Source organism: Triticum aestivum, chromosome 6D (genome assembly GCF_018294505.1).
Source record: "Triticum aestivum cultivar Chinese Spring chromosome 6D, IWGSC CS RefSeq v2.1, whole genome shotgun sequence".
In the NCBI taxonomy this organism is placed as follows: domain Eukaryota; kingdom Viridiplantae; phylum Streptophyta; class Magnoliopsida; order Poales; family Poaceae; genus Triticum; species Triticum aestivum.
This window is the reverse complement of record NC_057811.1, coordinates 13,556,400-13,628,488: the sequence shown is the minus strand read 5'-3', so window position 1 is coordinate 13,628,488 and position 72,089 is coordinate 13,556,400.

The window sequence follows — 72,089 nt, the reverse complement described above, 5'->3', positions numbered from 1 at the left end:
TGCAAGACTCGGTGTCCCAAAACACTGATGAGTTAAATACATGATGCAGATTCCACACACTTTTGTGTTTGGATTAATCATGTATTCCATGGTATGTAAAACAACCAGATATGTCCGATACTCCCAAGGTGTTGCGAGTATGGATACTCCCAAGGTGTTGCGAGTATGTTTTCTTGCAAGCGGAGATCATGAAGAGTTCGTTGTAAAATGTTACATCGATAGTCTTCATCTTTTCACCGTGCGATTTTCGATTTAAGTTAAAGGTTTTTGTGTAACACACAATGTGGTGGCACAGTTAGTTGGAATTTGTTCAAACTAGTTACTGTGGCGAATTCTATAACAAGGGCTAAGTATGTTGACGCTTTAGAAGCGACAAAGAAGATGTTGAATCATATAGTTCATTCATGAACTTAGTATAGTTCCAAGATGGCTTTTGACAATGGGACAATACTGCAGGTAGTTGCTCCAAAACTCAGTCTGAGGAATCCAGGTTCGACCTATGATTCACATACATACAAAGCCAAGTCCACACAAAATATGAATTTTGTGAAAACGTGGAAACGCGAGGACATGCAAAGATACACACGGAACTGAAGTCGTCAGATCCGTTGGACATCAGGCTATACCACAAGCGAAGCATATTTACACCGGTGTGCCACAGGTGTGAAGTGCATTAGCATAAGCTAGATTATTGTCTTTAGTGCGAGTGGGAGTCTATTGGAGATATGCCCTAGAGGCAATAATAAATGTTACTGATTATCTACCTGTTCATAGTTATTTTTATGTTCCATGCTATAACTGCTATGGTTCTCGAGTCTGCAATAACCACGAGGCTCGGAGGAAGACTCATATGCACGTGTGGAATAATAAATGGTAAAATGTATTCCTAGTCTGGCCTCTAAGACTAGCTCAAGTGTTGCATGATGGTTATGTTTTCCTAATCATGGGCATGTCTATGTCAGCAACCTTGAGGGCACAATGTTAAGAGAACATTTGTGTTGAATCGACCCGGATTGATGTTATGCTATGAGATTAATTCGTCACAAGTTTATTGGTACATAAAGAGATGGTTAACGTTTGCATGATTCCTTAGACCATGAGAGTATCGAGTTTCTTCATGCTTGCTTCATGAACTTTGGGGTTTGTTAAACGTCATCCGTAAATGGGTGGCTATTACGGCGGCTTACGGGTTCATGGAAAAGTGTGTCAAGTAACTTGATAGCTCAAGATTGGGATTTGCTCCTCCGACGATGGAGAGATATCTCTGGGCCCTCTCGGTGTTACGGTATCCATCATCGTCTGGCCAGACACTTTGTGATTTGATCACGGGGATGCCGGAACACCATAACGAGAAAAGAGAACAATACCGGTAACGAGGTAACTAGCATAGTGGACAAGTTGTTGATCCACGGGAATGCCAACATGTCTCACCTCGGGTATTTGTAACATATCGCGAAGCAACAGGAATAGCACACGGCAACTGGAGGTTCACTCGAATATTTATTCGTGTGGGTATAGAGGTCAATATGGGTGTCCACGGCTCCGATGTTGATCATTGATCGGAAGGGGTTCCGGGTCATCTCTATACTTCACCGAACCTATAGTGTCACACGCTTAAGGGTCATCTATCTGCTGAATACTAGACAGGGAGTCTGAGAGAAAATCACCGAAAAAGTTTCGGACACCGAAAAGTTTCGGACAGCGGAATCGTACCGCAGAGAGAGGTCATCGGATAAGTTTCGATGATACCGAAAAGTTGTTTCGGGATACACCAATAAGTCAAATTGGTGTCGGCACATGCCTGATAATTCTTGGAGGATGCCAGAATCATTCTGGAAGCTTTTTGGAATTTTCTGAGATAAAAACCGGAAATGTTCCGGAGCTGCCGGAGCCACTTCAGATGCGTTTCGCAGATGAAAATCACTAAAACCGGAATTGTTTCGGAACGCGTTGAAAATCATTTTAGTGGGTACTGTAAATGTTCTTAGCCCACATAAATATTTTCAGTTCGATCAGACGCTGAAAAATGTCGTCGTGAATAGTGAAAATCAGCTTTATGGTTACTCTATGGAAAGCCACCTTTTGGGGCTTTGCTCCAAAAGATCTTGGGGATGACATGGAAGGATAGGAGCCATTTTTTGGGCCCCTCATGGGGGTGTGGCCGGCCACATGGGGTATCCGCCCTTGGGGAACCTCTTGTTCCTTGGTTTCACTCCTAGGTCCTTGTGGAAGGACTTCATTCATGTGCATTTTGGGTTTTTTGTGAAACTACCCTACCCCCTTGGGATTTCCTATAAATAGAGGTGGCGGGGCAGCCCTCCACACTCATCCCTTGCTCTCATACACATGCCATGCATTATCTGGCTTCTTCTCTCCCTCCCACGAAAAGAGTTTCGTAGAGCCGTAAGGCTGTCTGGGTTCCGGCAGGAACTAGTTCTGGACGGCGAAGCCCTGCCGGATAGATGACACCGTATGTGTGCAACTCTGTAGAGAGATCGTAGTTTCGGTCTTAGTTCATGAGTGCCTCCCGAAGGGCTGTCCGTGTGACCGTCCGAGTTTCGAAGGTCCTCCCGAAGGGCTGTCCGAGTGACCGTTCGAGTTTCGAAGGTCCTCCCGAAGGGCTGTCCGCGACACCGTCCGGGGGGCTGTTCGACCGCCTCCCGGAGAGCTGTCTGAGGAGCAGATGAGGGTATACATCCTCGCGGTTGGGAGGTTGTAAATCCTAGCTGCGGGGATCTGCACCGCCGATCGTCATCGACTCTACTTCCCGCTGCGCTACGAGTCGGTAACGAAAAAGATCAAACCATGTATGCAGTCTCCATAGTGGTCCTGGGCTGGTGCATAGGTCGGAAATTTTTGTTTTCTGCTGCGTTCCCCTACATGGAGCTTATACGTCATACTCCCTGGTCTCTTCGTGAGCTTACTAGAGATCACCCAAATCTCATAGACTGCGACGTTTACAGTCAGAACTCATATAGGTGTGTTATTTCAAGACTGCTCTGTAGGACAACATCTTTGCTAATTATAGCCAATAGAACCACATTAAGGCATGTTGCCAACCTGCCTTACAGATCTGAGCCTTACAGCTCTGAGAGTTTTGCATCTTCACTTGGAGACGATCATAAGTTATTACTCTCCTCAGTTAACCAATAGCTTGTTCTTCCCAGATCCTAATTCACGGGATCTCCGATCACAAAGGTTGGGTTAGTACTATGGTGTAACATCTATGGGTCTCATACCCATCTCCCTCGATGCAATATCTATCACATTTCGTGATAGTCCCTTTGTAAAGGGATCTGCCAGGTTTTTGTCTGTTTGTATATACGTAACAGTTATTACTCCGGAGTTTCTCAACTTCCTGACAGACTTCAAACGTCTTTTCACGTGTCTTGATGACTTTGCATTATCTTTAGAATTGTTCACTTTAGCGATAACCGTTTGGTTATCACAATTCATAAGAATAGCCGGTGTAGGTTTTTCAACAACCGGCAAGTCCATCAAGAGCTCACGCAGCCATTCTGCCTCAACAGTAGCTGTGTCCAAAGCAGTTAATTCTGCTTCCATAGTTGACCTCGTCAATATGGTTTGCTTGCAAGACCTCCATGACACTGCGCCACCACCATGAGTAAATACATACCCACTTGTTGCGTAAAGTACATCAACATCGAAGATCCAATTTGAATCACTATATCCTTCTAGCACAGCAGGATGCCCTGAATAAGTAATTCCGTAACTCATAGTACCTCTTAGATAGCGCAAGACCCTTTCTAGTGCATGCCAATGATCATCACCCGGGTTGGACATGAACCTACTCAGTTTGCTCACAGCAAAAGAGATATCTGGTCTTGTAGCGCTAGCTAAGTACATGAGTGAACCGACAATTTGAGAGTATCTTAATTGATCTCTCGTTTCTTTCTTGTTCTTTCTGAGTGTCACGCTGGGATCATAAGGTGTTGGAGAAGGCTTGCTATCCATAAAACCGAATCGGTTCAAGACCTTCTCAACATAGTGAGATTGCGTTAACCACTCTCATCCTTAATAAGTTTGATGTTTAGAATTACATCGGCTTCTCCCAGATCTTTCATGTCAAAACTTTTTGATAGAAAAGACTTGACCTCATTAATTGCATTAATGTTTGTACCAAAGATCAGTATGTCGTCCACATACAAACATAATATGATACTATTGCCCCCACCATGGCGATAGTAAACACACCTATCAGCCTCGTTAATGACAAATCCTGCAGAAGTCAGAGTTCTTTCAAACTTCTCATGCCATTGCTTAGGTACCTGTTTCAGACCATACAAAGATTTTAACAACTCGCACACCTTTCTCTCTTCACCCTTTACCACAAACCCGTCAGGCTGATCCATATAGATCTCCTCTTCCAACTCTCCATTGAGAAAAGCTGTCTTTACATCCATTTGATGAATGATAAGACCATAAGAGGCAGCCAAGGAAAGTAACACTCGAATGGTGGTCATTCTAGCAACGGGTGAATAGGTGTCAAAGTAATCTTCGCCTTCTTTCTGAGTGTAGCCCTTGGCCACTAGCCGCGCCTTGTACTTATCAATAGTACCATCAGGCTTTAGCTTCTTTTTGAACACCCACTTACAGCCCACAGGTTTACAACCATATGGTCTATCAGTTAGTTCCCAAGTTCCATTAGAAAGAATTGAGTCCCTCTCATTATGAACAGCTTCTTTCCAATCATCTACATCCGGAGATGCATATGCTTCTGCAATCGTCTTGGGTGTGTCGTCCACAAGGTATACAATGAAATCATCACCAAAGGATTTTGCAATCCTTTGTCTCTTGTTCCTTCTACGAACTTCATTGTTATCCTTCTCAAGGACTTCCTCATGTGATTGTTCGAAATATTCATCAGTTGTACTAGATTCAGGAATTATCTCAGAAGAAAATCTAGCAATGCTATGCATATCTTTCATAGGAAATATGTTCTCAAAAAATGTTGCATCACGAGATTCCATTATAGTATCAACATGCATATCAGGTACTTTAGATTTTACCACTAAAAACCTATAAGCCATGCTCCGTTGAGCATACCCTAGAAAGACACAATCCACTGTCTTTGGTCCAAGTTTGCGTTTCTTAGGAATAGGAATATTGACCTTTGCCAAACATCCCCAAGTGCGCAAATGAGAAAGTGATGGTTTTCTCCCAACCCACTCCTCATAAGGGGTTTTCTCCTTATTATTGTTGGGAACTCTATTCAGGACATGACATGAAGTCAATAGAGCCTCCCCCCACCATGCCTTAGATAAACCAGCAGTGTCTAACATGGCATTCACCAAGTCAGTCAATGTGCGGTTTTTCCTCTCGGCCACTCCATTTGATTGAGGTGAATAGGGAGGCGTCCTCTCATGAACAATACCATGTTCCTCACAAAATTCATCAAAAACTTTTGGAAAATACTCTCCACCACGATCGGACCTAAGACGCTTGATCTTTCTCTCTAGTTGACCCATTCCCCATTAGGACGGAAGAATCCCTTGCGACCTGATAAGAAGTAAACAGGGAGATGTCAGAACACACATGAACGTTAGCACCCGAATCAATCCACCACGAAGATGATTGAAATACTGAAAGCACAATAGGTAAATTACCATACCCATCAGTATTGCTAGCGATCACCATGTTGACAGTCTTGGAGCTTGTTTTCCCTCTGCGGTCTGCACGTTCAGGGCATTCCTTGGAAAAGTGTCCAGGCTTCCCACAGGCATAGCACTCTAGCTCAGCCTTGTTGAACTTCTTCTTGAAGGTAGTAGTCTTGGTAGGCTTGTTGAAAATAGGTTTGTTCTTCCCTTTGTTCTTGTTCTGTGGGTACCTCTGCACCATGTTAGCAGTAGGCTGAACCTCACCTCCTTTTTCAGTAGTATCTTTAGCCCGAGCTTTTTCTTCAACATCAAGAGATGCAATCAGATTTTCAACTGATATCTCCTGTCTCTTATGCTTCAGAGTTGTGGCGAAATTCCTCCATGAAGGAGGCAACTTTGCAATCATGCACCCAGCCACGAATTTGTCGGGTAGAACACATTTAAGGAGTTCAAGTTCCTTCACAATGCACTGTATCTCATGAGCTTGTTCAACCACAGAACGGTTATTCACCATCTTGTAGTCATGAAAACTCTCCATGATGTACAGTTCACTGCCTGCATCTGTTGCACCGAATTTTGCATTCAGTGCATCCAACAGAATCTTTCCGTCATTTATGTGCATGTACACATCACACAGACGGTCAGCAAGAACACTCAGAATGCATCCCACAAACATAGTATTGGCTTCCTGGAATTTTCTCCGATCTTCGTCGGTCATTCCCTCTGGAGCACCAACACTAGCGTGGAAAACTTTCAGAGCAGTAAGCCAGAGCATGGTCTTCACCTGCCACCTCTTAAAGTGCACACCGGTAAAATTATCCGGCCTCAGTGCATCAGCGAATCCAGCCATAGTTAACTCAGGAAATTGCCTATAATTAGGTTTTTGGATTGTTGGAATATTAGGCAAGTTCATGATTAATTCCAGTAAATAATTCATGACTAGAAGAGATACTAGCATGCAAAAATCTAGCAAACTGGAAGAACAGCAAGACATGCATAACAGCAGCAAACACGTAACAATAGCTGTAGAAACAGACATGAACAGAGGATGTTGGACGTACTGATCGTTAGCTTTTATGGGTGCGACAGGGTTGATGACGATGTTGGCGACGATCTGCTGCTGACGGCGATGAATACGACGATGAGTAGCACCGCCCGACTTGGACGGAAGACGACCCGTGATGACGAATTTGAGCAGTCGCGCACAGCGCTTCCCAAAAACCTAATTCGTCCTCTCCCGGTGCAGGATCGCAAAGACGAACGGTTCCGGAGACCTGCTCTCCCACGCGCCGATGCACGCCGGCGTTTGGGATGGAGTAGACTACGATGGCGGCGCAAGTTGTGAGATGAGGCAAAACCCTAGGTGTTTTTCGGTGTGTCTCTGGCCGCAGCCGGGCGGTATTATGTCGCGACCACAATCCCAAACCGACTCGGTTTCTAATTCGTATACTTACCGGACAAGAAATCAAAAACTTGTCTGCCAAGACATAAAAATAAAACGGCAAAAGGAAGCTGCGCTCCTGCAAGGAGACGGACCGGATTTCGGCGAACCATTCACGTGCATGTCGCATGTACGCGCCGCCTCGCATCGCCTCGCCTCGTGAATATACTGTTTCTCTTCTCACACACCACTTAGAGTGGTGGAGAGAACCCACTATATAAAGAGGTCAAACTCTTCTTCAACTTCCGGGGTGGGACTAAACTTAGCACCACCACTTGCCATTTTACACATGGGCTTTGAGATTTCAGAAATTGCTATGGGCCTAGCCCATTAATTCTAACAGTAGGACGCCTTGGTCAGCCTCATTTGCAGTTCCAGGCTTGGCGTACACAGGCTGGTGCACCCGCCTGCATGTAACCAGGTACATTCCCGGCTGGAAGGGCAACCGCCTGCGTACCAGCCAAAGCAGATCGGCCAAGCGCAGTACTGGGATCAGAAATGGCAATCAATATTGTCCAAGAGACTCCTACATTGAGCCGCCTAAGGGACTGCAATACTAAACTTGGAGACCGAATGGTTGGACAACCATGCACGTACAGTTCTTCAAGGAAATCCAGTTCCCAAAACCTTGCAATCTCAAAGTTCTATTTTCTTGATGGCTGGTACATAATCTGGATGACGCAAAAAATCTCCGAGGCTAGATAAATTTTCGCACCCATCAGTGGTCAGGTCTGTAGGGACGGGAAAATACCATTCCGGACATTTATGTTTGGGTTCTGTGAGAATCATGTAAATGATATGTTTTTTAGTCCACAACCTCTAATTTCTAGAGATATTAATCTTGGCATCTTTTGTGGCTAAAAACAGCTTGTGAGACCTGAGACTGATAGCAGGTTGCAGAACTTGAAGCACTTCTATCCCATTTTTGCTGCATGATTTGAGACTCGCGGCTGTTTGGGGACAACTGCAAAGACCACATATGCCAGTGTCAGCATGTCAAGTTATTTCTAATTCTTCAGTTCTGCTTCTGCTGCATGATCATAGGAATTGGTCGATATGCAAGGGTGCAAGTTTCACTGTATTGATTACTATTATCCTAGTCCCCAAGTTTTACTAATTAGAAACAAGGTTCAGGTAACGTTTGCACATAAAACCTGGTAAATCGCCATGGCATTGCGATTTGTATCTGCCCCGTGAGTTATTTCAAAGAAAAATTAAGTTTGCAAATGCATTTCCATGATGATGGGATAAGCAATAGATAAGGTATTAAAATAGTAGAAAAGAGATTCACTCAAACAAGTACGTACAAAGTTGTTTCTAAAAAAAGTTCAAAGTTCCGAGCCAAACATTTTTTGAACATACTCGGAACAGAAAGTGGAACCTTTTCGCCAAAACAAGCTTCAGCGGACAGATGGAATCCAAATGGGTATGATTTGCAAGGGGAAAATGAGTCTGTCAAACATCAAAGAGCAGGCGGCTGCTCCTAATTACTTGTACCGATGGCCGCACCATGGTAGTAGGATTGTTGAGAATAGTAAAGTGCATTGTACTATTTGACTTATCACCCAGACAACTTTAAACTTTTAATGCAATGCTCCAAGGACTGTAATATGCAGAGATGACACACCATTGCACCTGTCGTGACTTGCGGAAGATGAAAAGACCTGTCCTCCTTAATTTGAATCATATCAGATCCTGCCTGTATATTAAATACAGTCATAAAATCCATCAAATTTCTTTTCTAGATAGTAGATTCTTGAAAGAAAAATTAATTAATATTATTCATTATTTAACTGAATCTAACATTGATTGTCCAGACTTGCTTTCGGAAACAAGTTGTATCCCATGTTGAAAACTGAACTAAAACAAATCAGGAACCCAGCTATTTGAGTAGTGGAACTTCTCTCAAACGAGTAATGGAACTTGATAGCATGGCGTACTCAACATTTAGTACTAAATTAAAGAATATTTTGAGGGAATATGCCAAGCACTGAAATGAACCTGAGGAGTGCTCGTGGAGTAAAACCTAGTGAAGTAACTACAATGATTGAGGAAAAGAAAATCTGCAGCCTTGTTGAAAAGGATGTTAATTGTTTTCCATTTTCCTCCTTACAGGCTCCGTCGTAGTGCTCCCACTCCCTTCTTCTCCACATCCACCATCCGCACGCGTCCACCACTATGCATCTCCGCCCTGATGCGTGCCACCTCAGCCCTCCGCCTTGGGCCAGACGGGCGCCGCCACCGCCGGCGGCGGCAGCGGCTAGGGGGATTGGCCTACTGTGGGAAACGTCGTACCCTCGCTCTGGGCGACGCCTGCGTGTTATATAGTCAGGGGCGCGACTCCCTGAGATAGCGTACAGATGGTTGAGATTACAGACTTGGGAAAGAAGAGATGGATATCTAGTTACAAGAGATAACAAAGAATATAAACTACCTATCTCTATCCCTGTCTATCTATCTTCGGTTACAAGGAAGGTCGGCTAGGCTGTCACGATGCAACATCTCGTTTGACACCCTCCCTTAATCACAACTTGGTCAAGTTGAGATTACGCTTGAATTCCTCAAGATTTCTTGTAGGCAATGCCTTTGTGAAACCATCTGCAACCTGATCTCGTGAATGCACAAAACGGATTTCCAATTGCTTGTTAGCCACCCTTTCTCTGACAAAGTGAAAATCTATTTCAATGTGTTTCGTCCTGGCATGAAACACTGGGTTAGCAGATAAATAGGTAGCACCAAGGTTATCACACCATAGACATGGGACTTGCATGTGTTTCACACCAAGCTCTCTCAACATGGACTGAACCCAAATGATCTCTGTTGTGGCATTCGATAGTGCTTTATACTCAGCTTCTGTACTTGACCTTGACACAGTGGCCTGTTTCTTTGCACACCAGGATATCAGATTTGGCCCAAAGAATATTGCAAAACCACCAGTAGAGCGTCTGTCATCTAGACATCCTGCCCAGTCAGAGACAGAAAAAGCACTAACAAGAGTGGAGGAGGACTTGCTGAAAGTAAGACCAAGATTCATAGTATCTTTCACATATCTCACTATGCGTTTTGCAGCAGTCCAATGAGTTTTGGTGGGAGCATGAAGGAACTGGCAAACTTTGTTAACAGCAAAGGAAATGTCAGGCCTTGTTAACGTTAAGTACTGAAGTGCTCCCACTAAGCTTCTGTATCTGGTACTGTCATCCTGACTCAAAGGTTCTCCTTCAGCAAGTGACAGTTTTTCTGTGCTAGATAGTGGTGTTGGTGAAGGCTTACATCCTTGCAACCCAACTCTCCTTACCAGATCAGTAGCATATTTTTCCTGAGAGAGATGAAGACTGTCTCCATGTTTCTTGACTTCAATCCCCAAGAAGAAGTGTAGGTCTCCCAGATCCTTAAGGGCAAACTCAGCACTCAAGTCTTTAATAATCCTGACACAGCTTCATCAGATGAACTCGTGACAATTATATCATCCACATAAATAAGAACAAATATAGAGGTATTTGACTTATTGTAAATGAACAAGGATGTGTCAGACTTTGAAGCAGCAAAACCAAGAGCTTGCAGTTTCTGACTGAGTCGTGAGTACCATGCCCTGGGAGCCTGTTTCAATCCATATAGAGCTTTGTCAAGCTTGCACACATAGGATGGTTTAGTTTTACTTTCGAACCCAGGAGATTGCTTCATGTATACTTCCTCTTCCAGAACACCATGAAGGAACGCGTTCTGTACATCTAGCTGTCTAAGGCTCCATCCACTGGAAACAGCAATAGATAATACAAGGCGAATAGTGGCAGCTTTAACAACAGGACTAAATGTGTCCTCATAATCAATGCCATATCGCTGTTTAAAACCCTTCGCAACAAGTCTGGCCTTGTAGCGGTCTATGGTTCCATCAGCTCTCCTTTTAATTTTGAAAACCCACTTGCAATCAATTAAGTTTTTACCTCGCCATGGGGGAACCAGATGCCATGTTTTATTTTTGCGGAGTGCCATGTACTCCTCTTCCATGGCCTTCTTCCACCGTGGATCACTAAGTGCCTCATCAGAAGTAGCAGGTTCACCTGTAGAACATGCCAAACCAAACTTCACAACTTGTTTGTAATTGATAGGCTTAGTTACCCCTTTTTGGAGACTTGTACGCAGAGGAATAATGGCTGTAGAAGATCCTGCTGGCACATGTGCAGAAGGCGATCCTGAGATGGATCCTGCCGGCGCGCCTGTATCAGCAGTGGGCGCACTGGTGGGATCTTCTGCGGCTCCAGAAAACGCTCCAGAAGACGCCGCAGCCATTGCATGCGGAGCAGAAGATCCTGCGCCGTGTTGCGGGTCTGTCAGCGACCCATCATGACGCAATGATGGTGTGGACCCAGGTGAATCCGCGCCGGATCGCGCGCCACCAGGCCGCGCGCTAGGCGACACGGCAGGATCGGCGCCAGGATCCGCATCTGACCCCCGCTCACTTGGAGGAGGACTCGGCCGCTGTCGCCGCACATAGTGGCGGGGCCCACTTGCGGCCCAGCGAGTCTCAGTGGCCCACGTGTCGTCACCTGATTGGAGCGGGCTGGAGACCGCGTCGGAGATGATGGAGAGACGCCGCGTGCCGCGCGTGGACTCGCTGGCGCCACGCCTGGCGGGCGACGTAGGTTCCAGCACGCTGTCGCCCTGTCGTTCCACCGATCCCGAGGGAGATCGGTTGCTGCGCTGCTGTAGTGCCGATCCCGATGAGGATTTGTCTCCCAACGCTGGACACATAAAATGTGACGCGTTTGGGATGATTTCTTCACTGTTTTCTTCACAATTTTCAGCTGCATCATCACAAAGCTCATGCACACGGTTATGAGAATTAGCCAACAGTTGATCATCAGAATTATTTCCCCCGTGATCAAAACCAACGAGACTTGGTGGTAAGAGGAGAATTTCTTGGCGAAGAAGTGCACCGGCGTTTGGATGAAGCTTAGAGAATGGAAATTGTGTTTCATCAAAGACAACGTCGCGAGAGATATACACACGACCAGTAGGAATATCAAGACACTTGACACCTTTATGTTGAGCACTGTATCCAATGAACACGCATTGCTTAGAGCGAAACATAAGCTTGCGGTTGTTGTAGGGGCGAAGGTTGGGCCAACATGCACACCCAAAAACGCGAAGAGTTGAGTAGTCTGGTTTTGTGTGAAGAGTCTTTCCATGGGAGTTTCATTGTTTATGACACGACTAGGTAGCATATTGATGATGTGTACTGCAGCAAGAAAAGCCTCATCCCAGAATTTGAGAGGCATGGAGGCGCCAGCTAAGAGTGCTAGGCCAACTTCAACGATGTGCCTGTGTTTACGCTCAGCAGATCCATTCTATTGATGGGCATGAGGGCAGGACACGTGATGAGATATTCCAAGCTTTTGAAAGAAAGAGTTTAATTTTTTGTATTCGCCTCCCCAGTCAGACTGGAGAGCAATGATTTTGCTATCCAATTTTCGTTCAACCAAAGCTTGAAAGTTGAGAAAAACTTGAATACATCGGATCGTTTCTTGAGAAGATAGATCCAAGAGAACTTGCTATAGTCGTCAATGAAACTCACGTAGTATGTATGTCTACCAACAGAAGAGGGTGCAGGCCCCCATACATCAGAAAAGATAAGTTGCAAAGGCTTGGTAGAAATACTAGTAGAAATTGGATACGGTAATTGATGACTTTTAGCCTTTTGGCATGAATCACAAATTGTTTCAACATCACGCTCACCAACATTCGGGAGCTTATTTTTCCTAAGCAATCTCTCAACTAAAGAAAATGATGCATGTCCTAATTGATCGTGCCATCGTGTTGAAGACACTTTAGTGGCACTGAAAACTTGTTTATTCAACCTTCTAATCTCCGGAATCAAAGGGTAAAGCCCGCGAACGCATCTACCTCGATAGAGCACCTTCTTCGTTGCCTGATCCTTGATCAAAAAGAAGAAGGGGTGAAATTCAAGAAAGACATGGTTGTCAATGGCAATGCGATGAACAGAGAGAAGATTCTTAGAAGCACTAGGTACATGCAAAATTCTTCGGAGATGGATTTTTCTATGAGGGGTTTTAATAACTGAATGACCAATGTGACTAATTTTCATACCTTCTCCACTGGCAGTGTGGATGTGATCTTTGCCACGGTATTTCTCTCGCATGGTCACCTTCTCCAACTCGCCGGTGATGTGATTTGTGGCGCCGCTGTCGACGTACCAGTTGGTGTCGACGCCATAGGAACCATCAGCAACTCCGGCCACCTTCTCATCTTGGGACGAGTCATCCTCGTCTTCATCAAACCGGTACCAGCAGTCCTTGGCGGAGTGCCCCGGTTTTCCACAGATTTGACATCTGATTGTGTTGTGGCGGGACCTGCTGTTGGAGGAGGTGCCATTGCGCCGGCCCCTGTTGTTGGTGAAGGAGGGCCGGCCGCCGCCGTTGCTGCATGCAGAGTTGCTGCCACAGCTGTTTCCTCCGTCGGCGCCCCTACCCTTGCTGCTCCGGGGAGGGCCTCGATGACGTGAGCCCCCTCCATGGCTGCGGGTGGCGGTGTTTGCAGAAGATTTGAAGCCGCCTCCTGCGCCTGCTCCTTGGAAGAGGGCCACCCTTTGATCAAAATTGCTCATCATGGAGAACAACTCATCAAGGGTGACTGGGACGATCCGGGCGTCGAGGGCGGAGACGAGCGGTTGATACTCCATGTCCAATCCATTGAGGTATAGGAGATCAACTCATCATCTTGCAGGGGCTTGCCTGCTGCAGCGAGCTCGTCGGCGAAACCCCTCATATATGCGAAGTAGGAGGCCACCGACTGCTGTCCTTTTTGCGCGTTCGTGAGTGACGCGCGGATGTTGTTGACGCGAGACAGCGATGTGGACTAGAACATGCCCGACAACGCTGTCTAGAGTTCGTGCGTGTGGGCGATCGAGGTCACCTGCACAAGCACTTCTTTGGAGAGGTTATTCAGAAGGTAACCAAGCACCTGCTGATCCTCTCGGATCCCAACCGAGTGAATCGGGTTGGGGATGGTCTCCTCCTTGCCATCCTTGTCCTTGCTGACGACGACCTTGGCTGGCTCCGGCATGCTCCCGTCCATATAGCCGAAGAACCCCGCCCCTCGAAGCTGCGGTGTGATCTGGGTACGCCATAGGATGTAATTGGTTTGGGTGAGGCGTTCAGTGATCTGGCTAGAGAGGGTGGAGTTGGCTGTGCTCGAGGAGGCCATGGCAGGAGGTTCGGTGGTGGGAGGAGGAGATCGCTAGATGGAAAGAGTTAGGATGTGATTACCATGTGGGAAACGTCGTACCCTCGCTCTGGGCGACGCCTGCGTGTTATATAGTCATGGGCGCGACTCCCTGAGATAGCGTACAGATGATTGAGATTACAGACTTGGGAAAGAAGAGATGGATATCTAGTTACAAGAGATAACAAAGAATATAAACTACCTATGTCTATCCCTGTCTATCTATCTTCGGTTACAAGGAAGGCCGGCTAGGCTGTCACGATGCAACATCTCGTTTGACACCTACGACTGGCGCTGGCTAGAGATGGGGGAGCCTCCGGGGCCGCCCGAGCGAGGCCGACACGGGATGGCTGGCCTCGCTCGATCCTGTTTTTACCGAAAAAGGCTTTCGCCCCGCTTTATATATAAAGCATCGACCAGAAGTACAAATCCGAGTACAACACGCACCCCCCACACACCACACACACACCCAAGGCAAGATACAAGGGTGCCGATGCACCGCAACACTACCCAATCGACCATCAAGCACACTCCCAAACACTTGGGGCCGACGAGGACCTTCCGAGACCTAGCCACCGAGAAGAAGTGAAGCGGGACAATGGCGAAGCATGGACTCCAAGGCGGTGCCTTCAAGAAGGGCACGACACCGAAAGCCGCCACCGCTCGATCACGGAGATCAAGTTTTCACCCGGAGCAACATGGAGAGAAGAGAGCACCACGACGGAGCCTTCATGAAGAAAACGACGCCCGCGGCGCCGCCACCGTCGGCCGGAGAAGACCGGGCAAGTGATGTACTCCGGTATTAACCCTCTACCAGACCACCATGCTTCGCCAAACATCACCAACCATGCCATCCACGTGGCCATGGCTGCCCGACCGTACCCAAGACGTGCGCGCCGCCCAGCATCCAAGCAACTCCGGGAACACCCAAAGGCCTTGGCTTTGGCCTGACTGGCAGCCCCCGCCTATGAAGATGCCAGCAACCGCCCTGCCTCGAACATCGCCAGAGCCCCAACAAAGAGCACACAACCGAGGAAAGGGGGAGGAGGAGCGGACGCATCCGGACCGGTGCACCCCCGCACCGGCGACGGGTGGCCATTGGGGCCTCCCATCCCTCCTGAGACCTCCCCACCAGACACACCCCGTGTCGCCTCACCATGGCGCCCGCCGCAGCTCGACGCGAGGCCACCAACGGCAGCCCGCCCAACCATCGACCAAGAGCGCGAAGCCAGCCCGCACCCGCAGCCAAGAGCACTCACCGGAAGAGCCATCCCGCGCCGCTCGCCGCCGTCCAGGGGCCGGAACAGGGGAGCCCCGACTGGAGGACGGCCAGCGCGCACCACCAGCACGCGTGCCCGCCGCGAGCCCGACCACCGCGCTGCACTCAGCAGCGGAAGCACGCGCGCCAGCCGGCGAGGCGCCGCGCGCCGCCCGCACCCGCCGTACCGCCAGATCTGGCCGAGCCCAGACCTGGCCGCCACCGCAGCCACGAGCGCGAGCCGCCCCGTGCAGCCCACCGCTCCGCCACCAGGGCCCGCCACCGCGCCTCCGCGGCCCGCACCAGCGCGAAGCACCGCCGTCCGCCGCCGCCCCGCGCCAACAGCCTCCGAGCGAGATGAAGAAGAGCCCCGCCGCCACCGGCGCCGGAGGGCTTTGCCCGGCAGCGTGGTCCGGCGGCGGCGAGGGAGGGAAGGGGCGGGAGGAGGCCCGAAGCCGGCGGCTAGGGTTCCCCCCCCCCCCCCCCCCCCCCCCCCCGGTCGCCACACGGGAGCAACGTGGGGAGGGGAGGGAAGCCGTTAGGCCTGATATTGATAGGTTGGGCACTAGGAACTCGATCCTGTTTTTCACGGGATAGCAAATAGGAGTTTCTTTGATCATGTCGCGTGTTTACTTATAAATCTACTCTTTAATTAAGGTTGAAAACGAAAATGAAAAAGAAAAAAGGAAGGGAAGGCCGTGGCGCCTGAAACCAAACAGGTTGTGTGCGGTCACTCTGTTTCCTCTGCTCAAAACCTGCTAGCTGCGGCGCGCGGGACGCTGTCGACCAGACTAGGCACTAGTAAGCAGCTAGTAATGGTGTAGTACTGTACCAGTGCAAGCTGCAGAGATGGATGGCGTACCTTTTGCTCGTCTCTGACCCTGTTGCTCCGGGAGATGGATGCAGGTGCGGGATGAAGATGGCCGCCGTGGAGCGAAGCAGCTGAAGCAGACATAACTCCATTTGAAGGAGAAGGGGCCTGGCCTGACCTGGCCCTCCCCGGATGACGGAGTTACCTATGTGACTATGGTGGCATACTCCCCTGGAACCTTTCTACGTCTCGCGAATTAACCAAGAGACATCGCAGCTGTCTAGGAAAACCAGGCGGGCTATACCTGCATCGCACATGCAGAGGCCGAGGGTACATCCTCTTTTTCAAAAGAAAAAAAAACAGCCGGGCTATACTAGGCGCGGGAAAAACCCAAGTCATCAGAGTTTTTGAAAATAAAATATGACGCGGTTTCGCTCAGTTGAACGATTACTGAACCTCTCTTGACGAACAGCAGCTGAACTATGCAAGTTGAAGACGCGAACCATATAGAGCTCCCGCGCCCCCTCCCTAGGGTTCCGCCCGTGCCGCCGCCGGCTCCCCCATCGCAGGTAGCCGCGGCCATGGCCGGCGCCCGCCGCCGCTAGCCCTCCCCTCCCCCTCCCCCCTCCACCGTACCCTCGCGTCGCCTCCCCGAGCAAGGCGACCGGGGGCTCCCTCCCCGCCCTCCCCAGCGCCTCCCCTCCCCTTTACCCCCTCCCGCCGCCGCCGGCCTGGACCACCGGGCCTTGCTCGTGTTGTGCCGGCGGCGGTGGCGCCATTCTTCCCCCCGCCCCCCCCCTGCAGCGCCACGGCTCGGGCTGCTGGTGGCTAGCGGCGGCGTACTTCAGCGGCGGCGTGGCTCCGTGGGTGGCGCGGTGCCGGGTCACGAGGTGGCGGCAGTGCGGCCGCATGGCAGCGAGGCGTCGTGGTGGCGGTGCCCTCCCGACCCAGATCTGGGCCCTTTTGGGCCCCATCTAGGTCTGGACGGGCCTGTCCGGAGCTCCTCGACGGCGTCTCTGGCGGACGGCGGGGCGAATCGTGCGGGAGGGGGGGGGGGGTGGCGGTGACGGCGGCTCGTGTACTGCAGCGCGGCAACGGGGGCTTCACGAGCCCGTCTCGGGCTCGGCCGGGCCTATCTGGGCCTTCGGCGCGGGGGCGAAACATGGTTTCGTGGGGGGCTGGAGCCGGCACAGCGCCAGTCGTGGCCATGGGCCGCTTCTCTGTCTCCCCTTTCGCCCAGTCGATTTGGTCGTGGTTGCCTGGTTTGCCCCTGCTGCTACGTCCGGCCGGTTCCCGCCACGGGCGATGGAGGTTGTCCCCTCCCACGAGCTGTTGTTGTTGCTGCCCCTCGCTCCCGGTTGCCTTCTCTGTTCCCGCATGTGTCGCTTTGTTTGCCACGGTGAGACGGCGATGGGGACTGCATGGCCGTGGTGGCGCATGTTGGTGGGCGGTGTGTTTGGTGGCGCACGATGTATCGTCTCGAGTCGTGGGTGGTTGGAGGTCAGGAGAAATCCTTGTCGGCTTATCCGGCACCGATGCGGTGACGTCTGTGGGCGCCGCCGTGCCTTCCTGAAGGGCGTCGAGTTTGCCCCTTCCCCCGCAATCCTCTACGTACCGGGGGAAACCCTAGGACTTGTCCGGGCAGCAGCGTCGTCGGTGTCGCTATCCTTCTTGAAGGTGTTGCTTGGTATGCGGCGGTCCGGAGTGCTTGGAGTGTGGTGGAATTCTCCGGTGGGCGCAGCGGTTGTGGGTCCTCATCGTTTTCGTTGATCCTTCGCTGTTCGCATTTGTTTCTTTTTGTTTTCTCTTTCGTTTCTTTTGGACGTGACTGTGCTGCTTCAGCCCCAGTACCTATCGTTGGCTGTATCGATGTTGGTTGCTTTGTAATACAATGCGGGGGAAATCTTTTTTCATACAAACTATGCAAGTTATACAGCGGATGGACTATACCGTCCAACACTTGTGTTTCCACTCCGTTTCAGTATAATTAGGTCGTGACAGCCAAAGGACTGAAGCCGGAGGTCTCTTCACCGACCTAGCGCTCTTGGAATAGAAAATGGACTGAATCCCCTTTTATACACAAAGGGAATTATTTTTTTGAAAAGCCACGCCAACGAGAAAACCACGTCATGTCACAGCACTTATTGAACCTCTTTCGCATCGTCCAAACCCAACGCTCCCTCCGGCTTGCCATCGGGTTCTCTAGCCACGAGAAAGCTCGCAGCTCAGCAAGGAAGCCAGCCAAACTCGACTCGCATTGCAGATGAACGCATCCAGCTAGCAGTTTCGAATCATATGATGGGATTTGGTTTCCTCCAAATTCTCAAGAAAGATAATTAAATTGGTGGTTAAGCCTATATCATGGAGAGTTTGAGAGCATGGTTGTGATACCCGGAGGGAAAATGTGTGTATATATAGATGGACATGGGTGTAGTTGCATACCACGGTGGTGGTCTTTCCCAATGCTTTCTACGTGCTTGAGAAACTTGAAGGAGAATCAAAAGCATGATAGCTCACAGTTGGAAATGGTTATTTGATTGCAACCTCACTATTAGCATGAGCAATATATCTTGCTACCCAGCGATCTGTAAAGACAGGTTTTTTCAACATATATATGTTTGTTAATTAGTACTTTATTAGAGGTAGGCACGTGATATCTCCTATGTAATACGAACACATGATCGATTAATTTGCTATCACCAACAAAAATCTGACCTTAACTAAAAACTTGACATTGGGATAAAGGAAATTATAGTGTCTTATTCAGTGGCACTGGCACGCACTATGTCTTTTTAGCTTCCATGTTTTAGATGCATTTTTTTGTTATTGTAAAGATCCGTCGAAAATAGAAATTGGAAGAAGGTCCGTTACAGTCAGAGTACAGCATATAATTCAGACCAGATTGCTAACCAACAAATATACGAGTACATGTGCTCTGATCCAGTGCATGTTTTTGTTTTCTGACTCTCGTGTAGATCACGAGAAATTTAGGACTGTTTCTTCCATATTGAAGCTGAATCTCTCAGTTCCTCTTCTCTCTACCATTTCCCGATCCTCTTCTCACTATGTCTCAGACATCACAGGCCTGTATATCGCAAGTGAGGAGAGTTTTGGCTCTTCCAATGCAGACTAGGTCTCAGGAGATGAATGTAGTGTGCTTTGCCATTATGTGTGGCGGATGTGATGAGGTGCAGTGGGATCATTGAATATTCACGTTTTTCTAGAAAGAAATACAATAAAAATGTCGAGAAACAAAAAATAAAAGGGGGGGAGGGGGGGATATATAAGTGTAAGAACAAAAGAAATAGCAAAAACATTATATGTTATATTGTCACCGAGATAAGACTTAGTTAATTCCCATCTGAGATGAAAGCTAGCCAGACCCTAGACAATTAACACAAAGAACGGTAGCGATGTCACGGAGAGCAACCTCAAGCATTTTTCTTTCACACAAGAATCTCAAGGTGATACACCTCCCAGGGTGTGTTCTGAAAAAAAGGAACCTCAAGCTAAACTAGCATAGCTCCTTACCCTACATTACACCTCACTTGAATCTAAAATTGGTAGAACGGCCTCAGCGCCTACTCTTAGTTGGCCAACCCTTTCAAGGTCACACTATTGCTACTTGCTACGACCACACATTCAAATCTTAAAGTCCGATCGACTAGCTCAAGTCCATCTCAAACACTCAAGTAAGTGCAAACATAAACGGACTTCCAGTTACAAAGTGGCCAGTAGAATTGGACTCTCCGTGATGTCTAGTAGATGAGCCAAATTACCACCATACCCAAACATGACCATGGCAAGTATCCTGGAAGATTTGTCATCTCTTCTCTTCCCTTGCTGAAGATGACCCTATATTATATCCTCTCAGACAATGAGCCTAAGTTGGTGTGAAGTTTTACATCATACGTGTGGATTCAGTTTCCTCCAAAATCTCACTGTGGCCAAGTGAAGTTGACAAGATATCATGTTGAGGCCATTGATATGATATTCATGAGAAAAAGTGGGCGTATATATAGTTGCAGAGAGTTGCATACTTGACTGGCATGTCATTCTTTAGGAGTGTTGAGAGTTTGTAATGGGGACATCAAAAGGATGAAATTTCACAATTAACGGCATCACATTGCATGCAACCTAAACATTATTAGCATGACTTGTCTCATAGTTCTCTCACTGCTATCTCACCATTTGTGTGAATAAATTCTATATCTTTTTTCTCTTCTCAATTATGTTGACTGCATAGCAGTTCCAATACGAATAACAAAACCAATCCTAATGTCATATGCCCAAGTTATATTGATAGAATGAGGACAAAGTTGGTGCTTGAACAAGCAATCAAGCTCATTACTAATAGAGTCACGTTGTTTCCGAAATCACGCACAAACGAGGTTAAAACATGAATAGTTCAGAATTGGAAACATTGGTGTTCATCTCCTTCCAATACTTAAGGAGCAATAGTAGAATGATATGACTGCATCTCCTTTTGCCTCAAGAAAAATAGGGTCCTTTATTTTTCTTCCGGCAAAAGGAGATCACAGATTTCAATCACTATTAGCTAAATATACAGGGCTCCATTGTAAAAGGTGATCATATTGTAATGTTTAAGAAATTAATGTGGACAATGATCAGGGCGACTTGTCCAGTTGTTGATACCCAGGGAGTAGCAGTTTTACTTCAGGGCGGTGTTTGAACAAGCAATTCAGGCTCGAAGTTAGAACCCACCCTAACATCGCCAGTGTGTGAAATGATCCATGTAAGACGACCACGCGTTTTTCAAATAGCATTGCATTATCTGGCTGCTCTGAGACCACCAGATTCCAGAGTAGGATCAAACAGAGTAACTAAGAGTTTCAGTCTGAACCTTGAGAAGATGCTAGGTAACAAAAGTCTAAACACTGAAGTAGAGCAAAGCAACAGAGACAATCATCCAGAGTAGGATCAAACAGAGTAACTAAGAGTTTCGTGGCGATGAGGACTTTGCTTGGTGATTCGTGACTCGTAGCAACGGCGTCGGCAAGTGGGGGCAGCAACCACTAGTGGAAAACAGGGCATATGTCCGGGCCAGATAAGCCCATTAGTCCCGGTTCGGTCACGAACCGGTACCCATGGGCCCATTGGTCCCGGTTCGTGAGGCCAGGGGGCCTGCCGGGCCTCGTGCAGCCATTGGTCCCTGTTCGTCTGGCCCCTTTGGTCCCGGTTGGTGGCACGAACCGGGACCAATGAGCCTCGCTCCTGGCCCACCACCATTGTCCCGGTTGGTGGCCTGAGCCGGGACCAAAGGGAGGTCTTTAGGACCGGGTCCAGCCACGAACCGGGACCAATGAACCAGCCAGGGGAGAGGGCTTTTGTGTGTAAAACATTAAAAGCAAAAAGAATTTTCATAAAATAAATAAAAAAAGCAAAAAAAGAAAAGAAAATAAATAAGTAAAAACAAAATAAAATAAATAAGTAGAAACAGAAAAAACTTTAATAAATAAGTAGAAACAAAATAAACTTTAATAAAGTAAAATAAATAAAATAAAATAAAATAAATAAAAATAGCAACAATAAGTAGAAACAAAAAAAAGCAAAAAAGAAAGAATTTTCATAAAATAAATACAAGAAGCAAAAAAGAAAAGAAAATAAATAAGTAGAAACAAAATAAACTTTAATAAATAATTAAAAACAAAATAAAATTTTACAAAACCTCTAGTATTATTGAAACTAAAATTATATAAAATTTATGCAACTAAAATTATCAAAATATTTTCTGTTCAAAACATTAAAAAAAGAATTTTCATAAACAAATTTTTTGTTAGAAACTTTAATAGAAAAAAGAATTATCATAAAGATTTTTTTGTTAGAAACTAAAATAACAAAATATGTTTTTGAATATAATGATAAAACACAGTAATATTAAATAGCAGGAAAAAGAATCACTCAAAAATCTATTTTTATAGTAAAGCTATTAAAAAACTAGTGATTCACAAAAATTGCCAAAAATTCAAATTTAAACTATTCAAATTAGAAAACAAATGGCACTAACAGAAAGTTTATAATTTTTATTACCTAAAAGCAAAAAGAATCACTGAAAAACTAGTAAGTATTTTGGTGTAAGTAGAAACAAAATAAAATAAACAAAGCAAAAAAAAAGAAAAAAAAAGTGCCACCTAAAGGGCCACCACGGCCCGAATACGACTAGAAACCCAACAAAGGGCCCGAATTCAGGCCCGCAATAGGCCCATAGGCACATAGAGACAGATTAGGCCCGAAAGCCTGCAGTTGAGAGGAGCTCGAGAGGGTTGGCGCAACAGCGCTTATAAACCACTCTCGAGCTCTCTCAACTAGCGAGGTGGGACTAAACTTTGGCCGCGACGTGGGCCGCACAGGGCCTTTGGTCCCGGTTGGTGGCACCAACCGGGACTAAAGGGGTACATTGGTCCCGGTTGGTGCTACGAACCGGTACCAATGCCCCCCCTTTAGTCCCGGTTGGTACCACCAACCGGGACCAAAGCCCTCTGCTTCCCGCCCTTTGGGCTGCTGAAAAGAGGCCTTTGGTCCCGGTTGGTGGCACCAACTGGGACTAAAGGGGGGCATTGGTCTCGGTTGGTGCCACGAACCGGTACCAATGTGTCGTGTATATAAGCAAGACTTATGAAAATTTTCACTTCTCATCTCGCAGTTGCCGCCCCGACGACCGTCTCCGTCGTCGCCGTCGCCCTGCCCCGGCCTCGACGCGCCCTGACCCGACCTCGCCGTCGCCGCGCGCTGCCCCGACCTCGCTGTCGCGCACGCCGAGCGCCCTGCCCCGACGACCTCGCCGTCGCGCACGCCGACCGCCCTGCCCCAACCTCGCCGCCGCTCGCCTGCATTGTGAGCCTCACCGCACCGTCCCCCCCTCTTCCCCTCCCCCCCCTCCCCCGCGCCCCAACGCCGCCGCCCGCCCGACGCCGACGACATGAAGGCCCTGTTCACATATATAGATTTTTTTGTTCATATTGTAGTAGATGCTGATGATCACGATGATGTATGTATGTTCATATGCAAAAGTTAGGATTTTTTTCTATTCATAGATTTTTTTGGTGATATTATTGTAGAAGATCCAAATTTTTGTAAGTTCATATGCAAAGAATATGTCATTTTTTTATAGAATGTTTATTTTGTTCATAGAATTTTTATTTTTTTTCTGTTGTAATTTTGTTCATAAAGTTTTAGGATGAAAAAAAAGAAGAAGAAGAAAAAGGGAGGAGGAGAAGTTTCGTTTAGTTTTAGGATTAATTTAGTTTATGTTTAGTTTAGGAAGAAGGAAAAGAAAAAGGAGAAGAGGAGGAGAAATAAATAATAAGAGAAACAAAAGAAAAAAAAGAGGAGAAGAAGAAAGGAATAGAAGATAAGAAGAAAAAAATAAAGTAATTTCTAATTTTTTTCTCCTTCACCTGTATTCCTTTCTTCTTCTCCTCTTTTTTTTCTTCTTTTTATCTTCGATCTTCTCCTCTCTCTATTCCTTTCTTCTTCTCCTCTTTTTTTTTCTTCTTCTTCCTCTTCTTATTTTTTATCGGGTATGTCGTTGTCGATATACCACCTCCCCGATAACTTTGACATGAGGAGGAATAGGGGGTCGAGGGGTCGAGGGTTCGAGGATCGTCGAGGGTTCGAGGGTCGAGGGGTCGAGGGTTCGAGGGTCGAGGGGTCGAGGGTTCGAGGGTTCTAGGGTTCTAGGGTCGAGTGTTGAGGGTTCTATGGTCGAGGGTTCGAGGGTCGAGGGTCGAGGGTTCGAGTGTTCTAGGAATATGCAAAAGCTAGAATTTTTTATGTTCATAGAATTTTTTCGGTGAAATTATTGTCGAATATGCAAATGTTTGTATGTTCATATGTAAAGAATATGTCAATTTTTTGTAGTAGATGATGATGATGATATATGAAAACTTGGTCAATTTTTTTGTTCGATGAATGTTTTCTGTTAAAACTCGTATTAAGTTTGTTCGATGAATGTTTCATGGGAGAGAGGGAGTAAAAACTCCTCAGACATGAGGGGGAGGAGTCCCCCTCCAGTTCCTAACTCTCTCGGGAATTCTACATGAGAGGGGGGGTCGATATACCCCCTCCCCGATAACTTCGACATGAGGGGTGGTCAATATACCCCCTCCCCGTAACATTTTTTTTCATGTATGTATGTCGTCGTTGTCGATATACCCCCTCCTTTACCAAGTTAAAAGAGTGTTGTCGTCGAGGCCACCCCGAACCCTTTAAGCGTTGCCGAGGCCACCCCAAACCCTAGAGAAGTGTCGAGGCCATTAATTAATATAATTCCTTGTTGTGAATAGCTATAGCTAGGTCTACATTTGCCACTAATATATCCATCTGTCATGTTTGTATAATAATTTTCATGTTGTAATATTTGCAGAAACTATGGAGCACGGCCAAGACGAGGAAGCAGAACGGGTGTTGGGGGACATAATCGCAGCCGGAGCTGATGTCATGTCGTATCTCAACGAAAGCAATAGTCTGGAAGGAGAGGGCGAAGAAGCAGGCTACGGTCCTCGAACAACGGAGGAGACCGTGACCGGTGACCGAATGCCGGTGCAAGAAGGAGGCCGTGATGACGGCTTCGGTGGCCGAACAGAGTCCGGCCAGGTATATATATTAATTAAGCCTGTGCTGACTATAGCTAATTGATGCATTCATTGTTTTGGTATCTACACATATTAACTCTCATCTTTCTTCTTATTTCTAGCCCTCCGGATCAAGCACAACTTCGGTAAAGAGACGAGGCCCGAAGAAAAAGTTGCGATCAGATGAAAGGTTCACGATCACAGCAATCGCGCGCGATGGCCAACCGATTGAACCCCTCTGGACCAAGGAGGCATTTACTGCTCAGTGCGGGGTTCTTGTTAGGGACATGATTCCGATCAGCATAGAGCTATGGAATCAGCCTAAGGATGAAGAGCTTCAAGTTTTTTTGTCGAAGATAGACAAAATGCTGATCTTTGGAAAGCGCTGAAGGTAAATTCCACCCTACCGGAAGAGGATGATCCGGAGAATCCAGTTATAGAGCCATTGATCAAGTCTTTTGCTCTCAAGAGGATTGGCAGATCTATTCAGGATGTGGAAGAATGACCTGAAAGCAAAGTTTGTCGACAAAGAAAAGACACCAGAATTCATCGGCCAGTACGAGAAGCTCAGAGATCAATGGGACGCAATTGTGGCCAACAAGACATCGGAGAGGAGTAAGAAGATGTCAGCCATAAACAAGATAAATGCTGCGAAGAAGGAGCATCACCATCGCACGGGTTCAGGTGGCTACCTCAAAGCCCGACCGTTGTGGGCCAAGGCTGAGAACGACCTGCTTCATAAAGGGGTCGAACCAGAGACATTGAACTGGCCAGACCGTTGCCGGACTTGGTTCTTCGGGGTTGGCGGAACCTTGGACCCTGTAACAGGGAAGTGCGTTTGGACGAGGGAGCAACTGTGAATACCTCTCACGAAGCTTCAACACTATATTAACGCAGCGCAGGAAGGGACGTTCGTGTTGGAAATATGCCCTAGAGGCAATAATAAAATGGTTATTATTGTATTTCCTTGTTCATGATAATTGTCTATTGTTCATGCTATAATTGTATTAACTGGAAACCGTAATACATGTGTGAATACATAGACCACAACATGTCCCAAGTAAGCCTCTAGTTGACTAGCTCGTTGATCAATAGATGTTATGGTTTCCTAACCATGGACATTGGATGTCATTGATAACAGGATCACATCATTAGGAGAATGATGTGATGGACAAGACCCAATCCTAAGCATAGAACAAGATCGTGTAGTTCATTTGCTAAGAGCTTTTCTAATGTCAAGTATCATTTCCTTAGACCATGAGATTGTGCAACTCCCGTATACCGTAGGAATGCTTTAGGTGTACCAAACGTCACAACATAACTGGGTGGCTATAAAGGTCACTAGTAGAAAACAGGGCTTTGGTTCGGCCAGAAAAGAGCATTAATCCCGGTTGCATTACAAACCGGGACTAATATGAGCATTAGTCCCGGTTCGAGCGGCTAGGGCACCGTACAAGCATTAGTCCCGGTTCAAATGTGACCTTTAGTCCCGGTTGGTGCCATGAACCGGGACTAAAGGGTGCGATGCCCATTAGTACCGGTTCGTGGCACCAACCGGTACTAAAGGTTAGACCTTTAGTCCCGGTTCGAGCCACCAATCGATACTAATGGGGTTTGAGGCATTAGTACCGGTTCGTGGCACGAACCGGTACTAAAGGTCCCATTTTCAAACTCTACCCCCCCCCTGTGGATCGCCTTTTCAGTTTTGTAAAAAGCAAAAGAAAATGATGAAAACTTCAAAAATTAAAATCCTTCCAGATGTAGTTATGTTACTACATGTACTAGTTAGGAAAATTTAAAAACTTAAATTTGGACATGTTTTGCAAAAAGTGTAGGGAAAAATGTAAAACGGCTATAACTTTTGCATACGATGTCAGAAAAAACGTATAATATATCAAAATGTTCAGCACGAAAATCTGCATCCGATTTTGACCGCCTACGGCCTGTTTGCAAAATTTTAGAATCATCAAATTCTAAAAGGAAAAAAAGTTATGCTCAAATTTTAGTTTTTTTTGAATTTTTGTTAAATCTGGTCAAACTATGGTCAAACTACTTATTCAAGAAGTATTAGTGTTACTAAATAATTATTCAGGAATATTATTGTTAGTAAATAATTATTTTAGTTTTTTTGAATTTTGGTCAAATCTGGTCAAATTGTGGTCAATCTGTGGTCAAGCAATGGTCAAGCTAATTATTCAAGAAATATTAGTGTTACTAAATAATTATTTTAGATTTTTTGAATTTTGGTCAAATCTGGTCAAACTATGGTCAAACTATGGTCAAACTACTTATTCAAGAAATATTAGTGTTACTAAATAATTATTGTTTTTTAGAACAATAGTTTCAAACTCAAACAGTGAAATGTGTGACTTCATGCTCAAGCTAAATTCCTGAGGGTTAATAGGATTGATATCTTACTATTGTCAGGAAAACAACAAGTGCAGACTTGGAAACGAGGGACAATAGAACCCGGCGTACTCAGGCTGGAGTAGTGAGAGGATGGGTGACCGTCCGGGAAGTTAGATGATTTGGAATGATGAGGGGTGATTAGAGATTAGAGGTTAAAATAATTCAGAAATTTGAAAATAAAAAAAATTCAAAAAAATTTTCAATTTTTTTTAAAAAGAATCATAAAATTTCCTTTAGTACCGGTTCGTGTTACCAACCGGGACTAAAGGTGGACCTCTAGGCAGCGGCCACGTGGAGGGCCTTTAGTCCCGGTTCGTGTAAGAACCGGGACTAAAGGGGGAGGCTTTAGTAACGACCCTTTAGATCCGGTTCCAGAACCGGGACTAAAGGCCCTTATGAACCGGGACTAAAGGCCCTTTTTCTACTAGTGGGTGCACTACAGGTATCTCCGAAAGTGTCTGTTGGGTTGGCACGAATCGAGAATGGGATTTGTCACTCCGTATGACGGAGAGGTATCTCTGGGCTCACTCGGTAATGCATCATCATAATGAGCTCAATGTGACTAATGAGTTAGCCACGGGATCATGCGTTACGGAACAAGTAAAGAGACTTGCCAGTAACGAGATTGAACGAGGTATGGGGATACCGACGATCGAATCTCGGGAAGGTAACATACCGATAGACAAAGGGAATTGAATACGGGATTGATCGAATCCCCGACATCGTGGTTCATCCGATGAGATCATCGTGGAACATGTGGGAGCCAATATGGGTATCCAGATCCCGCTATTGGTTATTGGCCGGAGAGGTGTCTCGGTCATGTCTGCATGGTTTCCGAACCCGTAGGGTCTACACACTTAAGGTTCGGTGACGCTAGAGTTGTTATGGGAAATAGTATGTGGTTACCGAAGGTTGTTCGGAGTCCCGGATGAGATCCCGAACGTGACGAGGAACTCCGGAATGGTCCGGAGGTGAAGATCGATATATTGGACGAAGGGTATTGGAGTCCGGAATTGTTCAGGGGGTACCGGGTGACGACCAGCGTGTCCGAAAGGGGTTTCGGAGGCCCCGACAAGCGTTGGGGGGCCTTATGGGCCAAGGGGAGGGGGCACACCAGCCCACTAAGTGGCTGTGCGCCCCTCCCAACCCCTCTCACATAACGTGGAGAGGTGGGGCGCCTCCCCTAGGGCAGCTACCCCTCCCGGCTTGGGGAGCAAGTTTCCTAGGGGTGGGGGCGCCCAAACCCATCTAGGGTTTCCCCTGTGGCCGCCGCCCCTCCCCTAGGGAACCCTAGGGCACCTCCTCCACCCCCTTCCCCCTATATATAGTGAGGGAGAGAGAGAGTAGCCGCACCCCTTCCCTGGCGCATCCCTCTCCTCCTCCAACTGCTCCTCCCACTCCGTAGTGCTTAGTGAAGCTCTGCCGGAGAACCACGAGCTCCATCGCCACCATGTCGTCGTGCTGCTGGAGTTCTCCCTCAACTTCTCCTCTCCCCTTGCTGGATCAAGAAGGAGGAGACGTCCCCGGGCTGTACGTGTGTTGAACGCGGAGGCGCCGTCCATTCGGCGCTAGATCAGATCTTCCGCGATTTGAATCGCTGCGAGTACGACTCCATCAACCGCGTTCTTGTAACGCTTCCGCTTAGCGATCTTCAAGGGTATGAAGATGCACTCCCTCTCTCTCGTTGCTAGCATCTCCTAGATTGATCTTGGTGACACGTAGGAAAATTTTGAATTATTGCTACGTTCCCCAAAAGTTCGTTCCAGACAGAGAGAAGGGCGAGCTCACAATGGCCCTCGGGAATCCTCGTTGGAATTGAGGAGTTGTCTGTTCTATTTGAGGAGTTCTTCCAGTTTTTCAATCTAAGGGCCCTCGATAAATTAACGGTACTTGCTACTGTCTGTAAGTACTACTTCTGTCATTAAGTCTCTATATATAGCTCAGCTCTTTCACTGCATGTATATATAATTATCCTCACTATATTATGCAGATTGAAGATCGTTGAATGCAGAAGAGCTGAAATGTATGATATTTGGTTCATTAACACAAATCTCATAGATGAATTTACGGTTAAATTTCATGCCGAAGAAACCGAGCAGAACTTGCTACGATCGTTGCTAATAAATCAAAGCAAAGATACAATACTCTTTCCTTACAACTTCAGGTGAGTGTTACTGTCTTGTGCATATTCAGTTTCCCTTAATTATTACTCGAGGTTATAGTAATTAATGTAACTGATGAGTTATATGCATGCGTGCGCAGTTTCCACTATATTCTCCTAGAGATTAAGCTTGAGCAGGGACTAGTAAGCGTCTTAGACTCGAGACGAAAAGATCACAAGGAATATGCGGACATGTCAAAAATGCTCGAGAAGTAAGTTGAATCGATCATTACCGCACCATATCGGCAACTTTGTTCATTTCATGATATCAAGTAAATTTTTTCTTTGTCTCGCAGTGCTTGGAAAGTATTCACCGCACAAGTTTCGGGACTGCCGCTGGATCTGTGATGGAAATTCCCGAAAGTAAGTACTACTAGCTAGCTAGTTCCGCGCATCTCCCGTTGATTCTAGCTACTTTCATCCATGCCATTTATAATGCTTCATTATCAGTTTGATTGACCTCCATTTCTCGTAAAGTGCTTATGGCAGGAACCCGGGAATAATTACTGTGGATACTACGTCTGCGAGTTTATCTACAACACGACGGCCAAATAGGCGGGCTACTCTAAAAGACAATATGAAGTGCGTAAGCAAAAATTGGCATATCACCGTTGTGGCTTTTGCGTAGGTAAGAAACGTTCTTGCTAGAAACCCATAGCAGCCACGTAAAACATGCAACAACAATTAGAGGACGTCTAACTTGTTTTTGCAGGGTATGCTATGTGATGTGATATGGCCAAAAGGATGTGATGAATTATATATATGTGATGTATGAGATTGATCATGTTCTTGTAATAGGAATCACGACTTGTATGTCGATGAGTATGACAACCGGCAGGAGCCATAGGAGTTGTCTTAATTTATTGTATGACCTGTGTGTCAATCAAAAACGCCATGTAATTACTTTACTTTATTGCTAACCGTTAGCCATTGTAGTAGAAGTAATAGTTGGCGAGACAACTTCATGAAGACACGATGATATGGAGATCATGGTGTCATGCCGGTGACGAAGGTGATCATGCCGCGCCTCGAAGATGGAGATCAAAGGCGCAAGATGATATTGGCCATATCATGTCACTTTATGATTTGCATGTGATATTTGTCATGTTTACATCTTATTTGCTTAGAACAACGGTAGCATAAATAAGATGATCCCTCACTAAAATTTCAAGAGATGTGTTCCCCCTAACTGTGCACCGTTGCGAAGGTTCGTTGTTTCGAAGCACCACGTGAAGATCGGGTGTTATAGATTCTAACGTTCGCATACAACGGGTGTAAGCCAGATTTACACATGTGAAACACTTAGGTTGACTTGACGAGCCTAGCATGTACAGACATGGCCTCGGAACACAAGAGACCGAAAGGTCGAACATGAGTCGTATAGTAGATACGATCAACACGAAGATGTTCACCAATGATGACTAGTCCGTCTCACGTGATGATCGGACACGGCCTAGTTGACTCGGATCATGTATCACTTAGATGACTAGAGGGATGTCTTTGCAAATTATGTCGTAGCTTACGCTTTAGTTCTACTGTCTAAGATATGTTCCTAGAGAAAATTTAGTTGAAAGTTGATAGTAGAAATTATGCGGACTTGGTCCGTAAACTGAGGATTATCCTCATTGCTGCACATAAGGCTTATGTCCTTAATGCACCACACGGTGTGCTGAACCTCGAGCATCGTCCGTGGATATTGCGAACATCTGACATACACATTTTGATGACTACGTGATAGTTCAGTGCGTAATGTTAAACGGTTTAGAATTGAGGCGCCGAAGACATTTTTTTTGAAATGTCGCAGAACATATGAGATGTTCCGAGAACTGAAATTGGGATTTCAGGCTCGTGCCCACGTCAAGACGTATAAGACCTCCGACAAGTTTCTTAGCCTGCAAACTAAGGGAGAAAAGCTCAATCGTTGAGCATGTGCTCAGATTGTCTGAGTACTACAATCGCTTGAATCGAGTGGGAGTTAATCTTCCAGATGAGATAGTGATGGTTCTCCAAAGTCACTGCCACCAAGCTACTAGAGCTTCGTGATGAACTATAACATATCAAGGATAGATATGATGATCCTTGAGCTATTCGCGATGTTTGACACTGCGAAAGTAGAAATCAAGTAGGAGCATCAATTGTTGATGGTTAGTAAAACCACTAGTTTCAAGAAGGGCAAGGGCAAGAAGGGACACTTCATGAAACAACAAATCAGTTGCTGCTCTGGTCAAGAAGCCCAAGGTTGAACCCAAACCCGAGACTAAGTGCTTCTGTAATAAGGGGAACGGTCACTGAAGCAGAACCACCCTAGATACTTGGTAGATGAGAAGGCATGCAAGGTCGACAAAAGTATATTGGATATACGATATATTAATGTGTACTTTACTAGTACTCCTAGTAGCACCAGGGTATTAGATACCGGTTCGGTTGCTAAGTGTTAGTAACTCGAAATAAAAGGCTACGGAATAAACAGAGACTAGCTAAAGGTGAGATGACGATATGTGTTGGAAGTGTTTCCATGGTTGATGTAATCAAACATCGTACGCTCCCTCTACCATCGGGATTGGTATTAAACCTAAATAATTGTTATTTGGTGTTTGCGTTGAGCATAGACATGATTGGATTATGTTTATTGCAATACGGTTATTCATTTGAGGAGAATAATGGTTACTCTGTTTATTTGAATAATACCTTCAATGGTCTTGCACCTAAAATGAATGGTTATTGAATCTCAATCGTAGTGATACACATCTTCATGCCAAAAGATATAAGATAGTAATGATAGTACCACATACTTGTGGCACTGCCATTAGAGTCATATTGGTATAAAACGCATGAAGAAGCTCCATGGTGATGGATCTTTGGACTCACTCGTTTTTAAAAAGATTGAGACATGCGAACCATGTCTATTGGTAGATATGCATGAACAACTCCATACAGATGGATCGTTTGGACTCACTTGATTTTGAATCACTTGAGACATGCAAATCATTACACATGGGCAAGATGACTGAAAGGCCTCGTTTTCAGTAAGATGGAACAAGAAAGCAACTTGTTGGAAGTAATGCATTTTGATGTGTGCAGTCCAATGAGTGCTGAGGCACGCAGTGGATATATCGTTATGTTCTTATTTCACAGATGATTTGAGTAGATGTTGAGTATATTTACTTGATGAAACACAAGTCTGAATTATTCAATGGTTCAAGTAATTTCAGAGTGAAGTTGAAGATCGTCGTGACAAGAGGATAAAATGTCTATGATATGATCGTAGAGATGAATATCTGAGTTACGAGTTTGGCACACAATTAAGACATTGTGGAAATTGTTTCACAACTAATACCGCCTGGAGCACCATAGTGTGATGGTGTGTCCGAACATCATAACTGCACCCTATTGGATATGGTGCATACAATGATGTCTCTTTTCGAATAACCACTATTGCTTATGGGCTAGGCATTAGAGACAACCGCATTCTCTTTAAATAGGGCACCACGCAATTCCGTTGAGACGACACCATATGAACTATGGTTTATAGAAACCTAAGTTGTCGTTTCTTAAAAGTTTGGGGTTGTGATGCTTATGCGAAAAAGTTTCAGGCTGATAAGCTCGAACCCAAAGCGGATAAATGCATCTTCATACAATACCCAAAACAGTTGGGTATACCTCCTATTTCAGATCCGGAAGCAAAAGTGATTGGTTCTAGAAACGGGTCCTTTCTCGAGGAAAAGTTTCTCTCAAAAGAATTGAGTGGGAGGATGGTGGAGACTTGATGAGGTTATTGAACCGTCACTTCAACTAGTGTGTAGCAGGGCACAGGAAGTTGTTCCTGTGGCACCTACACCAATTGAAGTGGAAGCTTATGATATTGATCGTGAAACTTCGGATCAAGTCACTACCAAACCTTGTAGGTCGACAAGGATGCGTACTACTTCAGAGTGGTACGTAATCCTGTCTTGGAAGTCATGTTGCTAGACAACAATGAACCTACGAGCTATGGAGAAGCGATGGTGGGCCCGGATTCCGATGAATGGCTCGAGGCCATAAAATCCGAGAGCGGATCCATGTATAAAAACAAAGTATAGACTTTGGAAGAACTACTTGATGGTCGTAAGGCTGTTGGGTGCAGATGGATTTTAAAAGGAAGACGGACAATGATGGTAAGTTCACCATTAAGAAAGCTCGACTTGTCGTTAAGATGTTTTCCGACAAGTTCAAGGAGTTGACTGCGACGAGACTTTCTCACTCGTAGCAATGCTAGGAGTCTGTTGGAATTATATTAGCGGTTACTGCATTATTTATGAAATCTTGCAGATAGGATGTCAAAACATTGTTTCCTCGACAATTTTCTCGAGGAAAGGTTGTATGTGATACAACCAGAAAGTTTTGTCAATCCTGAAAGATGCTAACAGGTATGCAAAGCTCCAACAATTCTTCTAAGGACTGGAGTAAGCATCTCGGAGTTGGAATGTACGCTTTGATGAGATGATCAAAGATTTTGGGTTTATACAAAGTTTATGAGAAACTTGTAATTCCAAAGAAGTGAGTGGGAGCACTATAGAATTTTTTATGAGTATATGTTGTTAACATATTGTTGATCAGAAATGATGTAGAATTTCTGGAAAGCATACAGGGTTGTTTGAAAAGTGTTTTTCAATGGAAAACCTGGATTAAGCTACTTGAACATTGAGCATCAAGATCTATAAGGATAGATCAAAAACGCTTAATAGTACTTTCAAATGAATACATACCGTAACAAAATTTTGAAGGAGTTCAAAATAGATCAGCAAAGAAGGAGTTCTTGGCTGTGTTACAAGGTGTGAGTATTGAGTAAGACTCAAGACCTGATCACGGCAGAAGAGAGAGAAAGGATGAAGGTCGTCCCCTATGCTTTAGACGTAGGCTCTACAGTATGCTATGCTGTGTACCCCACCTGAAGTGTGCCTTGCCATGAGTCAGTCAAGGGGTACAAGAGTGATCCAGGAATGGATCACATGACAGCGGTCGAACTTATCCTTAGTAACTAGTGGAGTGAGGAATTTTCTCGATTATGGAGGTGGTAAAAGAGTTCGTCGTAAAGGGTTACGTCGATGCAAACTTTGACACTCATCCGGATGACTCTGAGTAGTAAACCGGATTCGTATAGTAGAGCATTTATTTGGAATAGCTCCAACTGGCGCGTGGTAGCTGCATCTACAAGATGACATATAGATTTGTAAAGCACACACGGATCTAAAACGTTCAGACCCGTTGACTAACCTCTCTCACAAGCGAGATATGAACAAACCCCATGGGTGTTGGGTTCATTACAATCACATAGTGATGTGAACTAGATTATTGACTCTAGTGCAAGTGGGAGACTATTGGAAATATGCCCTAGAGGCAATAATAAAATGGTTATTATTGTATTTCCTTGTTCATGATAATTGTCTATTGTTCATGCTATAATTGTATTAACTTGAAACCGTAATACATGTGTGAATACATAGACCACAACATGTCCCTAGTAAGCCACTAGTTGACTAGCTCGTTGATCAATAGATGGTTATGGTTTCCTGACCATGGACATTGGATGTCATTGATAATAGGATCACATCATTAGGAGAATGATGTGATGGACAAGACCCAATCCTAAGCATAACACAAGATCGTGTAGTTCGTTTGCTAAGAGCTTTTCTAATGTCAATTATCATTTCCTTAGACCATGAGATTGTGCAACTCCCGGATACCGTAGGAATGCTTTGGGTGTACCAAACGTCACAACGTAACTGGGTGGCTATAAAGGTGCACTACAGGTATCTCCGAAAGTGTCTGTTGGGTTGGCACGAATCGAGAATGGGATTTGTCACTCCGTATGATGGAGAGGTATCTCTGGCCCCACTCGGTAATGCATCATCATAATGAGCTCAATGTGACTAATGAGTTAGCCACGGGATCATGCGTTACGGAACGAGTAAAGGGACTTGCCAGTAACAAGATTGAACGAGGTATGGGGATACCGACGATCGAATCTCGGGCAAGTAACATACTGATAGACAAAGGGAATTAAATACGGGATTGATCGAATCCCCGACATCGTGGTTCATCCGATGAGATCAGCGTGGAACATGTGGGAGCCAATATGGGTATCCAGATCCCGCTATTGGTTATTGGCCGGAGAGGTGTCTCGGTCATGTCTGCATGGTTCCCGAACCCGTAGGATCTACACACTTAAGGTTCGATGATGCTAGAGTTGTTATGGGAAATAGTATGTGGTTACCGAAGGTTGTTCGGATTCCCGGATGAGATCCCGGACGTGACGAGGAACTCCGGAATTGTCCGGAGGTGAAGATCGATATATTGCACGAAGAATATTGGAGTCCGGAATTGTTCAGGGGGTACCGGGTGACGACCAGCGTGTCCGAAAGGGGTTTCGGAGGCCCCGGCAAGCGTTGGGGGGCCTTATGGGCCAAGGGGAGGGGCACACCAGCCCACTAAGGGGCTGTGCGTCCCTCCCAACCCCTCTCACGTAATGTAGAGAGGTGGGGGCGCCTCCCCTAGGGCAGCCACCCCTCCCGGCTTGGGGGGCAAGTTTCCTAGGGGTGGGGGCGCCCAAACCCATCTAGGGTTTCCCCTGTGGCCGCCGCCCCTCCCCTAGGGAACCCTAGGGCGCCTCCTCCACCCCCTTCCCCCTATATACAGTGAGGGAGAGAGAGGGCAGCCGCACCCCTTCCCTGGCGCATCCCTCTCCTCCTCCAACTGCTCCTCCTCCTCCGAAGTGCTTAGCGAAGCTCTGCCGGAGAACCACGAGCTCCATCGCCACCATGTCGTCGTCCTGCTGGAGTTCTCCCTCAACTTCTCCTCTCCCCTTGCTGGATCAAGAAGGAGGAGACGTCCCCGGTCTGTACGTGTGTTGACCGCGGAGGCGCCGTCAGTTCGGCGCTAGATCGGATCTTCCACTATTTGAATCACTGCGAGTACGACTCCATCAACCGCGTTCTTGTAACGCTTCCGCTTAGAGATCTTCAAGGGTATGAAGATGCACTCCCTCTCTCTCGTTGCTAGCATCTCCTAGATTGATCTTGGTGACACGTAGGAAAATTTTGAATTATTGCTACGTTCCGCAAAAGTTCGTTCCAGACAGAGATAAGGGCGAGCTCACAATGGCCCTCGGGAATCCTCGTTGGAATTGAGGAGTTGTCTGTTCCATTTGAGGAGTTCTCCCAGTTTTTCAATCTAAAGGCCCTCGATAAATTAACGGTCACTTGCTACTGTCTGTAAGTACTACTTCTGTCATTAAGTCTCTATATATAGCTCAGCTCTTTCACTGCATGTATATATAATTATCCTCACTATATTATGCAGATTGATGATCGTTGAATGCAGAAGAGCTAAAATGTATGATATTTGGTTCATTAACACAAATCTCATAGATGAATTTACGGTTAAATTTCATGCCGAAGAAATCGAGCAGAACTTGCTACGATCGTTGCTAATAAATCAAAGCAAAGATACAATACTCTTTCCTTACAACTTCAGGTGAGTGTTACTGTCTTGTGCATATTCGGTTTCCCTTAATTATTACTCGAGGTTAAAGTAATTAATGTAACTGATGAGTTATATGCATGCGTGCGCAGTTTCCACTATATTCTCCTAGAGATTAAGCTTGAGCAGGGACTAGTAAGCGTCTTAGACTCAAGACGAAAAGATCACAAGGAATATGCAGACATGTCTAAAATGCTCGAGAAGTAACTTGAATCGATCATTATCGCACCATATCGGCAACTTTGTTCATTTCATGATATCAAGTTATTTTTTTGCTTTGTCTCGCAGTGCTTGGAAAGTATTCACCGCACAAGTTTCGGGACTGCCGCTGGATCTGCGATTAAAATTCCCGAAAGTAAGTACTACTAGCTAGCTAGTTCCGCGCATCTCCCGTTGATTCTAGCTACTTTCGTCCATGCCATTTATAATGCTTCATTATCAGTTTGATTGACCTCCATTTCTCGTAAAGTGCTTATGGCAGGAACCCGGAAATAATTACTGTGGATACTACGTCTACGAGTTCATCTACAACACGACGGCCAAGAATAGGCGGGGCTACTCTAAAAGACAATATGAAGTGCGTAAGCAAAAATATCACAATTTTATTTTATTACCATCATTTCTGTTGAGTTTCATTCATATATATGTATTGACCCCCTTATTCAAATTAGATGTGGGAGATGCGGAATGAACTCCTACCACAAGACCGCATGCGAGCAATTCAAGAGGAATTGGCTGGATTCTTTCTTGACCACGTCATCAATAAAGCCGGAGAATACCACCATGCATGTGGAAGTTGAGTTCATATGTTAGGGTATTGTAAGAGATCTTACACATTGTGTGTGTGTCTATATATATATATATATATATATATATATATATATATATATATATATATATAGCCAGTACCGTCGGTAAGATATACGAAAACTTGTTGTTCGACCAATCTCTCGGAGGGAAGGAGAGGTCGATCACTTCTCTCTGTATATGTTCATGACGATCTTCTGTACTTAATAGTTTCCTTCATTTGCTTACTAGCTAGCTAGCGTGTCGAGTCCTCTCTATACGTAGCGTCGACCAAGCACGGAGATAAGAGAGGACACTTCTCTCTGTTAGCTAGCTAACACAATATATGAAACCCCTAAATTAACCCTACAAAACCCCCCAAACCCCCCCCCCCCTTCAGAAAAAAAACAAAAAACCCAGCCCCTGAAATGCTGACACGTGGAAGCCTTTTGGTCCCGGTTGGTGGGACCAGCCGGGACAAAAGGCCCCCCTGCCCGGGCAAGCGGCAGTGGCCACGTGGAGCCCCATCTGTCCCGGTTCCTGGGCGAACTGGGACTAAAGGGACAGGGCTTTAGTGACGACCCTTTAGTCCCGGTTCGTGAACCGGGACAAATGGCCCTCACGAACCGGGACGAATGGGGGTTTTTCTACTAGTGAACACAAGTGGAGTACACAGTCTTAGTTTTCAGGGTGAAAACCCAAGGCCTGGCCTTAATTGGTTGTGCCTGGCAGTGACCTTGTTGAAGGCACTGTTTTGAGAGCGCGGATCTTCTCCAGGGTGAAAACCTAAGATCTAGGATCGGGGCGATGACGGTGCTTGTGCACTGTTTCCTTCTTGGAGGCGGCACTTTTGGAGAATTTGGACTTCAGGTGTTGTCTAGGTGGTTGTTCGTGCTGCAGCTACAAGGAATTGATCACTGTAGCGGGATCTTTTTTTTTCTCTCTTTTTTTTTTCTTTTTTTTCTTCTGCTTCCTTTTGTTTTTGGCTGTGTGCATCCGTAATGTCTTTACGACATTGTTGTTGCGGAGGCTAGGTGTAATTGGTATCTCTGCGATAGTAATATATTCCCTTTGTCAAAAAAAATCATCACTACCTTGTTCCCTTTTTATTCATAAGAAAAGCATTACCATGCACAAAATTCTAGGACCAAGCATACTACTCCGAGTTACAGAACAATTCCCGAAACTTATGACTGAATGTTTCAAGTCATGTCATTTAGTTTGTTCCCACTGAGTTTAATTTCACAACTGGATCTTTCTCTGATGGTAACACCCAGCTAACTTACAGATCTGTGACTTTGCATAGACGTTTCTTAATTTTGGAACTCGAATCATCGAGTCGAATGCCGTTTCGCAAGTTTCGTTAGTACTATTCGCTTCTTCCTGTTGCAGTACCATCAGAGTGTTCAATACATAAACACTGCGGCTGGAAATGGATGCTTCCTTGGCTGTTTATCTGCTAACTTAAGCCAAAAAAAGAACAGCAGGAACAAACAATGGAAGAGTAAATTCATTAGGAGCAATCTGTTTTGGGTCCAGAATCGTACAGATATCAGTTCAGAGTTGAACGTAAGAACCTTGTTTGCTGTCCAAGGTATGTAGGGTAGCTGTGCAACCTATGCGGCAAAACTGGCATCGCCGCTTTCGCATGTCCGAACAAACACATATCGTCGTCTGCTATTACAAGATTCAGTTCGTTTTGAACAGCAGAATGGGAGTGGCACTTTGTGTATATCTCACACACAATTCAGTGTTCATTTATACACAGGCTGGGACGGAGCTCATCTGTTGAGGCCATTTGTTGACGAGATTTGTTCCTTAGGTGGTACGGTGCAGTCACTGTGAAACACGAAGAGTGGAGAACTTTAGAAACCTTGTTCGTAGGCACCAAGAAAGAAACCTCGTCCGAATTACAGAACAGTTCTGCAACTTATGACTGAATCTCCTAGCCAGTAGTCTACACTGAAATAGAACTGTTGTGGTAATATAAGCTCTCGATAATGACCTCCTAGCTTATATTGCCAAGACTATAGTTGCAGAACTCATTATCAGGAAGTTGCATTCGCCTCCCAGGTTCACAAATCTGTTGGTGGTTTTGCACCTGAAGCTCGCACGTCATGGAATCGAATGGAGTTGTCAGGTTTCGTTAGTACTATGGTAGAATCCGTCACCTTCCGTTGCAATACCATCAGAGTATTTGATACATACACATCGCAGCTGGAGAGGGATGCTGGGTTGCCTGTTTCTTTGGTGATAAGTAAAAGCCATAACAGGACACTAGAGTTGTTCCGTCGTTCATTTATTAGAGCATCTCCAGCCGTTGACCCCCAGGAGGCGCTAAAAATTGCCTCCTAGGGCGCACCGGCGCTAACCCGCGCGCTGGGGGCGTGATGCCCCCAGTCGCGGCGCCCACGTTTTTTTGAAAGTTTAAAGTACGGTACAAACACGGCGCAAATTCAACCAAACTTCGGCGAGTTCGTTCATATTTAAAAATATTTTACAAAAAAGAAAAAAAAAAAGGTACTAGGCTGCTCCTCGCCGTCTCCATCGCCGCTCCTCGCCGCCCGCCGCCCCTGCAGTTCTACATGCCGAGGAGGCTGTAGAACCGCGTATAGTCGCCGCCGTCGTCGTCGTCGTCGTTGTCGCCGCGGCCACCGTCCCTGCTGCAACCCTCCCCCGGTTGGCGCGGCGGGTTGGACGGTCCGGGGGCGTGCTCGTCGTCGTCGCTGTCGAGGATCACGACGCCGTGCTCGTCCTCGCACCCACGTTTGCGGGCGGCTATCTCCTCCAGAGCCCGGCGCTGCCGGACCATCTCGTCGCGGAGGTAGTCGTCCCGCGACCACTGTAGGGCCTCCTCGTCGGAGAAGCCGCGCCGAGCTATCTCCTCATACTCCGCGGGGAGGCCGGGCACCGGCTTGGGCGCGACGAGGACGAGGCGGCCAGAGGGGGGGTGGAGTCGCCGATGCGGACGCCGGAGCTGCGGGTGCGCCGGCTGACCCGCAGCTCCGGCTGACAGGCGTGTCCTGGGGTTCCGGCTTGACGGGGCGGAGGCAGGGAGAGCCGGACGAGCGGCCGGGCGAGGAGGAGGACGCCCCGGGCTGCTCCATGCGCCTCGGTGTCCATGAGCTCCCACGTCGGCGAGAGAAGGACGGGGGAGCGGGGTACTCGAGCCTCGGCGTGTTGCCGCCCTCGATGTACTTGAGGACGGCCTCCAGCGCGCGATCGGGCACGCCCCACCATCGGCGTCGCCCCTCGGAGTTGAGCCTTCCGGAGGGCACGACGCCGTTGGTGGCCTCGAGCTGTTCGGCGTGGCGGCGGCGGAAGTATGGCTCCCAGAGCGGGCTGTCGGGGACGTACCGTGGCCCTTCCCTCGCCGCCCGCGGCAGGGAGGCGCGGATACGCGCGATCTCCGGACGCCGCGCCGCTCCGGTGGGCGGTGGTGGCACTGGGACCCCGCCGGCGCTGATTCTCCACGCCCCGGGCACCCGCATGTCCGATGGGACCGGGTACTCGGCCTCGAAGGGGAGCCGAGCTTCGTCCTCGTGAAGGTGGTAGCGGCCGAAGCCGTTCGCCGCTGCGCCGTCGCCTGGGAAGCGCTCGGCCATGCTAACTGGAGACGGCGAGAGGAAAGGGAAGAAGGGGGAGCAATGGCGCGTCGGCAGTAGAGACTCTGTGCGTGTCACCGGCGCGCCGGGGGTCGACTTATATAGGCCGACGCGCCGTGCGTACGCGCGTCGTCCGGTCTTCACTGCGCCGCCCGTGAGGCATCAATGGAGGCTGACTGGCGCGGCAGCTTTGGCATTGATTCGCCGCGGGAAACGAGGCGATGAGGACGACGAAGCGGCGAGAAGAGAGACGAGTCGCTGGCAAGGAGGGCCCGCGGCTCTTTCGCGCCAAAAACGATTCGCCCGGCGCCCCCGAGCGCCCCCAGCGCGTCGGGTTCGGGTTGGGTCCGCCGGCGCCAATTTCGGCCCGAGCCGGCGAAAAATGGGCCCTTGGGGGCGCGATTGGGCCGATTTTTTGGCATCGGCGGCCGAAAAGTCGCCTGGGGGCCCTTGTTGGGGGCGCAGCTGGAGATGCTCTTAGATGCTGAAGATGTAGCACCCTGAACATGTCGAGGAAGGCTTCAGTATAGAGTTATGTGGACCTGCTCCCTCCTCGCCCTAGGGTTCCCAGCCCCGCCACCGCCGGCGACCTAGCTTCCCCACCGGCGCCGGCCGCCGGGCGCGCGCCTCCTGGCTCGCCCCGCTCCCCTCCCCCTCTCCCCCCTCTCCTCCCCTCCCCTCCCGCGGCGCGCCCGCGCGTGCCCGGGGGGTCCCCTTTGGCCGCGGCCCTCAGCCCCGCCTCCCTCCCACTAGTAGAAAAAGGGTCATTTGTCCCGGTTCATAAGGGCCTTTAGTCCCGGTCCTCCCCCTTTAATCCCGGTTCTTACACGAACTGGGACTAAAGGCCGTCCACGTGGCCGCTGTCTGGAGCTCCACCTTTAGTCCCGGTTGGTGCCACCTTTAGTCCCGGTTGGTAACACCAACCGGTACTAAAAGTATTTTTACAAAAAAAAATTACATTTTTTTAATTTTTTTCGATTTTAAAGTTTCTGAATTATTTTCCAATTTAATCTCTAATCACCCCTCATCACTGCTCAATTTAACCTCTAATATCTAATCATCCATCATCATTCCAAATCATCTAACTTCCCGGCCGGTCACCCATCCTCTGACTACTCCAGCTTGAGCACGCTTAACTTTCGGGTTCTATTCCCCATCGTTTCCAAGTCTGCACTTGTTGTTTTCCTAACAATAATAAGATGTCAATCCTATTAACCCTCAGGAGTTTAGCTTGAGCATGAAGTCACACGTTTCACTGTTTGAGTTTGAAACTATTATTCTAAAAAAAATTTATTTAAAACACTAATATTTCTTCAATAAGTAGTTTGACCATAGTTTGACCAGATTTGACCAAAATTCAAAAAATTGAAATAATTATTTAGTAACACTAATATTCTTGAATAATTATGTAGTAACACTAATATTCCTCGAATAAGTAGTTTGACCATAGTTTGACAAGATTTGACCAAAATTCTAAAAAACTGTAATAATTATTTAGTAACACTAATATTATTGAATAATTATTTAGTAACACTAATATTTCTCGAATAAGTAGTTTGACCATAGTTTGACCACAGTTTGACCAGATTTGACCAGATTTGACCAAAATTCTAAAAAACTGTAATAATTATTTACTAACACAAATATTATTGAATAATTATTTAGTAACACTAATAGTTCTTGAATAAGTAGTTTGACCTGATTTAACCAAAATTCAAAAAAATTTGAAATTTGAGCATAACTTTTTTTCCTTTGAGAATTTGAGGATTCTAAAAATTTGCAAACAGGCAGTAGGCCGTCAAAATCGGATGCGGATTTTTGTGCTGAACATTTTGATATATTATACGTTTTTTTTCTGACAACGTATGCAAAAGTTATAGCCGTTTTACATTTTCCCTACACTTTTTGCAAAACATGTCCAAATTTAAGTTTTTAAATTTTCCTAACTAGTACATGTAGTAACATAACTACATCTGGAAGGATTTTAATTTTTGAAGTTTTTATCATTTTCTTTTGCTTTTTACAAAACTGAAAAGGCGATCCGGGGGGGTAGAGTTTGAAAATGGGACCTTTAGTACCGGTTCGTTGCACGAACCGGTACTAATGCCTCAAACCCCATTAGTACCAGTTGGTGGCTCGAACCGGGACTAAAGGTCTAACCTTTACTACCGGTTGGTGCCACGAACCGGTACTAATGGGCATCGCACCCTTTAGTTCCGGTTCATGGCACCAACCGGGACTAAAGGTCCCATTTGAACCGGGACTAATGCCTGTACGGTGCCCTAGCCGCTCGAACTGGGACTGATGCTCACATTAGTCCCGGTTCGTAATGCAACCGGGATTAATGCACTTTTCTGGCCGAACCAAAGCCCGGGGTGCGCGGCGGCGGCGGGGCCCTCCTTCCCCGTCCGCTCGTGGGCGCCGGCGCGTGGCGGCTCCTTCGAGCGACGGCGCTGGACGTCCACGAGATCCGGAGCCGCGGCGGCGGTCTCGCGGGGTGGCCTGCTATGGCGGCGCCCCGGCGACCCTCGTTCTGCGCGCGGTGGGGCGGCTGCGGTGGTCCTGTGTCGGGAGGTGGCGCGCGACCGGTCTCTTGCCGGATCCGTCCGGATCTGGCTTTGGCGGCAGGCCGCGGCTCCTGGCTCCGGTGGTGCATGCCCGGCGGCTCCGGCGCTTGGAGCTCGCCAGGCGACGCGGGTAGGGCAGCGGTCGGGCGTGGCTGCTGCTCGGGCCGTGGGCGGCGGCATGGGTAGGTCTCGGTGGCATACCGGTGTCGTGGCGGCTTCACGGTGGCTCGATGGATCTGTCTGCGGCAACAGCCGGCTTCTCCGGCGTCGGTTTGTCTGCGTTCGGGCCGTCTCGACCTTCACCCCATCTCCTCGTCGCCCGGGCGCTACTCCCATCAAAGGGCTGGTCCTCTCCCAGCTGCGGTCCACCGCTCGTCTCGCGCCCGATGCCGCAGGACAGAGCTCGTCTCGCGGACGATGCAGCAGGACCGAGCTCGTCTCGCGCACGATGCATCAGGACTGACCTCGTCCCCCTCTCGTTGTTGCAGGACCGAGCTCATCTTGCGCTTGGGGCAGCAGGATGGGTCGGTGGATGCCAGTTCTGGCCGACCTATTGGGTCTCGACGCTGGGGGTCGCCCAGGGGCGCGAAAGGTGGGACCTTTCCGCTCGTCTCTTTCGTTGGGGTGCGACGGGTCACGGGTGAGGTGGTGTCGAGGTCTTGGATGCTGGGGCGGCAGCCCTGGTGGTGGTGGTTGCGCGGTGCTCTTGGACAAAGCTCGTGCCTTGGTGCTGCCCGGTCACCATGGTCGTGTGGGCGGCGTGGTTGTCGGGGTGTGGCGTTCGGTGGCAGTGAATGTTGGCCGAGGTGAAATGCTCTATCTTCGGACGGACCGGCGGCGGCGAAGATCGTTCCCTTCTTGAAGGCGTCGTCGCGGCTCTCATTGCCCGTCATGCGGCTCCGGGGGAAACTCTGATCCTTGGATCAGGCGGTGGCGCCGCTCCTGCGTCGTATCCTTCCTGAAGGCGCCGCCTTGGAGCGCATGGTTCATCATATGTAGCTTCATATCTTCGGGGCGGTAGTGCTAGGGGTGGTGTTGCTGCGCTCAGCGCCTATGTATCATGTCTTGGTGTGTGCGTGTGTTGCGGTGGCGTGGCGTGTGGTTGTACTAGATGCTTGTGGTTTGGTGCTTTATATATAAAGCGGGGCGAAAGCGTTTTTGGGTATAGAGTTATGTTAAGCATAACCTTGTCTGGAGCCTAATCCAAGTTTCTTGTTGTTTTCGCATTGTTTCGATTGTTCATGTCAGAATTCACCATTGGAAGGGGATGCACCCTCCAGACCCACACGCATCTACCAACGCCCGCCCGTGCTTATCTAATGAAAGAGCAACCTGCTGTGGACACACACAAGGGTGTAATGTTTGATGGCCTCAGTGAACTCCTCAAGCTGCAGTGGAAGACCGATCCATGGAGCTAGCTAGCGCGTTGTGCTCTAGAACCGTATTTAAGTACGAAGAACCGGTGTAATTCATGAACGTGCACTAATTAATTATTGGCAACCTGGCACTCACATATAATTAAAGCCACGGCTAGAGTTTACTAATTCGTTAACGTAAAATTACGACTAGAGTTTATTAAAAGTCTTCAGAGCATCATTTCTGTTTAAAGAAGAGATCCATAGACAAGAACTGATACAAAGTAGCAGAGATGTAAAGTGAACCATCATTCTTTATTGATGTTGATATTTATACATGAGCAACCGTCACAATTGTTGCCAAAAGGCAACTGCCCGATGGTTCCTACGAAGCAGGGACTAACCAACTAATTTGCACAATGTAATTAATCCTAACACTTTCCTTGGACCCAGGCAGGGTCCAGCAAAGGATACCATCCGAGCAAAAATGATGCCTTGGTGTGAAGTGCGTTTATCAGATTCATTTTAGAAGATTCTCATGCACACATGCCTTTTCCCTTGGTGCTACAGTAGTAGGAATTATTCCTAGATTACTAATTTCAGATCTTAGGTCCAAAACCTCCAAAGCGTAGACTTACGAATGAATAAATTAATAGTATGCAAAGTTAAGTTCTACCATGATAGCATCTTTACAAGTCATATCTTTCCATGAGCATAGTATTGAACCATGGGTTAATTACTGAGTGTTCAGAAAATTATCTCTTTCTCTTTAACAAAGCAAATGCTCACAGTTAGCTAAAACATTCGGATCAAGACACCTTGTGTGACACTTTAGATGTAGGCAATTATTAATTTCTGAAGTTTGAGATTTGTATAATTGTTTTCTAAATTTTGGATAGCGTGTTATACTTTGTCTAGTATAATTTCTATTTTTTTTTCTTGCTTGTAATAAATTTCACTTCATTTATAGACGCGTACTGCGCGTGCAAGCTTACCTGAAGATCCGTTCCTAAGGTTATTGTGTTGGGCTGTCTTTATTGCACCATTTGCCTAATATACATGTTGCTTGGATGATGCAACTTCTGTTTGGTGTGAAATTGCTTAATAGTTAATACAATAGGTGGCTGCATGGACAAATGAGTGCTTTCTACATGGGCTACGTGTACATATTGGACACTATATATAATTTTTAAGTTTGTTAATGTACGACTTCCATTCTGCTCCATACCATATTCATTCTCCATGACTGATTGGTAGTTTGTTACTTTTTGGAAGAGTTGTGGTAAGTCATGTGCTCAAAGCATGTCTCGCCCTCACATATATGCTCACACAATATTTTTTTGATTTCAACCGCAAAAAAAAAGAAAAATTCTATTTACAGGTTTGGAAATACAATTTCAGTTGCCTTCATTCAAATGCTCAAGGCTTTGGGTGAGTTATTGCACACCTCCTTTATAATATTGTACTGATTGAGTTGATTTCAATTGCACCTGCATGTGGCAACATTCATAATGGTTGTTCTATGTGGTAATAACAAATTAGGTTGGATGTTTCTTAAAGACAGTGCGGGTTAGTGTTGCTGTTGTATTTTCATCACATGGCAATTGATTCATTTTAATGCAATATGAATATTATACCGAGTAACACGCATTGTCACAGAAACCCTCAGGCTGGTACGTACTGACACATGTCGTGTGCCAAGAAAACGGCATTAACACTGAACCCTATCTCTATTGTAATCATGCATTACACAGCGCCTTAAAGGTGCTGTGTAGTTTATCTTAAATTCTAAACACTTTCTTAATATGTGTCTGACCGCTATCATCAAGATTATATTTTTCCCACTCATGGAATCCTTGTACAAAACATATATGAGAAATTTCATTTCTATCTAGGATGATACTTGTAGTTCTTGTGTTGCATGCATTTATTTTATCAGTCAGCCAAGTAGCAGCATGCGAGTAAGGCTCAGAGCCGTGACGGACAATGAGAAGTCAAGTATCCTCAGCCTAAACTAAAGATTGAGTCTGTGGCGTTTTAGAGAATCCACAGTCGCGCTTATCCCGGCTTGTTGCTTTAGAATGAGGAGGGGTTGTACAAGTAACGTTTTCGCCCATAAATGCACCACAAAAGTAAGCTCTGGGATTTGGATGACACCCATTTGTTTAGTTAGTTGGATGGAGCGTGGCTGTCACCTAGCTGTAGGAACTAACCAAGGGAAATCTCAGGTTACCCTGCTATTTCGTCACTGTTTTTAACTGATTATTGGTTGATAGTCTTCCTCTTTATTGTTTTGTTTTATGGAAGTTCATCACCATACACATGAAAAAATATATGATGGATACATGGAGTTATGTGGGTAACTTGAATTACTGTACCTTTTCTCTTTTTCAGCTTTTCTTTTGGAATCAACATTCAATACAAGTGTTGCTGAAGTATACGGAGGAACGCAACAACTTCTAAATCCATCATCTATTTTTCGTGCTTTGTCGGATGTTTCAGTGAAATGATGACATGCAACTAATGTATCTTGTTGTTTGGGAGATTTTGTATATTTGAACATTACTGTTTTCTTGCAACGAAGATTCGAATTTTTTACATGCCCTCTAAAGTAAGTTGTCATCTTTGGATTGGTTGGACTACTGAGAGCATGAACTTGACAAAGATAGCAATGATCGCTTCCGTTTGTCTTCCAGCTCTACAAACGCTGTTATTAGTTCTAAAACTTGTATTGTGATGAAAAACATGTAAAATTTGACAATTATTTTGATATTTATTTGATGGTACTTGAGACGTGTGTTGCACGTGCAAACTTACTAGAACTCACGGGATCCACCCTCCAGACCCACACACATCTACCAACGCCGGCCCTATTCTTGTCTAGTAAAAGAGCAACATGTCACTCACATAATTAAAGCCGTGGCTAGAGTTTACTATTTCATGAACGTGCAATAATTCATGAGCCAAGGCTAGAGTGTCCAGGCCATCATTTCCTTGTACCTCGATGGGGTCCAGCAAAGCATACCCTCCAGGCAAAAATGATCCAGCAAAAGCTGCCTGACCACGGGGAAGTTGAGATCACCATGATTTTGGTTTCCTCTAATATCCTAATGAATCGGTCAAATGAATATCTCAAGTACTTATATTTTGTAGGCAAAAGTTAGTCATCTCTGAATCAATCGCCGGGAAGCCTTAGCTTATATATATATATGGGGAAATGGGTCATGCATGCTAAGCTCCTTCTCATCTTTATTGTCAAGCCAAGACATAGCATTTCCGTGACCATAGATGCACGCATCGTGCATGTGCATCTTGCAAAGAAATGCCAAATTGACATGTCGGCTTTGTGGCGGTTGGGAGTCAGATTTTATCAATGCTGGGTCGACATGTTCGTAGTTTCCACATGTTGTTGAAAGCATTTTTTAGAATTTCAAACATTATCATCGTGTGGATATCAAATCATGCAGAAAGATGGGATGCCAAATCATAATTCAGATCATTTGACTAGTTAGATGTTAATGATATCTTTTACGATTGGCGAATAAAGTTGCACATGAATTGTCTGGGGAAGGTTGCAGAAATAAGCTTCGTAAAACTTGGTTGCAAGTGCCGCTGGAGTGTGTTTGCTCCACGGTGGCCCCGCAGTGTGCCATGAGCTTTGAATAGAACTAAAACGATACCACTTAAAAATAGGACATTGTTCCCCGGTTTTACCTATAATTTTTGTCACAAAATAGTATTTGTAAAGGAACATGTCCAATATTCAATGCGGAAATTTCCAAATATGTTAAGTTAACCAGATTTAGGAAAAATAAATAAATACGTATTGCATACAGGTTGTAGACCATGTGTGATATAAAAATCTTGTATGTTTGACACTGACAAACAATTGACGGTAAATAGGTTGAATACATTTTTTGGTATCTGCTATGTATAATCAATTAAATTCATAATACAAAAACCATGAAAAAGCACACGAAGAAAGTCTAAAATAAGGCTTAAATAACTAATTTCATAGGAAACATAATTGCACGAATCTCAGCAACACCTCCACCCTTTATCCCGGAGCGGGCGGCGGGTGAGGCAGTCCTCGGCAGCATGGCGTGGTGGTGCCCATGTCGAAGGCGGAGCTGTACCGACGATCTAGTGGCTTTGGCTCTGGTTGGTTCGGATCAACGACGGTGAAGTGTAGGGTCGGGATCCTTCCCAGCGGCTCTCGCGGCCTAGCGTGCTGGGGTGGCAGCCCACCCAAGGCTCCAGTGGTGGCGCTCGCCGGCAGTGGCTAGAGCGTCAGGGCTCCCGCGGTGGCAATGTTGCTGTGGGTGGTCGCCAGATCTGGGCGGGCAGTCTAGAGATTTGAAGGTGGTCTGGCCGGTGCACAGGTTGTCGGTTGGAATTTCTTGGGGCAAATCCGGGTGAATACTTTGTCTTCGGCGGGCGGTCGGAGCCGATGAAGGCGATGCCCTTGGCACTATATCCCTCTTGAAGGCATCGAGTTGAAACTCCTACCTCTTTCCGCTACCTTCGGGGAAAACCCTTAATCAGGTTATCGGATTATGACGACGCTCAAGTGTCGTTCCTCCCATGGGGTGTCATTTTGGGGTGTTCATCAGCTCGAGGTACCAGTGGATGGAAGCGGACTTTTTTTTAACACAATACAGACGCAAGCGCTCATACATACGCGTATACACTCACCCCTATGAACGCACACACGCACATCATATCCTTATGAGCATCTTCGAGAGACTAAGCCGACATATCTTCTTGAGATTTAAGATGTAGCCGTAGACGCCTAGTCGTCGACGGGAACGTCTCTTCTCACTGAAAGCACATTGTCGAAAATTCTGAAATAAATCCAAGAATGATGCGAGCATCAGGACTTTACCTCTGATGGACTGGGATGCCACTGTCCTCTAACCATCCAACCAGCGTTGGTTCGCCAGCGGACTTGTATGGTAAATTCAGTTGAGAAGAAAGCCATAAGTAAATTCAAACACCTTCACGAGGACTTCGACAAGGTGATCCTTTATCTCCGTTGTGGCCGATGCTTTCTATGCTCTTGTCAACAAAGCAATTATGGACGGGAGTATGGAAGGTGTAAGGATATGTAGACGTGCACCGGTGATCTCTCATTTATTATTTGCGGATGATTCTCTATTATTTTTCCAGGCTTCCGAACAACAAGCTACAATTGTCAAAGGTTTGTTGAACACTTATACAGTGGCTACGGGTCAACTTATTAACCCTTCAAAGTGTTCCATCCTTTTTTCTGGTAACTGTTCGGAGACCGTGGCAAATGGGATTAAAGGAATCCTAGATATTACGAAAGAGGTCTTTGAGCCAAAGTATTTGGGCCTTCTAGTGCCAGAAGGTAGGATGCACAGAGGTAGGTTTGAAACAACTCGAGCGAGAAATAGTAAGAAGCTAGTAGATTGAGTGAGCAAAGTCAAAAGGAATTATTTGCCTTGGTTAGCCTCAACCGGCTGGCATCTCTTTATATTGATTAGATCAACTTGTACAACAAGAAAATACAATGGGTATACAACACGTACACGTATATATATAAAATACAACTCTAACACCTCCCCTCAATCTAAACCGTCGTGAACAAGGTTGAGATTGGAACTAAAACGACGAAGTGTGAGCTGAGAAGTAGGCTTCGTGAATACGTCAGCCAACTGATCGCCAGTGGAGATGAACTGAACATCAAGGGCACCCAAAGCAACCCGCTCACGCACAAAGTGAAAATCAACCTCGATATGCTTCGTGCGGGCATGAAAAACTGGATTGGCAGATAAGTATGTGGCGCCAACATTGTCAAACCACAACACCGGAGGGCGAGAAAGAAACACACCAAGCTCCTTCAACACCGACTGTATCCATATAGCCTCGGCGATACCATTAGCCAAAGCCTTGTATTCTGCCTCAGTGCTAGAACGAGAAACATTGGGTTGCTTGCGAGAACTCCAAGAGACGAGGTTGGAGCCAAGAAAAATGGCAAAACCGCCCGTAGACCGACGATCATCAGGACAGCCCGCCCAATCGGCATCAGTGAAAATACTTAGTCCCATAGAAGCAGAGCGCCGGAAACGCAAGCCAGTAGACACAGTACCTCGGATATAGCGAAGAATTCGCTTCACTGCCTCATAGTGAGCGGTAGTAGACTGCGACAAGTATTGGCACACCTTGTTAACAGCAAAGGACAAGTCAGGACGTGTCAGAGTGAGGTACTGGAGACCCCAACAAGACTCCTGTACTTGAAAACATCCTCAGAGCTCAACGGCTGGCCTTGATCTCGAGACATTTTGTCGGAAGTAGACATGGGAGTAGTAACAGACCGACATTGCTCCATGTTGGCCCGGTGCAAGAGATCAAGAGCATATTTGTGCTGCGACAAAACCAGTCCCTCATAATTATAAGTGGCCTCAATACCAAGAAAATACTCCAGGCGCCCAAGGTCTTTGACAGGAAAAGAACCAGAAAGAGTGGTAACCAGTTTCTCAACAGCAGCCGAAGAGGACCCAGACAAAACAATATCGTCAACATAGACAAGCATATATATAATAACCCCATGATGATCAAAGATGAACAGAGAGGTATCGGCCTTGCTAGCAACAAAACCGAGCTGATGAAGCTCGTCACTCAAACGGGCATACCAGGCACGAGGCGACTGTTTGAGACCATAGAGAGCACGCTGCAGCTTGCAAACATGCCGAGGGTACCGTGAATCCTCAAAACCGGGGGGCTGCTGCATATACACTTCCTCAGACAGAAAACCATGAAGGAAGGCATTACTCACATCAATTTGACGAAGGCACCAACCACGAGAGACAGCAAGAGCAAGCACCAGGCGAACGGTGACTGGTTTAACCACGGGACTGAAAGTATCATGATAATATATATCGTACTGCTGTGTGAAGCCTCGAGCCACAAGCCGCGCCTTGTATTTATCAACAGATCCATCGGGACGGAACTTCGTCTTGAAGATCCATTTGCCGCCAACAATGTTAGTGCCAGGTGGACGGGGTAGCAATATCCACGTTTTGTTAGCCTGAAGTGCCTCGAACTCAGCCTCCATAGCAGCACGCCAAGCTGGCTCAGAGAGAGCAGTACGATGAGATGCAGGCTCCACCATAAACGCACGACGACGATAGGGATCATACCGAACCGTGCCATCCCGATACACCTTGGGACGAGAGATATCATTGCGCCGTCGCGTGACGATGACCCGAGCCGGTTCACCAGTGGGAGGCGCTGCAGGCGGTGACGATGGTGGTGTAGAAGATGTCGACGAGGGCGAGGAAGCGGCTTCGTCACGGGCCGGAGACAGGCCAGGCGAAGAAGCCCCGTTAGGAGCCGGCGAGGCAGACGACCATGCTGGCGACGGAGAGCGAGACCGCGGGCCGTGGTCGACGACCGGGACCGGCGAATCGGCCTGGGCAGGGTCGGCACCAGAAGCGGTACGAGAAGCCGACCCGGGCGAGCGGGGCGTCCCTGCATGCGAGCCGGGCCCAGGCGTGCCAGCCGAGGCATGCAGAGACGGTGCCGATCCGGGAGCAGCCTGCGTGCCTGCATGCAAGCGGGCCCCTGGCGTGTCGCCCGAGGCATGCAGGGGAGAGGCCGGCCCGGGCGAACGGGGCATGCCTGCATGAGAGGCGGGCCCAGGCGTGCCGCCCGAGACATGCAGAGGCGGTGGCGCTGATGGATGCCTCGGGCACAACGTCACGGGAGATGTAAATACGACCAGTGGAGCGATCAAGGCACTTGTAGCCTTTATGCATGGGACTATAACCAAGAAACACACACATCCTAGAGCGAAACTCAAGTTTACGTGAATTGTACTTACGCAAACTAGGCCACACGCACAACCAAAAGTGCGGAGAAAAGAATACTCAGGAAGCATGTTGAGGAGGCGAAACACGGGTGTGGCATTGTTGATAACAGGCGTAGGCATCCTATTGATGAGATAGCAAGCAGTAAGAAACGCCTCATCCCAAAACCGAAGAGGCAGGGAGGAGTGTGCGAGGAGGGCTAGACCCATCTCAACGAGATGATGGTGCTTGTGTTCAGCTATACCATTCTGTTGGGAGGTATGTGGACAAGACACACGATGAGCAATGCCGGTGCGCTGAAAATAAGCATGGAGACGGCGATAGTCACCACCCCAGTCTGACTGAACAGAACGAACCTTAGCATTCAAGAGACGCTCAACATGGTTTTGAAAAGTGTAAAAAATGCTCCCAACATCAGATTTATGCTTGATCAAGTATATCCAGCAGTAACGACTATAGTCATCAATGAAGCTGACATAGTAGTTAAAACCCCCGGAAGATGGCAAAGTAGGCCCCCAAACATCGGTATGAATAAGCTCAAGTGGTGATGTAGAAACATGAGTAGAATAATTATATGGTAACTGGTGACACTTGGCACGCTGACAAGCATCACACACAGAGGACTCATTGTTTGGAGAGCACAACAATTTATTGGAGCTAACAATGGTATGAACTATTTTATTTGAAGGATGACCAAGACGCCGATGCCACTGCTCGGTAGTCAGCCTAACGCCGGAAGACGCATGACGTCCAGAGGTGACGGCGCGACTGAACGGAAGAGGGTAGAGACCGCCACGACTCCTACCGCGAAGAAGAATTTTCTTAGTGAACTTGTCCTTGACATAGATTTTTTTATATGAAATTCAACAAAGATTTTATTGTCAGAAACAAGACGATAAACGGAGAGCAAATTAGTGCTAAAATCAGGAACAAGAAGAATATTTTTGAGTTCAATTGGGGCGGATGAACGAGGTAAACGAGAGTGACCAACATGTGTAATAGACAAACCTGCACCGTTGGCGACTTGCACTTGATCCTTGTCGTTGTAGCGCTCCTGGATGTTCATCCGGCTCATGTCGTTGGTGAGATGATCCGTGGCGCCGGTGTCGAAGAGCCAAGGTTGATTGGGGGCAGGTTGGAAAGAGGCAGAATTGCCAGCACGATTTTCGTCGTACTGAAACGCGTGGTTGTAGCGTTGTTTGCACTGGAGAGCCTCATGCCCCCCAGTACCGGCAAACTTGACAGCGGGGGCGCTCGCGCCGGTTGTTGCGTCTGCCACCGCCGTTGCCCTGTCCTCGTCCTCCGCCGTTGCCACCACCACCGCCTCCTTGGTTGGGGCGGTTGTTACGGCGGGAGGCCTGCTGGCCGCTGTTGTACTGGCCACCTCCGTGCGAGCCAGTAGAACGACCCCCGCCGCGGCCGTGGTTGGTGGTGTCGGCGAAGATGCGCCCCCCTCCACGGCCGTTGCCTTGCCGTGCTACGGCATTAGCGGAGGTGGAGAACTCGGGGGGCGAAGGCGTTGTGCTCCTTGAGGGATTCGCAGGAGAGGAGCATGGAGTAGAAATCCGATAGGCTGAGGTTGTCAGCGCCGGCGGCTGCCAACACCGTGAGAGAGTGCTGGAGGGACTCGTACTGAGGCCCGAGACAGACGACGATGTAGTCGATCACCTCAGCATCGGAGAGAGGCGACCCCACCTGGGCCAAGGCCTCCGCGAAACCCTTCATCTTATGAAAAGTAGGCGGCGGTGGTGAGGTCGTTCTTCTTCAGCGTCGAGAGTTGACGCCGCATCTGGGGCACCCCGGCCCTGTTCTGCGCCGAGAACATGGACTCGAGGCACGCCCACACAGAGGACGCGGTGGTGCGGCCGATGACATGGCCGAGGATCTCCTCCGTCATGGAGCCGACGAGGATGCTAAGAACACACTGATCCGTGTAGAACCACAAGGCGTACTCCGGATTGGGCTTGGTCACGGCCTTGGCACCATCTCCTTCAGTGATCGTGGCCAGAGGGGCTCCGTAGGAGCCGTCCAGGAAGCTGTACCAGCCCTGGCCGGCGATGTTGGGGATGACCTGCATCTTCCAGAGAAGATAATCGGTGCGATCTAGATGCACCGTGATGGTGTTGAGGTTCTGGCCGGTAGGGGCGGAGATGATGGCGCCGGCGGGGATGGATGGTGCGGACGACTGGGACGAGGTGCTCGAAGTGGAGAGGGCAAGCTGCAATGCTGCGGTGGTGTCACCCATCGCGTCGAGGTGCTGCGGCGGCGGCGGCAGCAGGGAAAAGAGACGGCGGCGGCGGAAGCGCGTGAGCGAAACCCTAGGTCGGATCGACCCACTCTGTATACCAAGTCAAAAGGAATTATTTTTTGCCATGGTTAGCCCAACCGGCTGGCATCTCTTTATATTGATTAGATCAACTTGTACAACAAGGAAATACAATGGGTATACAACACGTACACGTATATACATAAAATACAACTCTAACAAGCAATTCATGTCCTGGGGCAATAAGGAGATTCTAATTAAGTCTGTTGCGCAAGCTATCCCCACATATGTTATGAGTGTCTTCAAATTGCCTGCTTCTGTGTGCGATGATTTAACACGCATGATGAGACAGTATTGGTGGGGAGTTGATAATGGGAAGAGAAAAATGGCTTGGCTCAGTTGGGATAAAATGCGCCTTCCAAAATCGAAGGGGGGCACGGGGTTTAGAGATATGCGCACTTTCAACCAAGCCCTGCTAGCTAAACAGGCGTGGCGGTTGATTGAAACCGCGGATAGTTTGTGTGCTCGCCTGCTTCGAGCAAAATATTATCCAAACGGAAATATTCTGGATATAGTGTTTTCTGGCTGTTCTTCGGCTGTCTGGAAAGGCATTGAGTATGGCCTTCAGCTAGTGAAAAAAGGAATTATTAGTTAAGGGATATCAGGAAGGAGGTCGAAGAAAGGGGAAAGAGCTTCATCGTCGATTAGCAATTGAAAGTAGGGGAAACTATTGGAGAATTGGTGATGGCTCTATGGTACGTACGTGGCGGGATCCTTGGATACCTAGGGGTAACGACATACGACCGATCACTCCGAAAAGAAACTGTCGGTTTAATCGAGTTTCAGATTTCCTTTTTCTTAATGGTGGATGGAATCTGGAGCGTCTCCAGCAGCATTTCTGGGACGTGGATGTGCAACAAATTTTGAGGATACGTACGTCACCGAGGAATCGTGTTGATTTCCTTGCTTGGTTCCCAGAGAAATCTGGACCTTTTACTGTTAGAAGTGCCTATCGTCTCGCAACGAAAGACCATGATGATTCGTTTGCGGGCGGGGCATCTAGTATACATCCAGAGGGAGAACAGTCTATATGGAATTTTATATGGCGAGCTAAAGTCCCTCTGAAGATGAGGATAACTGCATGGAAGGCCGCGTCGGGAGCTCTTGCAACGGAACAAAACAAGTTGTTTCGCCATCTGGGCACCACAGATCGTTGCCGGGTGTGTTGTCGTGAAAGTGAATGCTCCTTTCATGCGCTGGTTGCGTGCACTCAGGCGCGTCTGGTTTGGCAGAGCATGCATGGAATATGGCCGTTGCCTGGGGATGATGTGCTAGTAGATAACGGCAAAGAATGGACATTGCATGGTTTGGCGACATGTGATAACAAAACCCGTGATATGGTAATTCTGCTTGTATGGAGGATATGGCAGCTACGTAATGACGTTGTGCATGGGAAAGAAGTTCCACCCGTTGAAGTTACTATGGATTTTCTAGATAGTTACTACAAATCACTTGATCTTGCCAGGAATCATAGTATGGAGGAGATTATTAAAGGTAAAATGTTAATAGGGGAGGAGGTAGTAGGTCCAATGGTACATCAGATGAGGCATACAACTCCTTGGCCACATCCTCCGGCCAACTGGACTGCCTTGTCCGTTGATGGCTCTTACTCATCTCAGGATGGCAGTGCGGGTGTTGGTATGATTTTGCGGCGTGACGACGGATCGGTAATATTTGCTGCCTACCGTGTTATTTTTAATTGTAACGAGGCGTTGGAGGCGGAGATTTATGCACTTATGCAGGGGATGGCCCTAACGTTACAACATACAGAGCGACAAGTAATGGTGCAATCTGATTCTTCCGAAGCACTATCAATCCTCTCAAGTGATAGCTTGTCTCGTTCGGCTTATGGACACCTAGTAGCAGAAATCAAGTCAATGATGAATGAAAGGGAGTTTGTTCTACAGAAAATTAGTAGAGCTCAAAACAGGGTAGCAGATCGTATGGCAAACTATAGCCGTACCGAGTCATGTACTGCGGTGTGGATGTGCAAATGTCCTCCATGTTGTGAGGACTTATTGCCTCTCGGTTGTAACCCTATAAGTTTGGAGTGAAACTCCCGTATGATTTCGCAAAAAAAATAAAAAAAATCAAACACCTCGTAGTAATTACTGAGAAACACGAAAAGCTGAAGGAATACAATTCCACAGCACGAACGCGTATGAGTGAAGTGCGCTTCCCTCGAGCACCTGTGTAATCATCACTCCGCCGAAATCACATTTCTCGTTTGGTAGGGAGGCGGCAATGGCGGAGCCTGCTGGGCGGCGGCCTCGTGCTCTCGGATTGCGGCGGCGGACTGACTGTGGCGGTTCGGGTGCGGCAGGCGCATCTGCGATGGTCCGGTCGCGGCGGAGCACGGCGGCTCGCTCGCTTGGGTTTCCTGCGGCGCAGATCTCCTCAAGCGTGTCGCCCTCCGCGCTGCGCCGACGCCTCTGTGTGGAGGCCAACATGGTCGCTGTCTCCCACGAGCTCCCCACCAATCTCGGCAGTGAAGGTACATCCTGATTTATTTGTGCATTACCGTTAGCAGAGTGGATAGGCACATGATCATTTCTGTCCACATTTTTCCGACTTGAGCCATGGATTAGTATCCTGGACCGAAGATTAAAATCACACTGAAAGTCAACATGAGCTAAACTAATCTCAAAGTCAGATCACAAAATTTTATCTGAAACTGGAATTATAATACTCAAAGCCAACATGAGCTGGGATTGCCCATGTCACTACCGGACTCAGCCACCTATGCCGACGGCCCTGGGCCATCGGCATAGGCCATTTTCCGTCGGCATACATCTATGCCTACGGCTGCCGTCGGCATAGCCCCATCGGCATAGATCACGTCAGCGTAGTCTTATCAGACCGTCGGCATAGGCACCTCGGCATAGTTTAGCCGTCGGCAGTGATTTTCACCTGACGGCAACGGACGGCGCCGTCAAAAGAGCTGACGAATCACGGGCCGCCGCGTGGCAGAGGTATCCCGACGGCAAAACCGTCGGCATAGGTGAAAAGCTATGCCGGCGGCTTCCTCTGCCACGTGGACTCCTCTGGTGAGTCCTGGCAGCAGGGATATCCCTACGGCAAAGCCGTCGGCATAGATTTTCACCTATGCCGACGACTTTGCCGTAGGCATATCTTTGCCAGGTCGCAGGTCCTGGGAAGCCCTGCGCATATCTATGCCGACGGCTTTGCCGTAGGCATAGATCTGTGCTGTTTTTTTTTATTTTTCCTGTTTTCTCTGTTTCAATTCATTTTGACAGCATTTCAAACCAGAAAAAATAGAATTATGCAGAAATATGACAGTTCATCATCTAAACATACTCAAGTTCATCATCATCATTTAAACATACTCAAGTTCATCATCGGCGAAAGTTCATGAACATAAGTAGTGCAAGAAATGAAACATCATCATCGTCATGTAAAGAAACTAACAAGTAGGAACATGAAAGGTATGGCACGTCATTTCCTCTGTGCTTGAGTTTTGGTCATCTTTTAATGAAGGTAGATGTGGTAGTACTGCAAAACGGCAACCCAGCGCACCTGGTACTGCAACTGACGAGCTTTCTTCTTCGCAGCCGCAAGCAAGACCACGTCGGCTCTGGCCTTGTGCTCGTCAAGAACTCTATAGAGTTGCTGGAATCATGCATAAACCAGAAGCAAACAAGGCATGAGTTGGGTGATTCAATGATAAACTATGAACGGAACTGAAGACAAGTGATTCAGAAGAGAACTTACCCAAAATTTGGTGATCACGGCCTTAGCGGCCGTCCGTACTCCGCGTGGCTGGAAGCCTCGTAGTGGGTCCAGCTCGTGGCCAAAACCCGCAGCTGCGGGTCCATGTCTGGCCGCAGGCAGAATAGGCCCAGCCAAAACTCCTTCAACAGGACAGTGATAAGGCCGTTCGGTTTACGGCCCTTTCCATGAAGGATCCAGTTCCTGCAAAAGAATCCAAGGATTGCCATGTGTACAATAAGAAAATGTTGTCATGTGTTGAAAATATGATTGAGAGGCACTTACTCTGCCCCCGCAGGTTCAATGAGCCACTTGTGCGCCTCGATAGAAGGTGGTGTAGATACTCCGGCAGTACCACGCAGCCACCCCTGCGGAGCACCCGGTGGCAAGTCACCCCAAAACTCGGGGTCAACCTCCCCTCCACCACCCTCCTCGCCCTCCTCCTCGCCCTCCTCCTCCTCGCCCTCCTCCTTCTCACCCTCCTCCTCCTCGCCATCAGGAACATACTCCTCCTCCTCAGACTCAGAAGGTGTGTCAGTATAGGAGGGCATCGAAGAAGACCCTCCTATTTCGGACACGACCCGGAGTTTTTTGCCCCGGCTGCCTCTCCCCCCACCTCCTCCTCCTCTAGGGGCTCTCCCCCCACCCCCTCCTCCTCTAGGGTCTTATCCCCCGCCCCCTCCACCTCCCTGTGAGGTGTCATCCTCGCGTAGTCGGGAGGGAACCTTGTGGGCTCGTCCACTCCGAGTAAGTCCTTTGAATTTACTGAGGAAACTGGCGCCGCTGGACTTGCCCATGATTAGCAAACCTGCATTGAGAAGAGAATAAACAATTAGTAAGGATATCAAATAAACAAGCATACAGGAAAGACATTAATAACAGAAGAGCACATTAAGCATACAGGAAAGAACATTAATAACAGAAGAGCACATTAAGCATACTATTGTAATGATCATTAAAAGAACTTACATTTTCTAGAACCCATATGAATCATCACTATTGTAATCTATTTGTTGACCGGTCTCATCATCACTGTCACGCATATCTTCTTCGTTGTGTGACGGAGGTGGAGGCTCTTCCTCATCGTCAGCGTCTTCATTTAAATTTTTAAGCATTATTATGTCTCTTTGATTCACAACTGCCTCACCATCTATCCGTGTGTCGTCGTCGTTTGGGTCCAGGTCAACATAACCCAAGTCATCATCCTCCTTGTTTCGGACCACGTCATCATGTTGCTCTTGAAAGAACACTCCCTCGTATGTCATGGGGTTTATGTTGTAGTAATCATCATCGTTGGGGTCCGGTAGGTTACCATGTGGCGACACCTTGAACACAACCTCCCAACCCTTTAGATACTGTTTCTGGCATGGGTAAGGCAGATAATATACTTGTGTGGCCTGGGTAGCGGCGATAAAGAGATCAGCTCCGGCATACACGGTTGATGGTTTAACTTCAACTAAACCAACAGAAGGCGTATGTCTCAGACCCTTTTTGGGGTCGAACCATCGGCATTTCAACACAGTGAGACTTAGGTGTTCACGGCCACGTTTGAATGTAAGCTCGTATATTTTTCCTACCCTTCCGTAGTAGTCTACTTTGTTATCTCCTTCGGTGAAGACTCCGGTATTTATAGTTTTGGGATCAGGCCGACTGTTCTGGTGCTCCTCTGTATCGAAGCGATACCCATTCACATCATACTTTTCGCATGTCATGACGGAGGGTCAAAACCCATGGAAACCCATCTCAATTCTTCATCCATTGATTAGTTCGGATCATTTCCCTACAAGTTTAATTGAAATTATAGGGTGCATGAGTTTAATTGGAATTGCAGGGTGTAATAGGTAATAGGGAAGTGTGGAAATTTACTTTCTCCATGAACCACGCAACAAATTTTTTCCTTCCATCAGCACCCTTTCGGAGAAGAGCGAGTGCCTCCTCTTCAGTGGGAGGCAGCATTCCTGTCCACTCTTCATCAACGAATCGACTACAATAAGAAAAGCGGTATAAGAACTAGGCAAAGTGAACATAACAAATTGACTAAAAGAATGGTGCAAAGGTATTACCTCATCCACTCATCCTCAACTTCCTTGATGTTGTGCAAGATATAGAACATGACATCCTCCCGCTCATCTCGTGGCATGGTATAAGGTGTCGAGCATCCAACCATCCACCTTGCCCGATGAATAGAGGCACGTTGGGTTTATACTTGGGTTCTTCTGTATTGTATCGCGACACCTTATTGTGCAGCGTGGGAACATGGTCCGGATAGTAGGCTGTCCTAAGGTCTGCCACCTCCTCTAGGATAACTGCCTTAGCTATGGAAGCTTCAATCTTAGCTTTGTTTCCACATTTATGTCTTAGATGCTTGTTTTGTCTCTCAGGGCCGTACTGCCAACGATTCTGCACAGGGCCCCCCAACAATACCTCGTTCGCGAGGTGCAAAATGAGATGTGTCATCGGAGTAAAGAAGCCTGGTGGGAAGATCTTCTCTAGCTTCCATATCACCTCCGGCGCCTTCTTATGCATTTCTTTTATCATCTCAGTGTTGGGGAACGTAGTAATTTCAAAAAAATTCCTACGCACATGCAAGATCATGGCGATGCATAGCAACGAGAGGGGAGAGTGTTGTCCACGTACCCTCGTAGACCGAAAGCGGAAGCGTTATCACAACGCGGTTGATGTAGTCGTACGTCTTCACGATCCGACCGATCAAGTACCGAACGCACGGTACCTCCGAGTTCAGCACACGTTCAGCTCGATGACGTCCCTCGAACTCCGATCCAGCCGAGTGTTGAGGGAGAGTTTCGTCAGCACGATGGCGTGGTGACGATGATGATGTTCTACCGACGCAGGGCTTTGCCTAAGCTCCGCAACGATATTATCGAGGTGTAATATGGTGGAGGGGGGCACCGCACACGGCTAAAATATCGTATATCAATTGTGTGTCTAGAGGTGTCCCCTGCCCCCGTATATAAAGGAGCAAGGGGGAGGCCGGCTGCCCTTGTGGCGCGCCAAGGAGAGGGGAGCAGTCCTCCTCCTAGTAGGAGTAGGACTCCCCTTTCCTAGTCCAACTAGGAAGAGAGGGGGGGAAGGAAAGAGAGGGAGAGGGAGAGGGAAAGAGGGGCCGCGCCCTCCTCCCCTAGTCCAATTCGGACTCCTCATGGGAGGGGGTGCGCCATCTCCTGGCTGCTGCCCTCTCTCTCCCCTCAGGCCCACTAAGGCCCAATACTTCCCCGGGGTGTTCCGGTAACCCCTCCGGCACTCCGGTTTAATCCGAAACTTCTCCGGAACACTTCCGGTGTCCGAATATAGTCGTCCAATATATCAATCTTTATGTCTCGACCATTTCCAGACTCCTCGTCATGTCCGTGATCACATCCGGGACTCCGAACAACCTTCGGTACATCAAAACATATAAACTCATAATATAACTGTCATCATAACTTTAAGCGTGCGGACCCTACGGGTTCGAGAACTATGTAGACATGACCGAGACACCTCTCCGGTCAATAACCAATAGCGGAACCTGGATGCTTATATTGGTTCCTACATATTCTACGAAGATCTTTATCGGTCAGACCGCATAACAACATACGTTGTTCCCTTTGTCATCGGTATGTTACTTGCCCGAGATTCGATCGTCGGTATCTCGATACCTAGTTCAATCTCGTTACCGGCAAGTCTCTTTACTCGTTCCGTAATACATCATCCCGCAACTAACTCATTAGTCACAATGCTTGCAAGGCTTATAGTGATGTGCATTACCGAGTGGGCCCAGAGATACCTCTCCGACAATCGGAGTGACAAATCCTAATCTCGAAATACGCCAACCCAACAAGTACCTTTGGAGACACCTGTAGAGCACCTTTATAATCACCCATTTACGTTGTGACGTTTGGTAGCACACAAAGTGTTCCTCCGGTAAACGGGAGTTGCATAATCTCATAGTCATAGGAACATGTATAAGTCATGAAGAAAGCAATAGCAACATACTAAACGATCGGGTGCTAAGCTAACGGAATGGGTCAAGTCAATCACATCATTCTCCTAATAAGGTGATCCCGTTTATCAAATGACAACTCATGTCTATGGCTAGGAAACATAACCATCTTTGATTAACGAGATAGTCAAGTAGAGGCATAGTAGTGACACACTGTTTTTCTATGTATTCACACGTGTATTATGTTTCCGGTTAATACAATTCTAGCATGAATAATAAACATTTATCATGATATAAGGAAATAAATAATACTTTATTATTGCCTCTAGGGCATATTTCCTTCAGTCTCCCACTTGCACTAGAGTCAATAATCTAGATTACACAGTAATGATTCTTACACCCATGGAGTCTTGGTGTTGATCATGTTTTGATCGTGGAAGAGGCTTAGTCAACGGGTCTGCAACATTCAGATCCGTATGTATCTTGCAAATTTCTATGTCTCCCACCTGGACTAAATCCCGGATGGAATTGAAGCGTCTTTTGATGTGCTTGGTTCTCTTGTGAAATCTGGATTCCTTTGCTAAGGCAATTGCACGAGTATTGTCACAAAAGATTTTCATTGGTCCCGATGCACTAGGTATGACACCTAGATCGGATATGAACTCCTTCATCCAGACTCTTTCATTTGCTGCTTCCGAAGCAGCTATGTACTCCGCTTCACAAGTAGATCCCGCCACGACACTTTGCTTAGAACTGCACCAACTGACAGCTCCACCGTTCAATGTAAATACGTATCCGGTTTGCGATTTAGAATCGTCCGGATCAGTGTCAAAGCTTGCATCAACGTAACCACTTACGATGAGCTCTTTGTCACCTCCATAAATGAGAAACATATCCTTAGTCCTTTTCAGGTATTTCAGGATGTTCTTGACCGCTGTCCAGTGATCCACTCTTGAATTACTTTGGTACCTCCTGCTAAACTTATAGCAAGGCACACATCAGGTCTGGTACACAGCATTGCATACATGATAGAGCCTATGGCTGAAGCATAGGGAACATCTTTCATCTTCTCTCTATCTTCTGCAGTGGTCGGGCATTGAGTCTTACTCAATCTCACACCTTGTAGTACAGGCAAGAACCCTTTCTTTGCTTGATCCATTTTGAACTTCTTCAAAACTTTGTCAAGGTATGTGCTTTGTGAAAGTCCAATTAAGCGTCTTGATCTATCTCTATAGATCTTAATGCCTAATATATATGCAGCTTCACCGAGGTCTTTCATTGAAAAACTCTTATTCAAGTATCCCTTTATGTTATCCAGAAATTCTATATCATTTCCAATCAGCAATATGTCATCCACATATAATATCAGAAATGCTACTGAGCTCCCACTCACTTTCTTGTAAATACAGGCTTCTCCAAAAGTCTGTATAAAACCAAATGCTTTGATCACACTATCAAAGCGTTTATTCCAACTCCGAGAGGCTTGCACCAGTCCATAAATGGATCGCTGGAGCTTGCACACTTTGTTAGCTCCCTTTGGATCGACAAAACCTTCCGGTTGCATCATATACAACTCTTCTTCCAGAAATCCATTCAGGAATGCAGTTTTGACATCCATTTGCCAAATTTCATAATCATAAAATGCGGCAATTGCTAACATGATTCGGACAGACTTAAGCATCGCTACGGGTGAGAAGGTCTCATCGTAGTCAATCCCTTGAACTTGTCGAAAACCTTTCGCAACAAGTCGAGCTTTATAGACAGTAACATTACCATCAGCGTCAGTCTTCTTCTTGAAGATCCATTTATTTTCAATGGCTTGCCGACCATCGGGCAAGTCAACCAAAGTCCATACTTTGTTCTCATACATGGATCCCATCTCGGATTTCATGGCTTCAAGCCATTTTGCGGAATCTGGGCTCACCATCGCTTCTTCATAGTTCGTAGGTTCGTCATGGTCTAGTAACATAACCTCTAGAACAGGATTACCGTACCACTCTGGTGCGGATCTTGATCTAGTTGACCTACGAGGTTCAGTAATAACTTGATCTGAAGTTTCATGATCATTATCATTAACTTCCTCACTAATTGGTGTAGGTGTCGCAGAAACTGATTTCTGTGATGATCTACTTTCCAATAAGGGAGCAGGTACAGTTACCTCATCAAGTTCTACTTTCCTCCCACTCACTTCTTTCGAGAGAAACTCCTTCTCTAGAAAGGATCCATTCTTAGCAACGAATATCTTGCCTTCGGATCTGTGATAGAAGGTGTACCCAACAGTCTCCTTTGGGTATCCTATGAAGACACATTTCTCCGATTTAGGTTCGAGCTTATCAGGTTGAAGTTTCTTCACATAAGCATCGCAACCCCAAACTTTAAGATACGACAACTTTGGTTTCTTGCCAACCATAGTTCATAAGGCGTCGTCTCAACGGATTTCGATGGTGTCCTATTTAGAGTGAATGCAGCCGTCTCTAAAGCATAACCCCAAAATGATAGCGGTAAATCAGTAAGAGACATCATAGATCGCACCATATCTAATAAAGTACGATTACGACGTTCGGACACACCATTACGCTGTGGTGTTCCGGGTGGCGTGAGTTGCGAAACTATTCCGCATTGTTTCAAATGTAGGCCAAACTCGTAACTCAAATATTCTCCTCCACGATCAGATCGTAGAAATTTTATTTTCTTGTTACGATGATTTTCAACTTCACTCTGAAATTCTTTGAACTTTTCAAATATTTCAGACTTATGTTTCATTAAGTAGATATACCTATATCTGCTCAAATCATCTGTGAAGGTGAGAAAATAACGATATCCGCCACGAGCCTCAATATTCATCGGACCACATACATCTGTATGTATGATTTCCAACAAATCTGTTGCTCTCTCCATAGTTCCGGAGAACGGTGTTTTGGTCATCTTGCCCATGAGGGACGGTTCGCAAGTACCAAGTGATTCATAATCAAGTGATTCCAAAAGTCCATCAGTATGGAGTTTCTTCATGCGCTTTACACCGATATGACCCAAACGGCAGTGCCACAAATAAGTTGCACTGTCATTATCAACTCTGCATCTTTTGGCTTCGACATTATGAATATGTGTATCACTACTATCGAGATTCATTAAAAATAGACCACTCTTCAAGGGTGCATGACCATAAAAGATATTATTCATATAAATAGAACAACCATTATTCTCTGATTTAAATGAATAACCGTCTCGCATTAAACAAGATCCAGATATAATGTTCAGGCTCAATGCAGGCACCAAATAACAATTATTTAGGTCTAAAACTAATCCCGAAGGTAGATGTAGAGGTAGCGTGCCGACGGCGATCACATCGACTTTGGAACCATTTCCCACGCGCATTGTCACCTCGTCCTTAGCCAATCTTCGCTTAATCCGTAGCCCCTGTTTCGAGTTGCAAATATTAGCAACAGAACCAGTATCAAATACCCAGGTGCTACTGCGAGTATTAGTAAGGTACACATCAATAACATGTATATCACATATACCTTTGTTAACCTTGCCATCCTTCTTTTCCGCCAAATACTTGGGGCAGTTCCACTTCCAGTGACCAGTCTGCTTACAGTAGAAGCACTCAGTTTCAGGCTTAGGTCTAGACTTGGATTTCTTCTCCTGAACAGCAACTTGCTTGCTGTTCTTCTTGAAGTTCCCCTTCTTCTTCCCTTTGCCCTTTTTCTTGAAACTAGTGGTTTTACTGACCATCAACACTTGATGCTCCTTTTTGATTTCTACCTCCGCTGCCTTTAGCATTGCGAAGAGCTTGGGAATTGTCTTATCCATCCCTTGCATGTTATAGTTCATCATGAAGCTCTTGTAGCTTGGTGGCAGTGGTTGAAGAATTCTATCAATGACGCTATCATCTGGAAAATTAAGTCCCAGTTGAATCAAGTGATTATTATACCCAGACATTTTGAGTATATGCTTACTGACAGAACTATTCTCTTCCATCTTGCAGCTATAGAACTTATTGGAGACTTCATATCTCTCAATCCGGGCATTTGCTTGAAATATTAACTTCAACTCCTGGAACATCTCATATGCTCCATGACGTTCAAAACGTCGTTGAAGACCCGGTTCTAAGCCGTAAAGCATGGCACACTGAACTATCGAGTAGTCATCAGCTTTGCTCTGCCAGACGTTCATAACTTCTGGCGTTGCTCTTGCAGGAGGCCTGGCACCTAGCGGTGCTTCTAGGACGTAATTCTTCCGTGCAGCAATGAGGATAATCCTCAAGTTACGGACCCAGTCCGTGTAATTGCTACCATCATCTTTCAACTTTGCTTTCTCAAGGAACGCATTAAAACTCAACGGAACAACAGCACGGGCCATTTATCTACATTTAACATAGACAAGCAAGATACTATCAGGTACTAAGTTCATGATAAATTCAAGTTCAATTAATCATATTACTTAAGAACTTCCACTTAGATAGACATCCCTCTAATCATCTAAGTGATTACGTGATCCAAATCAACTAAACCATGTCCGATCATCACGTGAGATGGAGTAGTTTCAATGGTGAACATCACTATGTTGATCATATCTACTATATGATTCACGCTTGACCTTTCGGTCTCCGTGTTCCGAGGCCATATCTGCATATTCTAGGCTCGTCAAGTTTAACCTGAGTATTCCGCGTGTGCAACTGTTTTGCACCCGTTGTATTTGAACGTAGAGCCTATCACACCCGATCATCACGTGGTGTCTCAGCACGAAGAACTTTCGCAACGGTGCATACTCAGGGAGAACACTTTTATCTTGAAATTTTAGTGAGAGATCATCTTATAATGCTACCGTCAATCAAAGAAAGATAAGATGCATAAAAGATTAACATCACATGCAATCAATATAAGTGATATGATATGGCCATCATCATCTTGTGCTTGTGATCTCCATCTCCGAAGCACCGTCATGATCACCATCGTCACTGGCGTGACACCTTGATCTCCATCGTAGTATTGTTGTCGTCTCGCCAACTTATTGCTTTTACGACTATCGCTACCGCTTAGTGATAAAGTAAAACAATTACATGGCGATTGCATTGCATACAATAAAGTGACAACCATATGGCTCCTACCAGTTGCTGATAACTCGGTTACAAAACATGATCATCTCATACAACTAAATATAGCATCATGTCTTGACCATATCACATCACATCATGCCCTGCAAAAACAAGTTAGACGTCCTCTACTTGATTGTTGCAAGTTTTACGTGGCTACTACGGGCTTAGCAAGAACCGTTCTTACCTACGCATCAAAACCACAACGATAGTTTGTCAAGTTGGTGCTGTTTTAACCTTCGCAAGGACCGGGCGTAGCCACACTCGGTTCAACTAATGTGAGAGAGACAGACACCCGCCAGTCACCTTTAAGCAACGAGTGCTCCCAACGGTGAAACCGGTCTCGCGTAAGCGTACGCGTAATGTCGGTCCGGGCCGCTTCATCTCTCAATACCGCTGAACCAAAGTATGACATGCTGGTAAGCAGTATGACTTATATCGCCCACAACTCACTTGTGTTCTACTCGTGCATAGCATCAACGTATAAAACCAGGCTCGGATGCCACTGTTGGGGAACGTAGTAATTTCAAAAAAAATCCTACGCACCTGCAAGATCATGGCGATGCATAGCAACGAGAGGGGAGAGTGTTGTCCACGTACCCTCGTAGACCGAAAGCGGAAGCGTTATCACAACGCGGTTGATGTAGTCGTACGTCTTCACGATCCGACCGATCAAGTACCGAACGCACGGTACCTCCGAGTTCAGCACACGTTCAGCTCGATGACGTCCCTCGAACTCCGATCCAGCCGAGTGTTGAGGGAGAGTTTCATCAGCATGACGGCGTGGTGACGATGATGATGTTCTACCGACGCAGGGCTTCGCCTAAGCTCCGCAGCGATATTATCGAGGTGTAATATGGTGGAGGGGGGCACCGCACACGGCTAAAATATAGTATAGCAATTGTGTGTCTAGAGGTGCCCCCTGCCCCCGTATATAAAGGAGCAAGGGGGGAGGCCGGCTGCCCTTGTGGCGCGCCAAGGAGAGGGGGGAGTCCTCCTCCTAGTAGGAGTATGACTCCCCTTTCCTAGTCCAACTAGGAAGAGAGGGGGGAAGGAAAGAGAGGGAGAGGGAGAGGGAAAGAGGGGCCGCGCCCCCACCCCTAGTCCAATTCGGACTCCTCATGGGAGGGGGCGCGCCACCTCCTGGCTGCTGCCCTCTCTCTCCCCTCAGGCCCACTAAGGCCCAATACTTCCCCGGGGGGTTCCGGTAACCCCTCCGGCACTCCGGTTTTATCCGAAACTTCTCCGGAACACTTCCGGTGTCCGAATATAGTCGTCCAATATATCAATCTTTATGTCTCGACCATTTCCAGACTCCTCGTCATGTCCGTGATCACATCCGGGACTCCGAACAACCTTCGGTACATCAAAACATATAAACTCATAATATAACTGTCATCGTTATATGAGTTCGGACCCTACGGGTTCGAGAACTATGTAGACATGACCGAGACACCTCTCCGGTCAATAACCAATAGTGGAACCTGGATGCTCATATTGGTTCCTACATATTCTACGAAGATCTTTATCGGTCAGACCGCATAACAACATACATTGTTCCCTTTGTCATCGGTATGTTACTTGCCCGAGATTCGATCGTCGGTATCTCGATAGCTAGTTCAATCTCGTTACCGGCAAGTCTCTTTACTCGTTCCGTAATACATCATCCCGCAACTAACTCATTAGTCACAATGCTTGCAAGGCTTATAGTGATGTGCATTACCGAGTGGGCCCAGAGATACCTCTCCGACAATCGGAGTGACTAATCCTAATCTCGAAATACGCCAACCCAACAAGTACCTTTGGAGACACCTGTAGAGCACCTTTATAATCACCCATTTACGTTGTGACGTTTGGTAGCACACAAAGTGTTCCTCCGGTAAACGGGAGTTGCATAATCTCATAGTCATAGGAACATGTATAAGTCATGAAGAAAGCAATTGCAACATACTAAACGATCGGGTGCTAAGCTAACGGAATGGGTCAAGTCAATCACATCATTCTCCTAATGAGGTGATCCCGTTTATCAAATGACAACTCATGTCTATGGCTAGGAAACATAACCATCTTTGATTAACGAGCTAGTCAAGTAGAGGCATACTAGTGACACACTGTTTGTCTATGTATTCACACATGTATTATGTTTCCGGTTAATACAATTCTAGCATGAATAATAAACATTTATCATGATATAAGGAAATAAATAATACTTTATTATTTCCTCTAGGGCATATTTCCTTCACTCAGGACATACTTCTTTAGCACAAAGCGTGCGGAAGAAATGGCTTAGCTCCGCAAGCACACGCCAGACACGCTCGGGAATATAGCCCCGAACCATCACCGGCATAATCCGCTCAATCCATACATGATAGTCGTGACTCTTGAGCCCGGTCACTCTGCCCGTTGAAAGATTGACCCCATTACTTATATTCGACGCATAACCATCAGTGAACTTCATGACGTGTTTCAAGTCGGCATCTGGCTTGAACCAAGATTTTCGACTGCCTGTGGGAGGCTGCATGTGTAGACGTGGTCTATCACAAATATTCTGTTGATCAACTCTAGCATTAACATTATCCTTTGTCTTATCAGGAATGTTGAGGATCGTGCGATAAAGGGACTCTGCGACATTCTTTTCGGTGCGCATCACGTCAATGTTGTATGGATGTTTGAGGTCCTTAAAATAGGGAAGCTCCGTGAAGGGGGTAATGTGAGTCCAGTTGTGCGTCTCACCATATCCTTCAAAACATTTTTTCTCTTTACCTTTTCCTTTGCCCTCGCCCTTGTCTTCGCCTGTGGCTTTGCCTTTGCCTTTGCCTTTCCCTTTGCAGGCAGGCTTAAGAGCTTTCAGCTGAGCAAGCACATCTGCACCAGAAAACGTTGGAATCTCGTTTACTTCATGGACAACTTTGCCTTTTGTGAAGTTCTTCTTGTGTTCCCTATCAGGATGGTCTGGAGGGAGGAACTGTCGATGCAGGTCAAAGGCAACATACTTGCCACCCTTCTTCAGCCAAATGAAAATCAAGGCCTGCATGCACACTGGGCAAGGCATCTTCCCACTTGTACACCATCCGCAGAACAGGGCATAGCTGGGAACGTCATGCATGCAAAACTGTAGCCAAACTTTCATCAAGAAATTTTTCTGCAGATGCCGGTCATATGTCAACCTCGGGAAGTACCAAGAATGGTGCAAATCATCCACCAACGGCTGCATAAACACACTCAAAATATTCCCCAGATATCCAGGCCCCGGAATTATAAGCAACAGGAACATGGTCTTGCGTTGCATTATGGCGCCGGGAGGGAGATTGAGCGGAATAAAAAATACGGGCTAGCAGCTGTATGGATTAGACGACATACCATATGGATTGAACCCATCACCTGATATAGCAATTCTAACATTCCCAGCCTCGGCTGCTTCCTCTGGGTACTCTATATCGAATGACTTCCATGCTTCACCTTCTGATGGATGTACAATTTTTTTTGGATTGTACCTTTTCCCTTCCTTGTGCCACTTCATCATTTTGGCAGACTCCTCAGTGATGAAAAGGTGCTGCAGTCTTTTTATAAAATCAAGATACCGAAGAACCTTCACAGGGATTTTTAGCTGCTGCTTCTAACCATGCTCATCGACCACCTCAATATACCGAGAGGAACCGCACTTCCTACAGTAGTTGTCATCCGCATACTCATGCCTAAACAAAAGTCAATTCTTTGGACAAACATGTATTTTCTCATAGTCCATGGAGAGCGCCTTCATGATTTTCTTCATATCGTACATGGTTTTCGGCAGTTCATTGCCCTC